We start from the raw sequence: 65,832 nt of genomic DNA on the forward strand, positions 1-65,832 counted from the left end.
AAAATATCTTTTAATTTTTAAATACTTTAGTTCCTCCCTTGCAAGTGCAGCTCTTTGCTTTCATGCACCATCTAATAACACACTGCAAATGTGCTTCCAAACAGCCATTTCTGAGTGTGCAATATCAACATCTGCACTAAAATCAAGCAGAAATTTTTCCCTGAAGCAATATTTTGCTCAGTATTATTGTTACTTTTTTTTTTATTTAATGGTTTGCTGTCATGGGAGCTCTTCAGCCTCTTGGTTTTGGGAAATGAAGGCTCTCTGCTTCTCCCTCCTTGTTGAAGACACCCTGGCAGGTGAGCCCATCATCATCCTTGTCCCACCTGCTAAAAAAGCTTTACTGAGTGTTCACTAAAACTATGTTGCACTGAAGCACCTCATTGAACTGGGGGTCTGATATGCAGCAGGTTGGCAAAATTAGTTGATTAGTGTTTGTACAGGATTTTGAACTTCTGTTAAGTAGATGTGAATAATAAAAATAATATTAATTTGTTATTATTGTTATTGTTATTCTGACTCTCTATCATACCAGTGATGAACATTTCCCTGTGCATGCATTTAAGCTATCCAACATGGGATGCTTTGTTCTTAATTGTGATTATTTGAAGAGTCCTTTAGCACATCAAATAGTCTCCATAGATAAGGATTTATAGGAAGGTCTTCAGAGCTGTCAGAGTAATGTTTTTCTAGCAGCAAAAACTTAACCTCCTCTTAGATCTTCATTTCTGCTTTGTCCTGGGTGTAGCTGCAGCGAGTGCTCAGTCACAGCCATCAGGATGAAGATCTGTTGTCAGTTGTTTTATTTTTGATCCCATTTGAATGTGTCAGTCAACTGCCTCGAATCAAAGAAAGTGAGAAGGAGCCTTTAACAGTTGTGATTGGAAACTTCAGATTTACCTTTTTTTTTTTTTTAATTTTTATAGACACTAACTAAATGCTTGGCAGGTTCTTGTGAATCATAACATTTCTAAATATATCAAAGAGGCTCTTTGCCAAGCTGCTGGTGAAGGTGGTGTCTATTCCTATTGACTCCTTTTTCCCCTTCAGATTACTTATCATTTAATAATTTCAAATCTTAATGCAAAAAAGCCAGGGACTCTTAACTAGGCTGGCTAACATTGTGATTAATGAAAGTGTAATGCGAGCTACTGTACAGCCATTAGAAACCAGTTAGCTAATTAGTGTAATCACAGGGGTGGAAATAATTAAAAGACCATAAAATAGAGGTAACCTAATAACAACATTTTCCTCTGACCCAGAACTGGTGAGAAGAGGGTGGTTTGCTGGGTTAGGAGCAGAGAGGAGTGGAGATGGAAGGTTCTGTGAGTAATCACTGCCAAGGAGGTCTCGGGGCACAGACAAGGAGAACAGAGCAGATTTTACACCAGCATAATCCAGATTGCAGCAGCACTTCACACCACTGCACCCCTCTCCCATCTTATGCTTTGTCAGAAGTTTAGTGCCAAACTAATCAAGACATGGGTGAGGCAGGATCCAGCTGGTTTGGTCTTTTTTACTTTTTTGTTCCCTTTCCTCTTTCCCAGGTTATTAACAAATACAGTATTAAAACTTCCTTCACATTCCCTGAGTCCACCAGGTTTGGTTTCAGGAAAGGGGGAAATCGGTGTCCTAAGGCGCTTAAGAAGAAAATCCTGTTAGAGGATTCCCTATATTTATAGAGCTTCTAATGTATTTATGTATGTTATTCACTGCAAGTTTCACAAAACTCTACAGCTTGTTCAAAAATCTCTTGCTAAGAGGAAAGAGCCTTTCTGGGCAGAGGGGAGTGGTGCAGTGACTGATGAGGGTGACAGTCACTGTCAGAGCTGCTCCCAGGAGCTGGTGCCAAGCAGATGCGCCCCCCCCCCTCAACCCTCACCTGCAGCCTTTGCGCTCAGGTTGGTGCAGACAGCCCAAGCCCTTTGGGCAGTACCAGCACACTATTGTGGTGGTGAATCCAAAACAACCCCCAAAATGTGTGCCCTGGTGCTTCTCTAAGGGGTCTCCTATGCTGGACTGTTCAGGTTCATCTCTTGTTAATGAGAGATGGGGGACGGTGTGATGGGCTGCATCTCACCCCTGCTGATTAGAAGTGACCTACCTCTGGCTGTTAGGTGAAATAGCTGCACGTAACAGGCAATAAAAAATCCTAACTGGTAATTTTCCACTTGGGATGGGTCACCACTATGGCCATCTCCATCGGTTCTTATCATTTCTGCCACGGTTTGTGTGTGTTTCATTTGACCTGGCTCTAATGAGCAGAGAAGACTGAACAGTAGCTGCAGACACACAATCAAGGATCAGCCGCCGGAGCTGATGAGTCTGCCGAGACTGCTAAGTGGGTCTTCATTAGCTATTCACATGCAAAGAGCAATCCTTATTTATTCTTCTTTCCTAGGTGAATCTATTTTTGAATATCTTTTGTGCTGATCTTGTCTGGGGGGTGAGAGGTTGGATGGAGGGTACCACCACTGCCGCTTAACTAGATGATTGTCCTGAAAAAATTGAGTGTGACACCAAGTTGGCAGCAAGTTGAAAAGAAGAAACAATGTGATGCCATTTAGAGAAGGAAGGAATCATTTTCCCCTGTGACTTCTCTGGTGGGAGGCAGAACTTTATCTTCTCTTTGCAGCTCAAATGAAGCATCACAGCAGTAGCATTAACTGTGCTTGTCTTTTCATTAACCTTATGTGGTTTTTTTATTGCTGTAGCAGGGAACACGCTTTCCAGGGAGGGTTTGCAGGGGAGTCACTGGAGCTGCAAGCCCGGGATATCCCAGGCAGGTCCCCAGGCTGCACATGTGGTGTTATTGCAGCCAAGGGGATGAGCTGGTGGTCTGTGCTGCTGTACGTGAGCTTGCAGTGAAGAAGGGAAACCTGACGTGTGTCTACAAGTCTGCTGGAGAGGGGTTTTGGAGCAGCAGGTCATGGTGAGCTTTGCTCCAGTGCACTTTTGTCCCGCCAGCTCAGCCGTGTGAATCACATCCTGGGACATCCTCGAGGATGCAGACGGGTCAGTCCTTAACCCTTGGCAGAACCAGCGGCTTCTTGAGAGAAAGGTGCCTTTCATCTGCACAATCCCTTTTTCCACACTGGGCATTACTTAAATGTTCTCATTTAAGCAGTTCCTAAAAGCCGTGTTCCCGCGGTGCTGGGCCGGTTGGGTGCGGATCCTCTCGCCCTCCCGGCCGCATCCGCCTGTGGCGAAGGCTGCCCTCTCCCGACACGCCGGGTATCCGAGGGATGCGGTGGCCGAGCCGGGGCCCAGCACCCTCCACCAGCACCAGCCCTGTCCCCGCTGCACCGTGCACGGAGCAACGATGTCCCGTCCGAGTGGGCACAGATGATCCCCCGAGGTGGCGTGACCCCATCACCAGCTGCCTCTGATGCTGGATCCAACCTGCATCCCCCTAGGGCAGCAGGAGAGTCCTGCTTGAGGAACCACCCAGAGCACTGCACTCCTGCAGATTTCCGTTTTACCAGACCAATCCCTGCCCTGCCAAACCTGCCCAGTACCTTTTTCTTCACGTTTTGTTTTTTTATGATCTGGTAACGTAGGCATGAGTACCGTACTCCTCTGAGTTGTCTTTTCCCAGCTGAGTCTATTTGTGCTGCAGACTGTGTGGGTGCCACCCTGGGAAAGCCACGTTTAGCAGTGTGTTGCTCCAAGAAAGCACTTTTATATGAACAGGGATGTGAGACAACCACTTGCACCTCTGGGCTTGGCAAACAGCTGATCCATGAGAGATGACTTTTTTTTTTCCCCTTGTGATTTTGACCTTATTTGCTGAAAGTGAAACATCATTCAGCCTTCCAGGAAATATCACAAGTCTTCAATCTGACATGAGAACATAAATCTTCTGTAAGAGTTCATCCATTCTGCATCTAGGGTCTCTGGAACTGGGTTGTGGACATGGGAGTGGGAATCTCAGCATCCTGAATCCAGGGCTGCAGAACCTGAGCCCCTGCACCTCCCCAGCCTAGGGAAAAACATCCCCATGGGGTCAGGCCCTTACTGAGCTGGTTCTGCACCAGTTCCTCATGGAAAAATTGGGATTTTTTTGGCCTGAATCACCTTGAGCGTGTTAATTTTTTGTAGGACAGGTGAAACCCTTCCCCTCCAGTTCTGTGGATCTGGCTGAAATAAAACACAGCTTTACAGCTCAGAGTAACCCAGCTCTCCATGCTTCAGACTCCCCTAAACCCCTCCTAGAAGAGAGCTCAAAGGCTGTAGCATTGCTGAAGTCTCAGGCTCTGCACACCACGCTCAGCAGTGCAGCCCCAGCTCACACCTCTGACAGCACATTTCCTGAGCACAGTGCCTGCATGTCCCTGACCTTACTTTGCAACCAACTTTTGTGGGTTGTGCCTCCCCCTGCTATTTTGGGGGACCACAGAGGCCTTTCCGGGAAGGTGGTGGGGCAGCCCTGGGGCTCGTGTGCAGTTCATTGAAGGTAAGAGGTTATTTGTGGGACATTGTGGCTCTACATCTTTCCACCTCCCACCCACCACGAGGGGTTTAACAGACATCATTTTGCTCATGAAGTTCATGCTTTGACATCCACACTGTTCCGCCTGGGGTGTATTCATCAGTGCAAACCTCTTTGCTTTGCAGGTCATTCCCAGAGCCGGGCCCCTCAAGCCCCACTGGACCCAGGGAAGGACTCATCCACTTTTGCACTTTGTTGTGTTTCCCTCGGGATCAGTTCAGTGACATTCCCAATCCCCATTGTGCTGGGGATTATGCATTTAACTGAACCCACTAAGATACCCCTTCAAAAGCCCCAGAAAGCTTAAATTTCCTTTTTTTCTGCCTGGACCACCTTTCCTTGTTTAACCACTAGATGGGAGAGTGAGACTGAGCTAACTGAGGTGCTCCCATCCTTATCCCGGTAGGAATTCTGAGGGGAGAAGACATCTGAGGGGAAAGATGCCTGCGGGTCATCCTGGAAATCCTCTTACCTCGGGAAGGGAGCAGGTAGCCCCCAAAATGCCTGGTTGTTTCCCAATCCTAAAAGTGCATGGTTAGGGGGGACTAATGCTTGCCTAGTGCTTTTCCAAAATACCAGGATGCCAGTGGATCCCACTCTGGAAGGGGGAATTCAGTTACACAAAGACTGGGTATATTCTTGGGGTGAAATACTTCATAGTTTTTCTCCTGTCCACCTGTCCTGGAGCAGAGGGAGATAGGGGAAACACTTGCAATTCACTCCACTCATCCATACCCCAAATTCTGTTTCCCAGGAATCCGAGTGATCCCAAAAATTGTTTGGAGAGGTAAAGAATCACAGAAACACAAAATGGTTAGAATTGGAAGGGACTTCCAGAGATCATCTAGTCCAACACCCAACAGGTAAATGTAAATAAAGCAGCATTTTCTCCTCCTTTCCTTCTACAGGATTTTCTTTCTCCTATAGGATTCTTATGTAATGATACTCACAGAGAGAAAATAAAACCGGTCTATTGCAATGATTGTACTTGCAGGAGGAGAATTCATGCCCTGAATGAACACCACTCACCTCAGGAGCTGCTTCGGGTGAGGGAGGGGGTGGCACCCAGTTCATTAATATCTTAATAAATTTACTTTTGCTGCAGCACTTCCCATCCCCTGAGACCTCCCAAGGTTTTGCTGAGACTGGGTATATTCAGGAATTATATAGCTGTAGAAGCAGTTTCTCAGCCAAATCCAATTGTCTAGTTTGACTATTTTTACTATTACTAGGTTTGGGACTTTAAAGAGGAACATTTCTACTTGCTTCCTGAGATTTCACAGATTCCGGAAGAAATTCCACAGGAGACAAATTTTCTGACTGCCTGTGTGACTACATCAGAACATGTAATCCCTGTAAAGTGGAAATAATCTTTTTGGGGGGTTTTGCTTTTTGCCCAAACTTCCTAATTTGCAAACTCTTTAGAGAAGTGACTCAACCGATTTGCTCAATGCCTGGCACAGTTTGGTAATGAGATGAAATAATTCTAATAACTTCCCTAACTGCAGTGCCCTTGTTGCCTCTGTTGTGGTCTCTTGGCTTTGCCTGCACAGAAAATATCTGTCATTATCCTGCTAGACATAAATAACAGCTTCTTTGGAAGACAGAGATTGTATTTTTTACGGGACCTATCTACTCTTATTTTCCATAAGCAACAGCCACCCCACCCTGTGTGTGCAATGAGGCCACTGAGTCACCAGCATGAAGCAGTGACCAGCTCATACATCTCACCAGGGAGGACCCAAAATCCCCTCCAAAGAAGAGAAGAGACATCTTTCTTCAGATGATGATTAGAGGTGAAAAAATGTTACCTGGAAGCAATTAAAAAAAAAAATAGACATTCCAGACCTGGCAGGTCCAGGGCACATCTCCTTGTGCAAAGGTTTGCTTGCTCAAGCCCTGGCACAGGCCACTCAGGGCAGAGGAGGAGTCCCATCCCTGGAGGGATTTAAAAGACATGTAGATGTGTCACTTGGGGACCTGGTTTAGTGTGGGCTTGGCAGTGCTGGGGGGATGGTTGGACTTGATGATCTTAGGTGGCTTTTCCAGCCTATGGTTCTAAATGATTCTGTGATTCTGCCTCCTCCTGAGGGGCATTTTGAGCTCCCAGCTGGGCTCAGAGTGGGGCAGGTGCTGGTGAAGTACATGGGAAATGCTCCATGGGGCTGAGACATCTTTGGAGGGGCAAGGGGCAGCTGTGTGATGGTAAGCACAGAGCACAGATTAACAAAAAACTATTACCAGGGTGAACATCAGCCCCAGGACACCAAGGCATCCCCAGACAGAGGGCTCCGCACAGCAGGAGATGTTGGCACCCTCCCTGATGGTATCCATGGTGAAATCCAGCCCTGATGAAAGCCAACCTCTCCTGTAGACCTTGATCCTGCAAGAGGAACTACAGGGATGGATTTTCAGTCAGCCAGAACCAGCTGGATTGAGGCCTTATCTGAGATAGCAATAGAATTAGCCATGTGATTTCTTTTCCATGTTTACAGGGGCAATATTTTCCCAAAGTTCAAAGTCTTCCTCTGCAGGAAGCATGTGATATGCTTTGCAGTCACACCATATTTTGGCGCTATGAACAATTAAAAAAATCAATTTCCGGAGCAATATTTTCTATGTTTGTAATCTCAGAACTAATTACAGGGCTGGAAAATCAATAGCTATCTGGAAATCTTTCCAATACAGCTAACTAAGCATGCTACATATCATGCTGGAATATATTCTTCACAAACACATGCTGCTCGTGACCATCTCCCAGATCACACAGGCAGATGATATCACTGTTAATAAGGCCCTGTGCTTCACTGCACTGCAATGGCAGCATTTACCAAAATCTGCAGGGGGGATTGGGCAGAGCAAATAGCACAGTACATGAGAGCTGGAGCAATGCTTGTGCCAGCATTTTAAGCCAACGACAAAAACAGTTGAAAGACTCATTTAGTTCAACGGAAACCTACAAAAAATTATGAAATAAAGTCATTAAAAGTTCATGCCTTAGTTATAATGTTGGTTTTTTTCATCATGCTGTATTAAAATAAAAAGTAAAACCTTTGGTGACTGAAAATAACCTCTTTTTCTAGTTTCCTAGCAAGAGAGAAGTGGTGTTAAATGGGTAGTTTGATGGTGATTATACATCAAAAACACACGTGAAGAGGAAGGGTGTTGCTCTGATGGATGGATCTCCTCTTGCTGTGCAAACACACTCTGTTGACCATGGCAGCTCAGTTGGAGCCAAAGCTCAAACCCTTGTGCTGATGCTCTTCACTGCTTCCCACACACACTGCAGGCATTGCTGGGATCTTCTCCAAGATGCTGCTGCCTCCCTCGTGCCCTGCAAGAGCTCAGCGTGCTCTTCCTTGGTAAGCTGGAGCTTGTGCTGCTGCTAAATGAAGAGGAAACATTCCCATTGGACACAGTGCCAGCAGCACAGCAAGTGGATAAGAAGCAGAGACCAGAGTACAGGGGATTTTCCCCAGGCTCCCATTTGCACTCCTGCTTGGTACAAGAAAGCAATGAATTCTGAGCTGTCACCAAGCCACAAAATATTTGCTCTGATTTTATATGTTTTTCTCTGATTATTCTTCATAGCTTTTCCCCCCCCAGTGAACTGACATCTCTGCTCTTATTCCCTCCGCAAGCAGGGAGATTCCTGCAGTTCTCCAAGCTGATGATCCTCATCCTGGAGTGGAACTTTGGGTCTAGCAGCCCATGAGTTAAAGTGCAGCATGTGCCTTGTCCCAGCCCTCATCTCAGGAGACAGGCTGTGATTTATAGTCCCTCCTAAATAATTTGGCAGGTTAGTTATACCCAAAGAATTTAAATTTTGGAGCTGGACATGATGCATGTAGTGATCTGGATTGGAACTATTGTCATTATTAATTTCTGTTTGCATTTCTGTAGCACTCCCATGTGCAGATGAGGATTTCCTGTGCCTGGTGCAGCACATTGGCACAGAGAAAGGAGCCCTTTCTGTCAGCTCCAGGCTGACAGCCTGCCTGGAACAGCAAGCCCAAACCTGAGAGGGGCTGGGGGTGTTGATGGCAACAGCACCCAAAACACACACTCCAGTGGTGTGGCTCTGCTAATCTGGGCTGTTTCCTGCGAAGAAGCAACAACTACAAAAATATTGTGCTTATCATTACCACAGTAAAAGTTTCTCTTTTAACTTCCTAGGCTGAAATGACCTTGATGGTGACGCAGAGCTGTGGGTGCCACGCATTGCTCAGACTCTGCAGGACCAGACCTACAGCTGCTGCACTAAACTTCAATGTCTTCTCTTCAGATGATGATGTCTTTGGACTTTCCTATTATTCTTGCCAATCTAATGTCATATTTCCCTCAAATAAAACTCGGTGTGTGAGAACTCACTTCTGTTTCTCTCTTAGGAAAGGAAGGCTGCGCTGTCTGTGCCTCACCTAACAGGAAAGACCTCAGGACAAAGAGCTCAGACCCTTCTGAAATCTTTCAAAGAGAAGCTCCAGCTCTCCCTTATCTCTTTTAAAGTTAACACATCACACTTTGTACATGCTCAGTAACAAAGTTCCTAATGTTGTTTCCCGATAACCAAGAGGCCCAGGACGGCAATGCTGTTTCTGTTTTACAGAGGGCAAGAGCAGGACACTTGCTCCCCTGGCTGACAATCAGCACTTTGGGAACATCCCACACTAGAGATTATTGGGTTTCACAGCCACCAAAGCATGTGTCACCCATGAATTTGTATAATTCTTCCTCAAATACAGTTACACTTTTGGCTCTGCAATGCCTCTGGCATCAGTTGCTGCTGTTTAATCAGGAGCTGCTTTAAAACTTCTACCTCCTCCTTTCATTTACAGGATCCTTTGCTCTGGTAATAATAAAGGCAGCTCACAGAGTTGAGCAGAATGGATTCTGATGCTCCAGCTTGCAAAGCCAAAGGGTCTTACAGAGGCAGGATAACACGAAGTCTGGTAAAAACCCAGGGAGGTACTTTCAGAAGTTCATTTCCCACTGCAAGCCAGCACCAGCCACCACTCTTGAAAAATCCCATCTTTGTTTGTTATTTATTACATGTTTCCTGTGAATGAATTTCTGGCTCAAATTAGAGTTGTAATAAAACTCTAAAAAAATATTATTTTAGAAAAAAACCTAGATCTGTCCTTCCGTCCTGGGGATCTGTTGCTTGTTCTGCAACAGGAGATCTGAATCATGGAAGTATCTATAACAGTAATATTAGGAAATGACCATTCAGGCACCAGAGATCTGTATCAGACATTATGCCTTTAAATAAATTGTCTGTTACTATGTTAATCTAATCTTGTAAATACATGCACACTTAACTATATTAAAAATGTAAATGCTCCCAGAACTGGACTTCACATGATGAACGTGAACTCCCCTTTTTTTCCCTGCCAGCTCTGCAGATCTTGGAAAAACAAGGATTGTTTGATTTGATGGGCATTAATAAGGTTGATATCTGCACAAGTTTAGCCAAAAGATTGTCACGATCATCTCAGGCCCCACGTGGCTTACGGGCCTGAACTCGAAGAAACATCTTTCAACAGCCGCTGGTGACGGAGCGATTCCAGCTCTGGGAGCACCTCCAGCCAACTGACTTCCCTTCCGTGGCACTGAATTTGCATTCATTAAAACCAGAGTTTTAATGAGTTATGGAGATTTATCAAAAATGGCAGCCCAGAGCTGCTGACACTCCCAAAGCTTCTGACAGAAGTACAACACACCATAAACCCTGGTGTGAAATATTGAATGAAAACCAGTGCAGGTATATCTGCAAGTGTTAACATGACCCATAAAATCAGGGATTCAGGGAAACTAAAATTATTGGTGCACCCCAAACTCGAGGAGATAGTGATACATATAATGATAATAATATAAGAATGTTAGTAATAACACTGCTAATATGATTACCAGTCTCCTTGTCATTGTTTATTACCATCACTGCCCTGATAATTCTCAGCTCTAAGAATGGACAGAGGCAGAGATTCCCCCACGCTTTCAGAAATAATCTCTCTGCTTTGGGAAACAAATTCCAGCTTCTCCTATTCCTTAGAACACCTACCAAGATCCTTAGGATGAACCCAGTCTGGGAAGACTCTGGAGGAGCCTTCTGCCACTCAAACAGCAAGGTGTGCATTGGCTCACACCAAGCGCCAGGGGCTGTAAAACCTGAGTTTAAAACAAACTTCCCCCTGGGATAGGCTCCTTTTCATTTACAAGTGAATCAGCAGAGATGGCAAGGCTGATTTGCCATGCCACTGCCTAGCATCTTTTAAAGATTTTGTAGGAGACAGGTTGCTTCCAGGCGACCTCTGTGCTGCCTTGCCACACCTTCTTCCTTGGATACCTTATCGCAGTCGTTATTAGCTCATGCAAATCCACAGCAGGAGCTCCTTATCTTTACATCTCTCTCACCCAAGAGGTAACCTATTTTGAGATGCTGTACGAGGAATCACCAATAACTAAGTAAAAAAACTGCTCTGCACCTCTGAGGACAACTTCACCCAAGGCAGGGTGGACCAAAACATATGTGGAGAAGTGAGCTGAGCTGAGGAGCAGGGATGCATCCCCCTGCAGCCAGAGCAAATGATGACTGCAGCTCTGCACAGTTGAACAGGAAATGTGGGGGGATTCCCCAGCTCGGACACTTTTGATGCATTGCTTCACCTTTGTGCATTTGTTTTCCTTTCCGCTCTGTTTATTTAAAATATAAATGGTTTGAAACAGGGCCTTACTCATCAGTGATTATACAGCACCAGCCAAAACAGCGCCCTACCCTTGTTGTGCAGGAAACGATTTGTATATAATAAAGCAACATGAGTGTGTGCATGTGGAGCAAATGCTTCCTGGTTTTCCTGACCACACCACGCAAACAACGGGCTCTCCTACACTTCGTTTTACAGCTCTCAATTTAACCCAAACAAGCAAGAATCCCCTTCACCTTCAGCTCCAAGGGGCACAGCAAGGATGGGACAAAAAGGCAGCACCTTTCAGCTCTATCCTGAAGCCACTGCTTCAGAGGAGGAGGAGGAGGCAGTGATGTGAGCAGCATCACCACAGCCCTGGATGAGCCTTGGTGAGCTGCTGGGTCTGCTTCTGCTTTGGCTCCTGCCCCAGCTCTCAGTTCCTTGTGTGTCCCTGAGCTCCAGCAGCAGCTGTGGGAAAGGTACAACACTGCTGCCCCTGCACTGAGCAGAGAGGGGACTGCAGGGCTCAGCATGGTGGCTGGATGTCAGATGTCTGCCCACGCCTTTGCTCTCCTCCCTGCCTCACACAGCGTTAGCTGGGCTTTTCCATTACCCAGGTTATCCTGCGCACTCCGGGAAATGGAGCACTGATTGCACTTTAAAAGCTAAACATACAGTGCCTGAATTATTTATCTCTGAACATGCAGAAACGGGCCAAATTCCCAAGTGACGCGGAACAGCTCCTGTAAAAAATGCAAAGGGGGTTGCAAAGGCTTCACGGGTGGGCAATGCAGGAGCTGCATGGTCAGAACGTCACACGTGCACGTGTCACATCTGCTGAGATTCTTCCTGACAAGGTGGTTTATGTGCTGGAGGGTGTGGAGTGCTCATCTGCAGGTGCTGGTCTGGAGACTCATCTGTGGAACTGCACAAGGGCCCTCTCTGTGCCTCAAACCAACCACTGTGACAGCAAGTCCCCAAAGAGCAAACAAAAAGGCTCAAACAAATGTGTTAATGCAAATGCAAGGGGTTCGGGGTGTCCAACAACGTTCCTGCTCAGCCCCCTCAGCTCTGGAGGGGTTGTGCCTCCTCTGCAATCATTAACTGAGCCATGCCCAGCCTGACAGTGCCTGGCACGATATTGTAACCACACAGATAGCGCCGTGATAGCCGTGTTTGTGCTCCAGGTTCAATAATGCCCCTGCATCTGTCCCTGCACTTTCCCTTCCTTTTACTCTAGCTCAGCTCCAGCAATAGCTGGAGGAAAGATGAAAATCCTGCCTTTGCTCTCTGTCACCACAGACACAGATGCAGCTCTTTCAGCACTGTTGATTGGATGTACCCCAGAATTTCTCCATGAGCATCTCGGGGGTGCACGGAGGCTGGTAGAGCCCCGAGACGAGGATGGGCAGCCCGAGCCCTGCCGGGGGCTGCATGTGTCGGGGGAAATCGGGCGGGTTTGATATGATGCAGAAGCCCTTACCCCTGCTCCTACCCCTGCTCCTACCTTACCCTTACCCCTTCCCATAACCCTACTCCTAACCCCAACCCTATCACTGTTCCCTCCTTACCCACCTTCCTCTCGCTCCCCCATCCCTCTCCCCATCCACCTCTTGCTATCCCTCTGCCCCTTTACTCCTCCCGCGCAGGACCCTCTCCTTGCCCTTCCTCTCCCATCCCCGTCCCTCTCCCCCCATCCCCTCCCGTTCTCCTCCTCTCTCTCACCCCCTGCCTTATCCCCACGTTCGCTTCGGCCTCAGTTTCCCCACCATTGGCCCGGTCGCCGCCCGCGTCCGTCGTCGATTGGAGAAGGTGCCCGTCCGTCAGGATCGAGGTGCCCGCCCCGGGGAGCGCGGGGGCGGCGGAGCGAGAGCGGCGGCGGCGGGAGCGGCAGCGGCAGGTACCGGGCACCGCACCGGGCACCGCACCGGGCACCGCACCGGGCACCGCACCGGGCACCGCACAGGGCGGGGGGTGCGGGGAGGGATGAGGGGCGGGGGACTGCCCGGGAGACCCTCCCCGCCACGGCAGGACCTGCCGGGTGGTGCCACACGCGTCTGCGGGAGCGGCGCGGGGGAGCCCCGAGGAGACGGGGATGGGCGCGGGGCATCCTTGGGGCGGTGAGAAGCCCCGCGGGGGGATGAGAAGCCCCGCGGGGGGATGAGGAGCCCCGCGGTGGGGCAGGAGGGGGCTCGGGGCTGAGATGAGCGGTGCGGGGAGGCAGCTCTTATCCCCGGCGTGCGGGCTTTTGTGTGCGCTCGGTGGGTCGGGGAGCAGAGCACGGGGTCCGTGCCGGCAACAGCCCGGTTGATGCCGCGGAGGGGGGAGAGAGTCACCGAAATGGCCCAACTCATTGAGATTTTCCGCTTGCGATGGTCCCCGAGGATGCTTCAAGCCTGTAACTGAAATTTGTTCGAACTGATTCACTGCGGTTTGGGCTTTTCCTTTTAGCGAAACCGTGTCTTTCTACGGTAAATTAAAAAAAATGCCGAGAAAAGGAGGAAAGTAAGGAAAGGTAGTAAAGTGGCATGGCAAAAGAATCCTTGCAACAAGAAAAAAATGTTATGTTAATGATAAAATAATCCCTGTTTCACAGGGGCAGTAACTGAAGTTGGAGAAGGAAGTACCAGGCAGGATGCTGAGCAGAACTGGAGCACTTTAGTCACTTGCCCTATATTACTTTTATAACCCATTTGTTCAAATGATAATAATCAAAAACTGTTATAATAAAACCATGGTTTTCAGTTCTGAGAGCTTAAAAGGCACAAGTGGACCTTAATCACGTGTTTGTTGCATTAACATTTTATTACCATTTTATAGGCTGTTTGGTTTTACTAGGCAACATGCTACAAAACTGGAGTTATCCTAGTCTGGCACCTCTTTTTTTAATATATATATTTCTGGGCTCCTACTTTCTGTAGTGCCACTTGGTTGTAAAAACACACATTAAAATAGCATTTGAGGCAGAATGAACACAAAGGAGATCTTTAGAAAAGTATGTCAGGGCTCTTGTAAACCTGCGAGAAAGGATGATGAAACTGCGGGGAGAGAGGGTTAGTCAAATAATGAAAAGGGAAAAAATAGTAGCTATTTATATGCAAAGAGGTCTGGCCTGCAAGCTGCCAAAAATGATCAGAAACTGAAGCAGCAGCCCTGTGCACTGGGTGGGCTGCGAGGGACAGACCACAGCCACCTGCCCAGACATGACTCTGCCGGAGCTCTGCAGTGTGAGATGAGCATGGTCAGGTGTGACAAGTGCCACCTGAAGCCCTGGGAAGTAGCCACTCCACTGACATTGCCTTAATTTGTCCTGCACATGGGGGAAACCCACTAAGTGGCAGTGGTAGAAACATGAAATGTGACCCTGGGGTGAGAGGTGAGGCAGGAAGCAGCAAATCCTGTCAGGGTTGGATATTCTTGGCCAGTGAAACCAAGAACTACCTGAGCAAGTACTCACTAGAAGTCTTTACAGAGATTAGAGATTTGCAGGCAAGAGGGAAGATGGGATCAGCCACTAACAAAAGAAATACCCAGCGGCTTAGGGAGATCAGCATCCAGCTGCTCAGTGCCTCATGATTTCCAACTCCAAACTCCTCCAGGCAGCTTTAATCTTTTTTTTTTTTTGTGTGTGTCTTCGCAGCACGGAGTATGCTGGGGAGGATTCTGCCCTCTGATTTGGGGCTTTACATCCTGTGGTAGCACAAAAAGTGAATCATGGCTCTGTTTTACGCTGCTCATTTTGCTCAGTCCACCCCAAAAAGCATCACTGAGCGCTTGTTTTACTTTCCTTTATTTTGAGTGTACCAAGCCCAGAAACCTGCCTTTGCTGATGAGCTTGGTCACAATCTGTGGGTGAAGGTGCTCGTATGCAAGATTGCCATACACTTTGCTTTACCATTTGGGTTTTTTGTCCTCCTCATGTGTTTCCTTGAGCTGCTGCCCACAAGTTGATTATTCAGAGCCTGGGACATTCACACCTTGCAGAATCCCATTAATGCAACAGTGAATGGTGGAAAAGCTCTGCACGACTCTGCACCCATGGAGCAGAGCAGAGCTGGCTGGTTGCTGGTGGGTTAGTGAGGTAAGGAGTATGATTTCAGGGGAAAGGGTCCCCCTTTGGATTTTGTACTTAATGAGTTGAGGTCACTGTATTAAGGAAATGTGTAGGAGTTACTAACCACAGGCTGTTACGGATGTAAGTAGCCCTGAAATGCGTCGATCTGGATTTCAGTAGCCACTCTGAAGTGCCTGTGCTTCCCAAGCACACTTAAAAAACACATCATCTTGGTCTGGTGAGGGGCTGATCCTTGTGCAGAGGAGCAGAATTTGGAAGCTGTAGTAGTCCAGAGCACCCCAGAGGCAGAATCGGGGGCTTTGACCATGGGGTTGGTGGCAACATGGCTCTCCCTGCACATGTCCCTTATCAGGTTTCCAGCTATCCCAGCCTCTATAGCTGTGGGATCTCCAGATGCAAGAGCTGTTCCTCTTCTGGAGCCACTCTCCTTTCCCTTTTCAAAACTGATTTATTGCTAGACCTCCCTGTGATATAATTAGTTTTGTTCCATCTTGGCCTTGAGTGACCTCCTGGCGTGCGAGTGGGGATGCTGAGCGGCAGGATTTGAGAACAAAGAGTTTCTGCAAACACGTTCTGGGAAAAATGCTCTGAGAGAGGTCAAGGACTTAACTGGTTTATGAATCCCAGACAAAAGCATCCATCCTACTTCAGTAGCTGGGATGAGTGATTGTAGACAAGTACTCAGAGTGGGCCACTAACTTTAGCAGATTTTGTGTCAGACCTCTCGTTATTATGGTAGAGAGCATGTGATGGGGCAGCGAAGTCTTTAATATTAACAGGGTAGTGTTAGTCTGACCTTAAATCTCTCCTTAGCCAGAAGTACCTCTAAATCTGAGATTCTACAATGTTGCTGCTGCCAAAAATAATGTCATTCCACCTCTATTTGTAAATGAGCTTGAGCAATGGGAGCATGTTAGTGCTGGGAAATACTCCGTTTATTCTGGTTCATCTTGTTCAGCAAAGTGCGGAGCCTTTCCAGCAGTTCTTGAAATTCTTGGAGCAGTGAAGACACTAGTCCCATTTCTCCCCTTGTGCTATTTCACTGGCATATGTAAAGTTACACTAAAAGTAAATTTAATTGCTAATGTTAATGGATATAATATATTGCTGTATGGCATCTATGATCTTCAGTTGTTTGAATTCCCAGAGCTTAGCTTGATTTCTTCAAGAAAGAAAAATGAAATGCTGACAAGCTTTGTTTAACCGTGGCTGCTGATTTGAAGGAAGTAATTTTCATGTTGAGAAGGCAAGATCAAACACTTTTTTTTCCTAAGAAATACTTTGACTTTGCAATGTTCTGACTGAAAAAAAAAAAATCCAAGGAAAAGTACTTTTTGACACTTTTATTGCTTCATATTTGTGGATTCAAGTGCTTTGGGTATGATGTGTGATAGGAGTTTATTTTTCTAGATGGAATTAAGCGATAAAAAAATATGTTAAGATTCTATACTTTTGATAAATGGTACCAACCCATGACACAGAAATAAAAAGTCCCCAAAACATCAGAAGGACATGGGCTCTTTTAGATTGTTCTGTTCTCTCAGAGCCTCCCCTTGAAAAACTGCATCAATCTTTTTAGCCTGCCAGACTCCAAATAAATGAGATTTGAACATTTAATTCAAGATTTCTTTTGCTTTAAAAGCCCCATAGGGAGCAGAATCTCAGCCCTTGCTGCAAGTTGGAGCAGCAGCAAAGCTGCTGTACCTTGCCTTGGCTGGAAGGGTTTTGCCCAGGCCTTTCCTCCATGACTGACCTGATCCTGCACTGCTTCAGCATAATCAGGACAGGGCAGATGCCACGGGGCTTTATGTTAGCATAAGAATTCCCAGAAAAAAAGGGATTTCCTCGCAGTGCTTTCAAAGCAACTTTAAGGTCTCCTTTGTATTTCTGGAGCGGATTCAGTCTCATGGAGGATTTAAATCTTTGAGCCAGATGTGGGTCTTGGTTACAGCAGAATCAGCCTTTTCTGGAGTCCCCATATAACCCTGACATATAACCTGTGATCCTGTTAGTGTTGCATATTCTCCTCTATTTGGCAAAAAACCTTGAAAAGGATATTTTAACATGTCAGAGAAACTAAATTGAAAGGAGCGAAAAGTAGGTAACCAGGCTGTGATACACTGATTATGTCTCCAATATTTTAAAATGATTTAAAATTTGAAATATTGCCTTTTTTCAAGAGGCAATAAAAAGACTTCCTTACCTACCACCACAAACCAGCCAATTTTTATTCCCTTGAATTCCCTTTTACTGTCTTTGAGTGATCTCGAGGACCCTGCTTGGATGCCTTGTGTGAACAAACACCACCATGGGTAAGCAGCAATGGCAGGATCAAGCCCATCACTTCTGATTAAACTCAGTCTTCAGTGACTCCCTTCAAGCTGATGACCAAGGACAAGGTTGTGTCCGTTTCTCTTGGCGCCTTGGGACTGTAGGTTGTGAGAAGAGTCCATACCAAGGAAAATAAAAAATTCCTGACCCAGAAATGGAAACCTCACTACGTTGCTGCATGGAAGCAGGAATCCCTTGAAGGCAGTTTCCAGATTTCCAAGTAAATCCATCCTCCAACAGCTGCTTGTCTAAGGCCGTGATTCCTCATGCGTGAGAAAAGGGAGGGTACAAGGTAGAACGTGTCTCCACACTGTGCATGGACAGCAAACCCCTCTGAATCCCAGCAGATGTTTTGGGTTGACACTGGGAACATTATATGCCTGTTTATTCCTTTATCTCAGGAAGAAACACCATTTGGCACCAGTTTCTCCCTGGCAGTCTGAATGAGTTAGTGACCTGGTTGAGCGTTGTCAGATGAAGGACATGCCAGCCTGCAGGAGGGGAGGCTTGCAGGGCCTGTGGTGCTTGCAGAGGGTGTGCACTCACCTCTGTGCACCTTCTTCTCCATATATTAGAACGTATATTGATGTATGTGTCTATGGAATTGCTGTTTCATACTGAGCTGTGGCTCTTAGAGAGGCCTGTTCATGCTGAACCTGTTCTCACCTCTTCTGATCAGGGGTGATTTTTGTTTATTTATTTAGAGGCAGCCAGCCATGGAAGACACCTGCAGCCAAGGACAGCACAGTCAGGGTTTACCTGCCCCTTTGCAACTTGTGCTTTGTGGCCATGCCTGAGGCTTTCAGTGCTTCCTGCAGTAGATATTTCCTGTAGTCACTGTAGGAACCTGCAGCGCAAGGAATCACCTTTGGAATGTATCTGAGGTTTCTAAGGAAAGCATCATTTCAGGTTGGCTTCTTCTTACCATCCTTGGTGGCAGTGGTCAGCAGCCCTGCACGCTGCCAGCGTGCTGATCTCATACTCTGTCCCACTCCCCTGTGGGTTCCTGCCCTTCATCTCATAGTTGCTGTAGTTTGTGGTTATGGTACTGGTTTGGGATTTTGAATCAGGGAATGAAGAGAGGTCATTCCTTTGGAAGTGATCATCACTTCCTCTCAATTACACAACAAGGATCTGCCCTCTTCCGAGAAATCCCCCAATATACCACAGTATGTCAAGATCTAGGGTATTGCATGATCAAATGAAAATTTCCTGCAAGCTGACACTGTGTTTATTTAAGTGGATGAAATATGATGAAGTACAATGCTTGTTTAGCTCATCTTTGCAGAGTAGATGGGGAGTATTTGGCGTCAGGAAACTTAGAGGCTGCAGATGCCGTGTCAGAAGTCATACAGCCCTGTGAGCCTGTGCACTGATCTGGACCAAATTCCCTGTGCCACGTCAGATTTGTGCTGAAGGGGTTAATTTTGCACCATCTGGCTTTATGCTAGATCAAATATTGTTTGTGTTGTGGTAGCCAACATGAGGCCAGAATAAGCTCAGGGTAATATGCTTGGCTAATCCAACAGAAATATAATTATCTGCCTGTTCCTACTCCAGATCATATCTGCAGTAATGGGTGATTTAGCAACACAAAATAGTGATTGTGGAGACAGGGGAGAGGGCTGAGGGCTGGAGCACCTCTGCTGTGAACACAGGCTGAGGGAGCTGGGGTTGTTCAGCCTAGAGAAAAGATGGCTCCAGGGGGATCTTGGAGCCCCTTGCAGCGCCTAAAGGAAGATGGAGAAGAACTTTTTACGAGGGCATGTAGTGATAGGACAACTGGGAATGGTTTCAAATGGAAAGAGAGTATGTTTAGGTTAGGTATGAGGAAGAAATTCTTCCCTATGAGGGTGGTGAGGCATTGGAACAAATTGCCCAGAGAAGCTGTGGCTGCCCCATCCCTGGAACTGTTCAAGGCCAGGTTGGATGGGCTTTGGGCAACCTGGTCTAGTGGAAGCTGTCCCTGCCCACGGCAGGGGTGTTGAAAGTAGATGGTCTTTAAGTGGTCTTCCAACCCAAACCATTCTGTGATTCTCTGGTGTGAGGGCTGTAGATGTGATGATCTCCTTGAAACGGGCAACAGAGAGACAATAGGAATGTCTAACTCAGATTAGGTACTTAGCTTTAAACAAGTCGTTAAGGGAGAAAAATTGCAGTCCTAGAGCAGAATGACTTCCTAGGGAGTTACCTGAGAGGCAGAAATTGAGGTGATTTAATTTTGCATTTTTCATGCCAGAGTGACTTCCTAGGTGCTAATCTGAGGTTAACCAAAACGGAACAGCTGGAGTTCTACTGTATTTTGAAGTATTGTACATTTCAAGCAGTGAGTTCATTTAAGTGCTGTCTGGGAGGCTCTGCTGTTCCTGTGCTTGGCAGGAATCTCAAGACTAATACCTAAGAGGATTAGAGAGCATCTCTGAATGTTAAACAAGATCCAGGCTAAGCGGTGTGCACCAGTGAGCTTGTGCTCCAGGGGCTGTTTGGGGAAGCTATTACTTGCTGGTCTGGAAAAAAAAAAAAGTGGGCTTGTGTGGGAAATACTCTTCCCTCAGCTGAATCCTTCCTGTAGATTCTGTATCTCCATGTGCTCATGTCATGGACTCCTGTGCTCACTGCCAGTGGTGAGTGTTGCAGGGGATCAGATGATCAGCAAGTTTCTTTTTCTGTGGCGCTTTTAGTTCTTCTCACGTGCTCCCTTCAGCTCTGTGTTGTCTGGCTTGAGTGAAGAATGGGTGGGCATCCAGCCCACCAACATAGGGTTGAGCTGGAGAACTTGTCATAGGAAGCTCAAGATAAAGACTGTCTTTACCTGGTAGAGCAATATGACCTTGTGGTACATGATTTTCCCTCTAGAGTCCACTTAGTACAAAGGAGGGTTGGAAGGCAATCATGTCTTAGGAAAAAAATGAGTTCTAGGTAGTTTCATGGTATCATTTCATCTGGTTTTCCCTTTTTTTCTTTTTCTTTACCTTCATACTGATCAAGCCATGAGGATGAACAAGAGTAAGTTTATGTAAACCATGGTAGTTGACAAAATTATTCAAATATATCTATTCTGAACACAGCATCCTTGTGTTGTGTCACACAGGATGTTGCATTTTTTTGCATTTTTATTGCTTCTATCTTTAGAAGCACCAAGAATCACTTGTCTCACATTCTTCATTTGGGTTTGGCTCATTTTGTTTAATTTCTCGTATCGTAAAGGATTTGCCTGAGTCTGCATCTTCTTCATGGAAACAAAGAAGGGACAGCTATAGGAACTACCTGGTAAGAGCTGACTAACTGCTCATGCAGAAACAATATCCTGAATATTGAACATTCTTAAATGGGTTGTAAGAATCTAAATGATGGAAAATAACACCATGCAGTGGGCAGGGCTAGGTGTTGGGAAAGTGCTGGTGGTGGATGTGGAGACACCCAGCTCCATGGACAGTGACCGTGGTGGAAAGTGCAGGGCTGTGCCAGCATGAAAACTTTTTCAGCATTGGTCAAACTTATGGGTAGGAAAAAGATATTAAAGCAAGAGTGACATTAGGGAGAGGGAGTGAGGCGTTATAGCATAAAAGACCTTTTTGTCTGGCTAATCTTTGCTATGGCAAAACGTAGTGTCCCAGTTAAATCTCCTTCGTGTGTTGGCACTGCAAGGTTTTAAAGATGGTCTGAGGCAGCTGCCTCCAATTGTACTTGCACAGATAAGCTGGAACAAATAAGCAGGCTCAGAAAATCTGGCTAGATTTATCTTCAAAGCATTTTTGAGTGGCTAATTGAAAATTATCCAGGCCACCTTCCTGATTTCTTATGTATTATTGCATTAATTTGCCAGCGAATGGAAAGCGCTTGGAAAACATAGGAAGGATTTGTGAGTGCTAAGCTTTACTATTTGGATTTTATTTAATTATAAATATATCCTTGGTCATGTGATAATTGAAAGCCAATTTCAACTGCTCTCTTCCCTGCTTCAGACTCCAGCAGGAGTTTTATTCATGTAAAAACACATCTCTGACATGGGAGATGGGCCAGGGTATTCCTATTGTCCTCTGCCTCTAGGAGCTTTGTCCCCCATCCTCCAGCTGTCCCTGCAGCGCTGATGGTGAGCACAGCATTGGGTGTACAGTCAGCTGGCTGCTCTCTAGGTGTGTTTCTCATTCCTGAAGCTTTCCCATGTGTGAAGTGCCACGCTGTTCCCGTAGGAATTGCTTACAAAAGGCTCCAGGCTGGTCCCCATCCTGTTCCTAGCAGTAGCAGCATCCTCTGTATTGCTGAACCAAAGGGATGATTTTTGAAAGTGTGCTAAAAAATGTAAGGTTCACACTTGGTGTGAGCTGGGTAAAGTTCCTCAGCTGCCAGGAAAACAATTCAGTATTGCATGGCAACAACTCACTCATCTCATGCTTACTTTTATCTCCTTTTAACTGAACCAGTGCCCTGTTCACAGAACTGAGATGTGGATTTATCTCACTTCTGGGAGGCTTCCCCATTCCTAAAGCAGTCAGTGGATTACACTTGATCCATACGGTGTTTATCAGTCATGAGAGAATAATACTGCTAATCCTCTGAGGCCAGACTATCTGAGAAGAATTCAGTGTGTGTTACCAAGAGAAGTTAAATGTACAAACCCAGGTGACTTTGTCCCTTTCTGAAGTAACATGAGCTTGGTACTTGGATGTGGACTTTCCCAAATTCAAAGTACTTGTTCAGTAAGGTCAGTCTCACTCATAAATTGAGGAAAATAAAGGAAACCCGTGGCAGCCACTGAACATCACCTGAGGCTGCTCCTCCCCAGTTTCCAGTACACTTCCTAATAATTTTTAATCCCCTATACCTGTTCCCTAGGAAGTATCTCAATGTATGCCATAGAACTGAAAAAAATTATTAAGTCTGCTCATAAACTGTGCTCAGCTATGGAAAGCTGAAGTTATGAATAGATGTTATTTGCCACAATAATACCATATAAAAGTCAAAAACCATAGCGTGAGAGGGAAGATTAACTATTATTGGGCATGTTTCAGCAAATGGGATTATTTTGCATGTCAGTTATGAGTTAATTTGTAACATTAATCTAATAGCAGTCTTTGGCAGAAATGCAAAATGTTTTTAATTGGTCCTGTGACTTTTTAAATGATCACCTGATGAAAAGCTTGTAAATTTTACTATTGATTTAATGCTAAATATTGGGGGGGAGGCTTTACAGATTTCATCAGGAAATACAAATCATATGCTTTCATTGCCTTGCTACTTGTGCTGTGTTGACTCGGTAATGTTGGCACTCTGGAACCAGCTGTACAGTGAGAAAAAAAAGAGAGCTGAAATCTTGCAGCAAAATGAGGAAATCTATGGCGGGGAGATAATAGCATTGGGACTGATTCAATGTAAGCAAGAAATCACAAGCTGAGTCATTAAAAACAGAAATGAATGGGAGGCAATAAATGGATGGCTTGGATGAATAAGAATGATTAGGAAGTGCGTGGAGTTGCTTGTTTTTTTTTTTTCCCTAAAGATTATATTTTGTCCTCTAAAGTGGCATATGGCTCCTGTGAAAGCCAATACCCACAGTGAATGTGTCACAGCCAGTTTATAAATACTTTAAGAGATGACAAGCAGCTCGGTGGACAGCACGGAGCAGGAGTGGGCTCCCTGCCCACAGCACCTGGGCACAAATCATTAGCTGAGATCCACAGGGGGATATCCAGGAGGTGGCTGTTGGGGCTGAGAAGGGTTTTGGGTGGGGGGAAGCATCTGCTGCTTGGAAATGTTTCATCCTGTTTGCTGTTAACTAGGACTAGCAGTGACTGAAGTTGAAGGGGAGGGTGATGTGGTCACCTGGGTCAGGTGGCCCAAACTCCTGCCACCAAGGGAATAAAACCTTTACTCTTCCCTGACTCATGAAATATCAAAATGTCAACATAAATTCATGAAGTATAAAAGGACATATCCCAGTGCTGGTAAAGAGACAGTAAGAGTGTTTCCTCCCGAGGGAAGGTGGGCCAGTTTGGGAACTCATGGCCCCTGGTTGCATCTGGTAATAACAGAGATGTGCTTTATCTATCTACTGAAATTGGTGAGAGAACAGTCAGTCTCCAGCCAGGAAACCTTCTTTACAAGTGCAGTCAAATGTAACATCAGACATGAGTCTGATACACATTTGATAGGGGCAGTGTGCAGCTGCAGTCAGTGGCTGCTGTGCAGGAGGAACGTTTGATTTACATGAACACGAGCTGTTCCTCCCCTTAGAGCCTGATTCAGCACCTCATAATCACTCCTGACTTTAACAGAGTGCTAAAGCAGTCTTATTTATTGCTTCCAATATTGCATCCAAAGATGAGAAACAGATTTAGAGCTGTAAGAGTCATAAGAACATTGGAGAGGCAAAAAAGGGAAAAAATAGAGCCTTGCACCAAGACATTATCTTTTTGTGCCAACATGTTACAACAATCTGTCTCTGCACCAGGATTTCAATGCCTGCAGTTAGTTTTTGCATTTAAATGTTGCACATCAAAGTTACCTGCACTGCACTCAGCCAACTAAGGTAGGAGTTACCTGGAGGAGTCCAGTGTGGAGCTGCAAAGCCGTGCCTTCCTTTTTGCCAGGCTCACCTGCTCTGCATCAAATTCATGCTGAAATCTGAACCCTGAAATAGTCCATGCACTCTGCTCCTCAGTCTGGGTAATTAAGATAAAATTTTGCAAATGAAAGGCGGATCTCATTTGTTTAACTTACCTTAAGGACCAGACCTGTTGTAGCACTACTGACCTGAATGTTTAATATTTGGTAGCACATGTGATCTGTCCTCTGCCCTTCTGGAGTGGGAACAGAACCTTGGTGCTGTTCTGAGCATCACCTTCTGCCAAATCCTCTTGTTCCAGTGCCTGCAAGACCTGCCAGTACAGGAAAGCATATCAGTGCTCGTGCACACCATTATCTACTCAGCAAATGTCAGTATTTTTTCCAGCAACCTACAGTTAAGTACTAACATCTTCACCAAAGGCTGCAATATTCCCAGGTTACAGCCATCTGAACGTGGGACATTTTGTCAGGGAAACAAATGCCCTTTCCCCCCATTCCCTGCTGCTGAGGCTGATTACCATCTCAGGGGAAACGTTTTTATAGGAACATCTCAAACAGATACTGGCAAAAAATATTGGGAAATACAGGATGCTTTGAAGATGCTCTCTAACAAAACATTTCTCGTATTTAAGACCAGTATTCAAGGGAGAACCTTATTAATTTCATCATTTATAGTTCAGCCAAGGTATTTAAGGAGAAATACTCTTGGTTGCTGGCACAGTCAGGTGCTGCAATGCACAGGAACTGGTTGAAAGAAGGCAGTCTGCATCAGTAATCAGGTTAGAGTCAGCTGCCTCTGCCCTCCAGCTCCCTCTGAAATGGCATGTAGTCTAATTAGTTGTAGAAAGGATTTTACTGAATAGTTGTAAACAGATCTGAGGGCTTGGAATAAAATCAATCTGACTGTGGAAACTTTTCAGGATAATTATAAACTGTTATTGGCAGAGTGTGAGAGAGACCAAAGGACTTTAAGCAGTGGGAAACGTGTAGCTGTGCGGGCTGCTCTCTGCAGGGGGAAGGAGAGAGATGGAGGTTGTGGGGGTCTAACCAGGCCTTTACCAGAGGAGAGATGGGGGGCTTAAGCTGCTGGGGAGACTTCCTCAGAGATGTGCTTTTTTTAATGCTCCTGAATGTTTTGTTCTTTTCTGTAATGTTAATGACACCTGAGGTACCAACATACCTCATGGTGGAGAGTACATGACCAGGTGAACTGCACAGGGAAATGCTAATGCTTATTAAAAAAAAAAAAAAAAGGGAAGAAAAGGAAAAATATTAGGGGTTTAAGCATGGTTTTATATAAAGGTATGTAAAAATTCTCTTTCCAGAGATCAGAATGCTCTTGGCTCAGACCTTCACCATTTCCCTACTGATGTAAGCTCTGAAAATTGCATCTCCTGGGCAGGCCAGTCCTCGCTGCCCTGTGAAGTTACCCTGGCCACCAGCCCACCTTGACCTGCTGCTCGACTCAGTGTTCCTGTTCATGGCAATGCCCCAGAATTCCACCAGAGAAAATGGCTTTTGTTTCACTCAGACTCTTGACTTCTCCCACCCGTCTCCTCGTCCTGGCGATGCCAGCCGGACCTTCAGTGCTGAGAGGGGGCTGGATGCCTGTGGCACCCCAGTGAGCAATGGCATCGCCTCCCCCGGTGTGCCCAGCCCCTCTGACTCGTGTGCTGAACCCCTCTGCTCCACCACCCCGGGAGAGGAGGAGACCCGGTTCGAGGAAGGGATTAAATATGTGTCGGCTGAAGGGGAGGAACTGGCCTGTGGCTGGGGGGCGTTCACCCCTGGCTGCTTACAGCTCTGCAACACGTCCAAGGGCGTCTTGTTCTTCCTCTGCGTGGCCTCCTTCCTGCAAGGCATGACCGTGAACGGCTTCATCAACACCGTCATCACCTCCATCGAGCGCCGCTTCGACCTCCGCAGCTACCAGAGCGGGCTGATCGCCAGCTCCTACGACATCGCGGCCTGTGTCTGCCTCACCTTCGTCAGCTACTTTGGGGGGAACGGCCACAAACCACGGTGGCTGGGCTGGGGGGTGCTGGTCATGGGCTTGGGCTCCCTGCTCTTCGCCTTGCCCCACTTCACCACGGGGCAGTACGAGGCACGCTCGGCGGCCGAGGTGGGTGTCTGCGGGGGCAACCAGAGCCTGCCGTGCTCCCAGGCTGCCTCCAGCCTCTCCGGCTACAGGTTTGTCTTCATGCTGGGGCAGTTCCTGCACGGGATGGGAGCCACGCCGCTCTACACGCTCGGCGTCACCTATTTAGATGAAAACGTCAAGACTAACTACTCCCCTGTGTACATTGGTGAGTGGGGCTGGAGGGGCAGCTCGAGCCCTTGGGCGGGGTGATGGGAGGGAGAGGTGGTTCCTCTGCCTCAGCACCCAACAGCCCACAGTGGGAACACCTCTCCTGGCACTGCTCAGTCTTTTGTTCCTGATAACGGGCAAGGTGGAAATCAGAGAGACGTGGCAGCTGCTGGGGAGGTTTGGATTATTTACTGGGACGAACTGTAAGCACAGCTGGGTATTTTTCCCCCCGCAGCTCATACCTTGAGGATCAGGAGGTGCCTCCTGCTCCTGGCATGGGGCCAGCTGGGGAGAGTCCTCTTGCCATGCCCTGGTGTATGGCATTAGCATCTCTGGCAGGCAGCCATGAGGCCATACCCCATCTGTGCATGGGGACACAGAACCACAGAATAGTTTGGGTTTGAAGGGACCTTTAAAGGTCATCTAGTCCAACCCCCTGCAACGAGCAGGGACACCTTCAACTTGTTCAGGTTGCTCAGAGCCCTGTCCAATCTGACCTTGAATGTTTCCAGGGATGGAGCATCTGCCGCCTGTCTGGGCAGCCTGTGCCAGTGTTTTACCACCCTCATTGTAAAAAACTCCTTTCTTATACCTAATCTGAATCTTTAGATCATCACCCCTTTAGTGCCACAGCAGAGCAAGGATGGTCACTGGGCTTTGGTCACTGCTGGTGCAAAGCACAGCCAAGAACAGAGGCTCAGCTCACTCCTCTGTATCACTGCTCACTTAGCAGCTGCCAGATACCCATAGTCCTGTTTGGTGAAATTGCTAAAAGGGTGATCTTTTAGCAATTCCGAAATTTATCAGTCTGCCCATGTTGTTGTAGAAGGCTGTGTAGTGTGGGAAGGAGATCACTAGGAGATCATCAGCAAGTTGATGGTCCTTCCATATGTTGTTGTTTAAACAGCAAACCAAAATAAGTGCCAGTGGTGCCACGTTTAGTGTAGACATTGCGTGTCATCAGTGGGGAGAGAACAGTGCTGCTTATCCTGCCAGCAGCTAGGATGTGGCAGCAGGGTCAGATGCATCCCTGCTAAATAAGCTGAACCAAATTTGCCTGCCCCTTGCTATAAAAATTCCCAGGCTGAATGCAAAAGTTTCCCTGGGACAAAAGCATGAGATGAAAACTCGTTAGAACTATCTGTGTTTGTGTCTCAGTGGTTTAGGGAGAGGGGTGTGATGTGGCCAGAGGCTGAGCAGCCTGCATCCAGGAGGGAATTGGGCTGGGGATGCTGGGCACCAGCAGTGCTCTGCAGCATCCCTGGCTGACACGCTGCTGGTTGTCTAACACAGCTTGTTTTCCCTTTCAGCTGTTTTCTACACTGCTGCAATCCTTGGGCCTGCAGCGGGTTATCTGGTAGGAGGAATGTTTCTAAATATTTATACTGAAATTGGCAGAGAGTAAGTCGTTAAAAAAAAATCTTGTTCCTTTCCCTTTATGCTCTAAGTTTCCTTTGGGGTAAAAAAAAAACAAACAAACCAATGATCTGAAACAATGACCTGGTGGCTGGGTGGAGGCGTGCCTGGGGTGTTTGGTGATGTGTCTGCAGGGGGGAGAGGCTGGAAGAGTGGTTTGCATTAGTGCTGCTACTGGAGGGAAATTGCTGACAAACCTGTCAGCTTAAATCCTCCTTCACGCTGCACTGCCTGTGCTAATGAGGCTACGAGCAGCAGGTGAATTTTTTGAATGAGTTCCCTGATGAGCAGTGCTACCAGCAGTGCTGATGGTCCTCCCAGTCATCCCACCAGGATGCTTAGTCCCTCCTTGCTTTGTAGTATTTGTAATTTATTCTTGTTTCCTTACAGATTCTTTGGCAGATCACAGAATCATAGAATGGTTTGGGTTGGAAGGGACCTTAACGATTATCTAGTTCCAACGCCTCTGCCATAGGCAGGGACACCTTCCACTAGACCAGATGAATGGATTAAAAAGGGGAAATGGGTTTCCAGGGGAAGGAATGGGTTATTTGTACCAGTTTTATTGCAAAGTGTGGTTTTAGGGTGGAGCAAGGATCTTAGCAGCCCCCAAAGCACAAATGAAAAGGGGTGAGGTGAATGTATAAGCCAGAGATGAAATGAGAATTAAATGATACAATTTCCTGGGCTCATTAAGTGGTCAGACAGGCAGGAGGCAGTGTGGCAGATCACCACAGGGGAGCCAGAGCTCGGTTTCCTTCCCTGTCACCCCCTCCCTGTGTTCCCCCAGCCCCTGCCAGCCTCAACAAGAGGCACACCGAGCTGTCCTGCTCTGTTTCCAACCGCCACCTCTCTCCCTTGTGCCCTTTTGGCTTCGCTTCCCACAGGATCGGCATCTCCCCGGAGAACACGCTGTGGGTGGGGGCGTGGTGGATCGGCTTCCTCGGGGCCGGAGCAGCCTCCCTCCTCATCTCCATCCCCATCCTGGGGTACCCCCAGCGCCTCCCAGGTACGTGGCTCCCCCAGGGCTGGGGCTGGGACTGCACTGCTCGCGCCTGCCTTGGGGCTTGCATCCTCATGCACGTGCATAGCTGGGGCCACAGGGATAAAGGAAGAACTTCCAGTGCTTAAGTTGTAATTCCCAAAATGATTTCACCGCCTTGGCTTTCCATCTGCCTCTTTTACTGCTTCTCCCTTGCAGCTGTTGGTGGAGGGAGGATGTCACGTTGCATTTTCCCTCTGCAAATCCTCTGCTTCAGTAGCATCCACATCCCGTGTCTGACACGCTCCCTGTTCCTGTTTGCCTCTCACTTGCAGGATCTCAGCGATATATTGTTATGAGGGTGTCAGAGGCTCATCAGATAAAGGATGGGAGCCACAAAAAAGCATCGGATCCAGACTTTGGGAAAACAGTTAAAGATCTGCCTCGGTGAGAAATCCACCTCATGCCTGAGGTTCGGGGAGCCCTCTCCAGAGGAGAGAGAGTAATGGGCCCAGGTTGAGCTTGCTTTTAGCCCTGCCAGCTCGAAGGTTTTGCCCATCTCAAGCAATGACACTTCCTTACAGAGGAGGTGCCAAAATGCCTGGTCCTGTCAGTGTCTGGTGGCTCTCGGTGAAGGGGCTGAACCAGAACTGGTGCTGGGGATCCCATGGGAGAGAAGGGGACAAGGGGCTGGTCCCATCTGGGGTTTTCGGAAGCTCACATCCATGTGTGCAGATCCACCTTCAGCCCTGTGCCACACACTGAGTTTCACTGAGAGTGTCTTGATGCCAAGCTTTAGGTGACAGGAGATGCCCAGGCATTGCCAGCTCATTCCCTCTCCCCAGCAGCATTTTGTCTGCCTGTTTGCTTATGCCTGGCCTCACCTGGCCCAGTTGCGTGTTTTCCAACATCTCCTCCTCCCCAGCCCCTTGGGGCTTTTTGCCTTTCCTCTATTTTTACTTATGTTAGATCCCTGTTTGGCCTTTTAATGAGAAACGAGATGAAACAAGGCCCCCTGATTCTCACAGCTCCCTTCCAAATCCAGGGAACAAGATATGCCGCACTGTAGCTTTCAGTTCCCTTTCTCTTTTATTCTTAGTTTCCTTTTTTTTTTTTCCCATTTGCCTTCACATCTTCCAACCACCTTTTATGTGTTACTACTTCTTATCTCTCCAGCAAGGCAGTGACACAGCAACTTGCTTAATCCCTGAGCTGCTGCTTGGCTGAGTGGTGCAGGCGAGCAGGCTTGGACCCAGCGAGGTCTGGTAGGAGGTGCTTTTAAGGAGTTCTGACTGGGAACAAGCCAGTGGCCAAAATAAAACGTGGTCTTTTAACCTGGAAACTTCTGCAATAAATCTTTTGTGATTTTTTTTTTTCTGTGTTGAATTGTATTTAAGTGGAGGGCAGGGGGAGAGGTGCTGCTTTGTTTACAGCTTGGGGTTAGCTGGCATTCAGGCTCTGGATGTTACAGAGATACCTGGGTATCAATTCCTTTTGGAGCTTGCAGTCAATAAGGGGCTTTTTCTTTTTTGTCTTTCTCCCAGGACCATTTTTAGGGAGGAGATTGTATCCGTGTGTGACGGCTGCTCCATGCAAAGGCAAACACTCAGTGTTGCCAAACCCCAGGCTGCTGCCAACAATTATTTCTGAGCTGTAGTTGTGGTGTTGCTGTTGTGCTGGCAGAGGAGGGTGGAAGCAGGTGCTCAGTACCAGTTTTCAGCACCAATCGATCTGTGTTGTGTCAACACAGTGACTCACATCGGTCTGGAATTCTTGGAGACTTTGTAGGAACTTTACCAGGGGTTAAGACAGTTTTATGAAGAATATTACATTGAACAGATTTCAATACTGTTATTAAATGGCATTCTTGACTGGGTGCCATTTTCCAAGGTCATGGCTTATTCTCCGCACGGAAATTAAATTCAGAACCTGCATTTAAATAATGATAAGGTTATGACTAAAACCAACACAAGCAGAGAGGGGAGCAGAGAAGGATGAAATTCAGTGGTTGATGCTTTTCTTGCTTCTCTGGAACAAAGCTCCCACTGTTTCTTGTTGAAGGCTGTCTGACAGCAGGAAAGGAGATAGTCCTCCATTGGGAGCATCTTCTTTCACCCCTCGTTCCTGAAGAACAAATAGCTGAAGGTGGGCAGCCTTTATCAAACAATTTAGATTAGTCCAGTCCTTTTCATCTGAAAGCAAAAACCCAACAGACTTTTGTGGTCCCTGGTTTTGATTAATAAAAGGGAAGTGCCTTAAAGGCTTGCTATTCTGGAAACTTGCATTAAAAAGATCACATCTGTGCAGGCAGCTCTTGGGGACACGTGGACCAGGCTGGAGAGTGAGGCCAAAGGAACACTCACTGTTCCTTTTGTTTTAGGAAGGGATCTTGAGCTACACATTTTCTTACAGGATGGACAGGAACAGTCTCACAGAGATAAGCAGAAATACTGATGAAATAAAATGCTGTTCCATGCCATCAGGTCCTTTCTAAGTGAGGTTAATGAGTTGCTGTACTCACAGTGCTGCCTAAGAGCAGGAGCTTACAGGAATGTAGCCCATGCAGCTTAATCCTCTGCCCTGAAGAGACTTCTGTCTTAACTCTTGGGTTGAAAAGCCCTGATAAAATAGCATTTTCCTTTCTCTGGTTCCATATGATTGCTCTCCTGGAATAACCCCTCCTGTCAGAGCAGAGGGACGCAAACAGAAGGCATGTAGAGCTGTGCCAGGAGAGGAGGTGAGTGACAGGGTTTGTGAGGATCACTCACTTGTCTGTCAAGCTCTGATCTTCAACATGAAAAGCTGTGGTCAATATTTCACTCATCACTCTTGGATTAGGTGCAGGATGGGACTTTGTTTTGTCTCATGGCTTTACTGCAGCTTCCCTGCCCTCTGTTCCCTTGGTGGTGGTGACAGTAGGTGTCATTTTATGCTGGAAATGACCCCATTGATGTGCTATGAATAAATTGCTATGAATAAATATCCATCTATTAATGACTCATTAGGTTGTGTCTGTACTCTGTTACAGTCTGAGGTGTCCTGGGCATGCCAGGGTTTCTCAGGGGAGCAGGTTCTGGTTATACAGGTGGTCCCAACCTACTCAGGAGAACCATTAAGTGATGAAAGAGTTCCTATGTGTGCCCATATCAGTAAAGATTTGGAGAGTCAGCTTTTATACGTGATGGGATTCTCCTCTGTGCGGTGCTGAGCCTCCTGAAATCCCTGTGGCTGCAAAAACTGAGGACAATCAAGGCTGTTCAATAGTTGTGTGGTTTCTGGGTGTGTTTAAAGTCCTACTGATAGCAATGAAGAGGTCTATGTTGACTTTAGTAAAGTTTTATGTGCCATAGCTGCTCACAACTACGTCTTTTGTCTTCAAACAGATTAAATTACATCAGTAAATTTTTACTCAAGTGCTGAAAGGAGTTCCTTCGCATTTTTTTACCTGCAAGTCTAACCTGACAAAGGGCACAAAGTCACACTAGTGCCAGGGAATGACTCTTTTCTGTAAAAAGGGGAAGGAACTGTCCATTTTCTGCATCAGCCGCAAGGCCCACAAGCCTTTTTTCACTAAAAGATTAGGCTTTGTGCTTCCAAATTAAGCATAGCTGAAAAGATCTGGAAAATAGTTTAGTAAATTAAACTAATCCCAAGAGCCACACAATGTTTAGTATTCAGCTCCACGTAATCAAAGTGTAGGAATGTGTGGTATTTCTGTGTTTGAGCTCATTTGTTCTTTCGATGTAATGAAATTCCCCGTTTGATGTGAGCAAACTTGCACAAATCTGAGGCTGAGCCTCAGCACATCTCTCACTCACTTGTTCTGCAGTAGGTTTTCTCTGATCTCACACCTGCTCTGGAGCAGGAGTGGTAAGTGACTGTTCCTTTCTGTTCAGTGAGCATCCCTGTTGCTGCCATTGTTGCAGGATGACCAGGTCTGTGCCCATCCCAGAAATGGGATAACCTGTGGCACCGGTCTGAGCTTGGCTTGGGGAAAGTCATGCAACAGAATTTCAAGCTCGTTACAAAACGTCCCCTGCAAAGCAGTGTCAGCCCTCTTAGTCCAATATCCGAGATAGAGAGAGATAATTGAGACCATCCCATGTGCCTGAGGGCCTTTCTGTGTCTCAGAGATGGAATTGTTGCTGGATCTGCATATAAATTACACATGGCAATTTTTCAGGCATATCTACGGCATATCTACTAAATCCTGGTGGGTCAAAGTAAAATGTATTTACTCAACTTATGCATTAAGCTTCAAGTAAAACTGTGCTTAGATTGTGGAATAAAGATTGCTTTCGACTTTTTGGTGGATATAAGGTGTCTTGGAGGTGTTTCCTCCATATAGAAAGGCTTGCTTGGTATTTCCCCCAAGGTTATAATTCTTATGAGGACATGGGTACACGAGTAATGTGTGTATGTGAGGATGTAGCACTACTTTGTTCCCTGCTCTTTCTTGAGTCAGGAGTCTCAAGATACCTGCCATCACGGCCTAATAAAACCTTGAAATGGTTGAGATTTAGTGAGGAGTAATGTCCTTTCAGTATTGCCTCGTTTAGGAATAGAAAATACTCAGCCTGACCCTAAAAGATGGAAAATTACTGCTGAAATCATCCTTTTGGAAGTCGTGGGTGCCCTGGGTGTGAATTATATCACACACTGTGACATCTACTCTGTGCAGGTACATAGGGACAGGTGAGGGTACCCTCAGCATCCTTCCTTGGCTGGTAGGACTCAATAAGCAAAAGTGGAGAAGATCCCTGCTCTTTCAACCCCCAATTAGCTCCCTTTTGGTATTTTTTCTTTCAAAGATATGCAGCACGATGGGATGCTGCCTCATCTTACATGTGATCCTTCTGACCTAAAGATAGGGACAGACCTGAAGTCAAAATGTGCCACAGTGATTCAATTCCAATATATTTGTCCTTCCCAGATCAGTGCTGCTACTTCTGAAGAACCCCACCTTCATCTTCCTCTGCTTAGCAGGAGCAACCGAAGCCACCCTCATTGCTGGGATGTCCACCTTTGGACCCAAATTCCTGGAGTCTCAGTTTAGTTTAAGTGCCTCTGAAGCTGCTACGTTTTTTGGTAAGGAAACCACGTTTTTGCAATGTTTTCCCATTTTGCCAACAAATAGAAGAGCACTTTAGCCCATTTAGAGTGGAGACAGATGCTTTGCAGTTCATTTACAGAGCTGTTATCCTCTTCAGCTGTTAGATAGGATTATTTTCATCAGCACATCTCCACCAAGTGCATTTCCAGAGCTGTATCTACTGACATCAGGAAGAAATGTGGTCACTTCTGTAGCCGTCTGTTACCCTCTAGAGGAAGGCAAAATAACTGTAGTGTGTTCCTCCTAGTGCATTACCAGGAAACATTGACTAAACATTTCCTGTAACGAGGGATGTCTGAGCTGGGGGACATATTTTGTCAGCACCCAAAAACTGGGAGGATCCTCGTATAGCTGCTGTAACACAGACCAAGGAATTGGTCTCCAACAATCATCAAGGCTCATGATGTGCTCCTGAAAGAGTCAGTTTTAAGATTTCTGGGTAGGAAGAGCTCTTTACCAGGCTCAAGCCATGTTACCTGAGCTGTTACAGAGGACCAGCTACTATAGCAGCGTCCACTGAACTCCCACCAAGAAGCCACACAGCAACCAAGGGGTCCTTTATATGCAAGACACGCTGCAATTAATGTATTCAAATATGAAAACTCCTTGCTGACATTTCTAAACTTGCTTGTGGGTTTTTTCCCCTTTTTTTCCAGGTTATCTGGTCGTGCCAGCTGGAGGGGGAGGCACATTCCTGGGAGGATTCCTTGTGAATAAATTCAAACTCCGCTGTTCAGGAATCATCAAATTGTGTTTACTTTGCACAGTGACAAGTCTGCTGGCGATATTAATTTTTTTTATCCACTGCCCTAACATGCCAATGGCAGGAGTAACCCAGACGTACGATGGAAGGTAACAACAACCATCCCATCTGTCTGTGCAGTGGGGCCCTGGTCAGAATAGAAGGACAACTCCAAACACACAGTACTGGTGGCAGTCTCATGTGATTGTGTTGGGGATGAAAGTTGGTGTCTAGTCAGTCCTACAGGCAGATATTGAGGGCGAGACACAGAAAATAGATGTCCTAATTTTTGCAACTGGATGGAGTTTATAGAAGAGACTCCCTAGTTAGTAAGGGAGGGGAGATCAGCAGCACCAGAATGTAAGATACTCCACTCTTCAGTTGCCTTCACAGTGTCCTCCATCTCTAGCCAGTGGGATAAACTGGACCAAAACTGGGAATCTCCTCTCCAAATGGAAGTGTCACCCTAAGAGCTGGTCACTTAAACTCCCTTGGTAGCTGTGGGAAAGAGACAGCTCCAGGGCACAGTTTAAATTGGGTGAGATGAAACCCTTCCCAAGCCTGGCTTTATGCTCCTGGGGTATCCACTGCAACTCCTGCTGTCTCCCCTTCTCTTTCTCTTCCTCTACTCATCTCCTCTGGAAAAATGCTGTTCACTGACTGCTCCTGTGTTTCCCTTAGTGCTTTGCCTGGTGGGCACCTCAACCTGACAGCAGCCTGCAACGCCAAGTGTGGCTGTTTGCAGGACACCTACAGCCCTGTCTGCGGGAGTGATGACATTATGTATTACTCTCCCTGCCACGCTGGGTGCAGAAAAGTGTCTGAAAAACTCAGGAATGGCAAGAAGGTATGTCTGAAAGCACTGTGTATTAACAAGGTGGTGGCACATCTTTGGAGTGATTTGGCTGGCTTTGCAAAACTGTCCACAGGTTTGAGCTTTGCTACAGATCATTGTAAAAGTCTGGGGCAGGATGGATGCTCTCTGGTACAGAGGTCACCCTGCTTTGCTTCTCTCATTATATCAATCATCTTTGCCTCATTCTGGGTCAAACTGTGCTGAAATCCAGGGTAAATCACCCAGGCAGGCAGGGAACTTGGTAGGCACCTAATTCCTGTTCTAATGCTTATTTTGGGTCTTCAGGGAACATGATGCACCTCCTCATCCTTCCAGCATGTTACTCATAGAGCCAGACAGAGGCTTAAGAAGGGTAGAGATGATATTCTGCATTCAAAGACTGCCTGGCAGAGTTAATTTCTCTTACTTAATGACCTACTTTGAAACAGAAGTGTGTCAAGAATGCAGCTTGATTTCCACTTCCCTCCATTCCGGGAGTAAAACCAGCTGTTTTCTGCCCTCCCTGAATTTCATGATTTTTAAAGCTTTGACTATCACTGTGCTCTCCTTGGCAGAACACTCACCAGCCTTTTTTTTTTCTCCAGGTCTATCGTGAGTGTAGCTGTGTCAACAGAACCCTCCTGCCCGGCCCTGGCGATGCAGAGGCAGGGAAATGCACCTCGTCCTGTGCGAAAAAGCCCTTGCTCCTGTGCTTCATGTTCGTGGTCATCCTCTTCACCTTCCTGAGCAGCATTCCTGCCCTGACTGCCACTCTGCGGTAAGCACGGGATGGCCTCAGCTTCTGCCACTGCTGCAAGAAGCCTCAGCATCCACCTCTCCACTTTATCCTGCTGGCTCAAGCCATGGGGAAGGTGTGGTGGGAACCACCTCACCTCCAAGCTGGCAGCCTGGAGACATCAGGACTAATCCCTTCCCAGTCTAGCTGGGAAAGCAGATTTTAGCATTGGAAGCTTTATCCTCTGCCATGTTTACAGCAGTGGTGGGGGCACATTGCACTGGGGTGATCCTCAGCCTCCAGAGGGGTTGGAGGTCCCGGGTGTGTGGGATGTGGCATTGTGGGGCAGGGAGGTGCCAGGCAGCCTGGCAGCATTTCTAAACAAACCCCTTGTGTTCCCCAGGTGTGTTTCCGACAGGCAAAGGTCCTTTGCACTTGGGATCCAGTGGATTGTGGTGCGGACACTAGGTATGGAGCAGAGTGAATCTGAGCACTGGTGTGGTCTGCTCGTTTTGTGGAGTGTGTACCAAGCTGTCACCTAAGAATAAAACACATTGGGTTGGAAAAGAAGGGAGTAGGACATGCAGTGATGAAAGGAGGATGCTTTCTTTTGTTTGCTGTCATTCAGAAAAACCTAATTCCCTTTTGCATGTGATTTGCAAACTGAATGGAGGGTTCTGTGACACATCACAGGTGGAAGAGGAGCAATGTCCTGGCAACATGTTCTTATTTTAAGAAAAGGAGCAGATGTATTGAAGCTCCTGTGGGTGTCTTTTGGCTCTTGTGCAACATGTAGGTCAGGATGGTCAAAAGACCTGCTGGACTCTCAGATCTGGAAATCCAGTGTATTTTTGATACCTTGTGGCTCTGGGTGCTGCAGGATGAGTTTTCCTAATCATGGTAGCAGCAGAGTCTGATGCTTTTCTGCAAACACCTTGTGAGTTACAGGACTGGTGTGTAGGTGCTGCCCAGACTGAAGCTCCACTTTCTCTTCCCACAGGAGGCATCCCTGGCCCCATCGCCTTTGGATCCATGATTGATAAATCCTGCCTGCTCTGGCAGGACCAGTGTGGTGAGCAGGGCTCTTGCTACGTTTACCAGAACTCAGCCATGAGCAGATACACCCTCATCGCTGGACTGGTCTACAAGGTGAGGCTGCCAGTTAACTCCACTCTCTGATAAAGCAAGCAGGTCTTTAGGAGACAGCATTTTTCTCTGGGAGACAATTCCACAAAATTCGGTTGCCCTGATCCGGCCTCCCCCAGACGAAATTAAATTTTTACATGAGAAATGTTCTCAGGGAAGTCAAAAACCCCGTTTCCTTCTCACCAGGTAATGGTGCTCCAGCCACCATCATTCTCTTAAATTCCCATTATTTTCTAGGTTTACAGCTTGTTTTGCGCCATATGAAATATCTCCTGCAAACAGTAACCAAAGTGATTTTTGCTAGAAATGGAGTAAAAGACATAACTGCAGTGTGTTAGTGAGAGTGAGGGATGGCTTTTTGAGCAGGTTGTAAATAACCATTCCCTGACCACTGCTAGAAAATAAGAGCTTAGAACTGTGGTTTTTATTTATTAGCAGAAAACCATCATTTTAACTGCTCCCAAACAAGCAGTTGCCCTAGATAGTAGTGTTTAGCAGTTGCTGTGATAAAGAGGCTCTCAAAAGCCTTGCAGCAAAGGCCTCGTGCAGCACTGTGCTCCAGATGTCTATGTGGGGATAATTCTCACTGTCCCATTGCCATGGGGCCCAGCATCACCTCCTCCCCAAAGCTTGGTCAGCAAATCTCATTCCAGGTGTGGGATAGGCACGAGGTTTTGTGGGGAGCAGAGAGTAACGGGGTGTCTTTGTGGCTGCAGGTGCTTGGGACAACCTTCTTTATAGTCGCCTGTTTACTCTACAAACCCCCGCCACCGGAGTCGGCTCCAGGCAGCTCGGATGCATCCGAAAATGGCAACAGTGACCTCCAGGAGCACAAGCCTTCACTGCCAGCTGAAGAGGATATATAGTGCTGTACTCGTGCAAGTGACTATCTCAGCCTCAAAAATACAATGAGAAGACGTTATGCGGTCCCCAGGGGTTTTTAAATTAACAGTAATATTATAACTTTTTTTTTTTTAGCCGAAGATAAATAATTTAATTAACCACTGGTGTGCTTTGCTGTTTCCTTGATGGCAGAAGCACATTTAAAATCGTGCGCTGGTGCCATATGCAGTTATTTAATTTTATTTAAAGAAAGGGCTACCGTAGCTTTATTCTGTGTCTGTGACAAGCGAGGACCGTGTTCTCCACTCGTGGAAATAAGCACCAGTAACTCCAATGGAGCATGTGGGGTTTAAACCACCAGAGGATCTGGGCCCTAATATCTCAATTGTAAGGCCAACTGTAGCAAAACTTCTGTTGGGACTTCCCAAGCCTGGAAAGAGCACTGCTCTCCTGCAGTCTGCATTGCAGCCAGGACAACTGGCCCTCAAACTGCTGTATGCAAAGCAGACAGCCCTGGCAGTGTCCTCCTCCTTCCTGTGACACAGCATTCTCTGTTTGTCCAGGAGCAGGTTCTCTTATTATGCAAGTTCCTATTACCATGTGATGGGAGATAGGTTTGAGAGGTGATTTGATTAGCAAATCCATCAGGACACTAGGGCAGCCTTCCCCAGAGCTGCCGAGCACTGTACACTCACTGCCTCACTCATTGCAGGGTTTACACCGTGGTGACACTTCATTTTCTTTCTTGTGTTGTTTCAAAGTGATGCCTTTTGTAATGTACTGTGCAAAACTTGAACTTCTTGTTGTTTGCTGGGTGTGGGAAGACATGAGATACAGATCTATGCAATGCTTCTCTTTGGTTGTTCTGGAAAGACGTTGCAGTTGGGTAAATGGAAAAGTTAGAGTGAATTTAGTTTGCCTCTAGACCACTACCTTAAGGGATAGGACTGCCTCGTGGGAAGGGGATGCTGACTTGTAACTGGCCTGCTTGCAAGTGGAGAGGGTAGTGTTCCCAAAGTGACCTTTGAATGTGCACTTGCAATAGTGACCAGGAGCTTTCTGTGGGACAAAAGTAGAATTTGGGCATGTTTAGGTCTGGCTTCCCTCTCAGTCCAGATCAGGCAAGGTTAGTGCTTGGTCTGCCTGTATTTGCACAGCCCCATGATCTGGGTACATCTCCAGGGCAGGCTGTGGGCAGCCCCTGGAACGCTACATTGTAGAACCAGGTTCACAGGGGAGGAGACCTACATTACCCAGCTGCAAAACTGGTGCTTTTTTTTTTTTTTTTTTTTTTTTTTGTGCCAGCTCCTACTTAGAATTACTTTGTAGATCTTTTTGTATATTTTGTGTATTTATGCTTTCATAAACAGACACAGGATGGGCATTTGCTTCCTTTGTTAGCAAAGGACTGGCTCTCAGAGCAGCGGTGAAACCGTTCCTGTTGCAGACAGGGATGGCAGCTCTGGGAGTGTGGTCCATCTTCAGGTCCATGGTGGTCAAGAAAATAGCTTCTTCCATTCCCAGATTCCCTTCCACCCAAGCCAGGTAGTGACATTCCCACTTCCAAACCATCCCTTGAGCATCCCTGCCCCATCCTTGTAAGTGCTCAAGGCCGGGTTAAACAGCGCTTGGAGCAACCTGGTCTAGTGGAAGGTGTCCCTGCCCACAGCAGGGGGTTGGAACAAGATCTTTAAGGTCCCTTCCAACCCAAACCATTCTGTGATTCCATGATGTTATCATCTCCAGTAACTGCTGGAAAAACTGAAAGTGCTAAGGGTGAGACGGAAGGTGGCTTTTGGCAGCTGGTGCAGCTTTGATGGGGCACAATGTGCAGGGGAGCCCTGTTTTACCAGGGAGGCAGGATTAGACCCACTGATGCAGGAGTTAACCCCAACACCACCCAAACACCACAGGCTTCTTCACAACCTCCACCTGGGTTTGGAGCCACCTACAAACACAAGCCTCTCTCCAGGCCTTGCCCTTTCCACCTTAGACACTTTGGGTACAAGCAGGGACCTTAGATGGGGGAAATGCATGAATGTATTTTGGGAACATATTTTGTGTATGATGTATTTATGAAAGGTAGAGGGTTTTCTTAATATATATGTATGGATATTACAATGCAATTTTAGTGTTTATAAAACGAGCTTTATCTGAGTGTGTTGTTTCCAGAGCAAAACAAAAGCTTGTGGGATTCTGGGCATTTATTATGTTGCTGTGGGACTAGTAAGTCATGAATTTTAGTAAGCAGCAACAAGGCAGCAACCATAAACAGGTTGTTTAGGTGTACAAGTAACTTAAAAAATTTGGAAGTATGTTTCCCAGTTCATTTGAAGTATTATGTTGCTATAAAAGCATAGAAATACAATCAGTATTTCGCAGGTATTTGTGTGTGTGTGTTTTTCATCAGCTGTCACCCTTTCCCAGCTGCTGTTCTTGGCAGGGGTGTATCTATGGTGCCAGGCTTTGCTGCAGGTCATCATGGTGCCTGCAAGAAGAAGAGTTTGAACTCAGGTTTGTGTTAAAATCATAGTGTTAATAAAATCCCTCATGGATGCAGAAGCTGCAGGCACCAGGTGACATTGAGACCCTGTGGGTTGGTGTCTGTCTCTGACTTGCCCTCTTCTCCTGAGAACAGAAGATAATTGCTTTGGAGGGCAAAAGGAATGTTGTGGTTGCGGGGGAAGAAGAACTTTCATTTTCCTCCTTCATCCACAGATCGACCCCATTAAAGCCATGGAGTTTCTGCCAGACTTGCACTGGGTAAATGAGGTCAAAGTTCTGTGTCACCTGTGGTTTGCTGAGGGCAATTCACCCCGTTAAAGAACACAAACAAACAGTGGTTGGTGTTGAGGAGACACTGCGGGGAAGTAAAACAAATGAGTGCCCAGAGGGAGGGAAAACAGGAGCAACTGATCATTATTTATTGTAGACAAAATCTCAGGCAGTCAATGAGCCGGTCTTCCCTGGTGAGGAGTTTGTTTGGAAGCTTCCTGGAGGTTTTAAAATGCCAGCAGATGTAAGCTTTGAATGATATGTCGATGGTTCTGCAGAGCTTCCTACCCTTCTGCTGCCGTGGTCTCTCCTACGCCCGGGTGTGCAGAGGAACCTCGATGCCCCCCTGTCCCAGCAGCTGCACCCTTCAGCCTCCCTTGCCCCCAGCCCTGCAGACAGGAATGGGAGCAAATACTGATAATTCACTTTTTATAGTTAGTTTAATATAATACAAGAAGCAAAAAAACCCAAAAAACCCACCAAACAAAACCTGATTGCCATGGTTTGATTTCATCGAAAGAAAGAACCTTTTTTCCAGGGGCCCAGACCCTGTTCCTGACCTCAGCCCATGGCTGTGGATCAGGGCTTTGTGCAGGGCCAGGTGGGACTGGGGATGGTGCCACTAGATGGCAATGGAGACAGCAGCACAATGGCATGTCCAGAACCTCAGAGTGCTGGTGAGAGCAAGTCCTTGGTGCTTTATAGAAAGGACAAAAAAATCAAATCGCTGCACTGGATTCCAGGTTTGCGACAGCAAAGCCACAAATATGTTTTATAAGATCCAAATAAGGTCCAAACTAAACTTTTAGTATCATTTTTCTAGGGAAAGTAGGCACCATTTGTAATCACAAAGCTATGCAACAGGTGAGGGTTAAACAGAGCAGCTACATTATTTCTACAAAAGCTGATAGGTTGATGCATTCCCTTCCCAAGCAGGGGTGGAGGACTCTCAGCTGTCACACAAAAGGCAGTTTTTCTTACCCAAATGTGATAATTTGGGTTGCTATTAGCCTGATCCTTTCACCTCAATCTGAGAAAAGCCTACCTGTGTTCTCCTTAAGTTATGAAGCATGCTTGGTTTGGGGCACAGGAATAACCCCAGGTGCTCTGCCCCAGCTGAACTCAGTGGAAAACCTTATACTGAGCCCAGTGGGCTCTGAGTCAGGCTCATAATTAATAACTCCTCTGGCTTGCTTTAAAATCAAACAGCAAAAATGGAAGAGTGGCAGGTTAAGGGAAAGGTGTGTGTTTTACCAACCTGAGCATCCTCAACCCAGTGAACTTGGGGGTCAGGAGATGTGTGTGGAATGGCTGTGGCTCTGCTGCAGGAGAAGAACTGGGTTTCTATCAAACAGTTCCAGGGGATTTGAGGGAGCAGAATGTGATGGCATTTTCTGCCAAAATAATTTCCTCTGGAACAGAATAAATGCTAACATTTTCTTGTCTTCCCTCAAGTGTTCATATTGACCTGCAAGCAGCAATTTTAAAGGATGAAAATGAGACCATTCTGCCCCTTCTAATGAGGTTCTGCATGTCTTCTCCAGCCAGGGACCTGCTGTCCAATTTTCTAGAGACACACAGAAGAACAAATCTCACACTGAATTAAAATTTTCAGGTGTATTACATCTTCCCCGCTTCATTACCTGGTAACACTGTGTCAGTTAAGAGAGTCCTGAGAAAGCTCTTAGAAGTACATACAACCGGATGAACTCACCAAAAATTCCCTTTACAAACCTCCCTTTGTAGTAAGGGGAAAGCAGAGCTGCTATAAAATGAATATTGCAGTAGTTCAGTGAAACATTGATGCATTAGTAACTATAGAAACTGTGGCTCTAGACACGGGTGTTCAACATACTAATGTGTCCTGGTTCAAACTAATAAGAAAAATGTGATCTCTTACTATTCTAGCTATCTGCTTCAAAAATATAAAATCTTTTCCAAGTGGAGCAATGCTCTGAAAGTTGATGAAATCACAGATAAAGCCTTCCACCTCGGCAGGGGTAAGTGTTAAAAATTATGAGCTATCTGAGCCTCTATGGCATTACAGGTAAAATCTGCCCAGTAGTTCATAGAATGGAACCATGGAATGGTTTGTGTTTGAAGGAATCTTAAAGATCACCCAGTTCCAATCCCCCTTCCACGGGCAGGGACACCTTCCACTACCCCAGGTTGCTACAAGCCTTGTCAAATCTGGCCTTGAACACTTCCAGAGATGGGGCAGCCACAGCTTCTCTGGGCAACCTGTGCCAGTCCCAACTGCTTAGTTATCACTGAAGCAGTAGCTATGGAAAAACATTATTAATATAAAAAGTAAAGTACCTGTCATCTTTGCATGCCTTCATTCCTAAGGATGGGTTGGCAGTGGATTTTTTTGTTGGGACATGCAGACATTGCTTTTTGTTTTATTCTGGGAGAAAAAAAAATAAAAATGCAATAGGGTGTAGCTTGAGGAACCAAAAAAAAGATGGATTTGTGCTTTTTAACATCGGACAGGATCAATTGGGGGTTGTCCATCTAACTTACTTCTTAAACACTTTCTGCTCCCTGTGCTGCTTCTGAGAAACAGCCCAAGCTGCTAAAGAAGCTCAGTCTGGGGCCTCCTGAGGTATGGTTCATCTTCCTTTAACAATATGTTAAAACTTTATTTTCCTCCTTTTTTTTTTTTTTTTTTAACATGATAATCTCCAATTCCCCACCATCAAGGTGGGAAGATCATTTAGTTTCACACAATCCTTTTAACACTTCATTTGGGTCTGCTCTAAGAATATTCCCTCATTAATACATTTCAGTGCCTGTCTTTCATTTTCTCTATGCTGGGAACTGAGCAGTGTGTTACCTGCATTTGCATAAATCAGATAACCAGGAGGAAAATTGATGAACACTCAGGACAGTTTATCAGTGTTTTTCAGGGATCTCACACTTTGCAGGTCAGGGGACCTGTGAGTGCTTCTGTCATCTTATCTGCTTCTTGTCTTGCTCTAAATCTTATGATGCTCTTCTCTCAGAGATAAGGCTCATCTCATTTTTCCGTAGCTCTCTTATTTTGTTATCATGGAGATCCTGGTAGCTCCACGTGGGAGGGCTCACGGGAATGCCCAGTTGGGTTTTAGATTCTCTGTGAGTCCTGTGAACACAGGAGAGCATCTGGTCCTCCCTGAGCTCCACTGAACAACGTGCTCCAGCTCTGTGTGTTCTGGGGCTCGGGGACTTGGGGGTTCCCTGCTGCAGCCCAGAGCAGATGGACGAGCTGCTAAACCTCTGCCTTCAGCTTCAAAAATTATAAAAGCTGTAGGGAGAACTAGAAATCTTCCCACATCATTCCCACGATGCTCTCCTGCCCGTCCCCGGGGTGGGCACGGGGAGCTGCGGGCATAGGCAGGACCCAGCTGCTCCCTTCTCCTGCGGTGCCTGGGGAAATACCTCCCTGCAGAGCATCCCGGAGCCAGATGGGTGGTGCTCCTTGGGAGCACAAATCGGAGAGCTGGAAGGGAAAAAGTGGCTGTACTCGTGTTTTGCTAATCTAATTAGGCAAAAGAACATCATTAATACTCTGTGTGTCTGATTGATTAACATTCCCGCTAAGCACAAGGTTGTTCTCATTAGCAGAGGTTCAGAACCCGAATGCCTCTTCGCCTGAAGTTGCAAATATGTTGTGTTATCTTGAAGGCACATCTCCTTTCTCTCTTTTGTGCAATACTTTGCATATTTACAGGACTATTAGTGATGAGGGGAGAGGCAGGAGACAGGGGAAAAGCACCAAGTGCAGAATAGCAAAGGGTCTTGCACAGTGAAGGTTTGTTATTTTTTGTGCCTCATTAACAGCGAAAGGGAGAAAGATATTTTTTTCCAATCTCATAACAATAATATTCTTTTTTTTTTCATATCCCGTAACATAACAACAAGATTTTACATTCTGCATAGGAAAAAAATATTAATTGGGGCCCCAGTCAGCTGAAAAATTGGAACTGCACAACTCATTTTCATCCAAATGAATTAAATGTCTAAATTTTCATTTTGCATTCCTTTCTTTTTTTTTTTTTCCTTTGGTCTCATAAATATTTAAATGAATTTTTTTTTTGTTTTGTTTTGCTTATACCAGGAATTTACAGTTCTTAAAAGGACAAATGTGAGATGATTTATGTGAAATAACCCCAGTCATTTCACAGATGACTTTTCTACCTTGGAATGGAGAGCAGTGATGTTATTCTATCCCATCCTGACCCATCCCATCCCAAGTGCCAGCAGACAGCAGAAGCAGCAGCCACGTCCACCCCTGTTTGCCCATCTCCTTGTCCTCAGGCACAGCTGAGCCCCTCTGGACAGGCAGGCTGTTAATAGCAGATTAATCAGACTGATGCCCTTGCTATCTGCTAATAACAACAGTTTTTCTTCCTTGATGTCTTTTACACCATCATTTTCATGGATGCCAAGTGCACAATCAATGAGAATTTGCAGCAAGTTTCCTCAGTGCTCTACCAGCTTGTTCCAGGGTTGTGTTATCCCATAAAACCATTTCCTCAGCCCAGATGCCCCTCCAAGGGCCAGACTCAAACTGACCAGGGTGATTTCCCAGGCTCTTGGTGTAGGAATAGACAAAACTTTATGTCATCAAATTATTCCTTTTGCAAGCAACAAAATGCAAATTCCTGTCTTATTTTCCCTTTTCCTTGTCCTACCAGAAGGATAAAAGACATTATAAAAGTATTAAGAGCTCAAGACTTTTTTAGTGAACTTACCTATAAATAAGTTTAATACAGGATGGGTCTGAACTTGCAGGTGGGCAGCGTGAGAGGCTGTTTTTTAGGACCACTTTGCCCTGTTTCCCAGGGGGAAAAGTGTTTCCCAGCTGTTTTTCTGAGCTGTATTTACCTGGCCCAATTTCCCCCAGCAGCAGAAAACAGTCTGCAAGTTACACGTGGTCCATCTGAGCCCTGCCAGGGCAAATAATAAAAGCCCAATGCAAGGCCAGTGATACAAAACCTCAATAAACATGGATCAGCCATTGCCTCCCCTCGTTGTGTTTGGTCTCATTCCCCAGAGTGATGACAAATCCCGTGTGAATCTGGGTCACATCAGGACAGTGACAAAGGAGCAGCACAGACTGCGTGTGCTGCAGCTTCTGCTCATAGCCTGCCCCTCTCCAGTTGGGAAAAATGCATTTATTCTTCAGGAATGTACATTAAAAAAATTTGAAAGCAGATTAATGCAATCGAGTTTCATGCTCACTTCCTATAGAATCATCGTGGAATTTTTTTTTCTGTTTATTTCAGAGGGGAAAAAAAGCACTTCCAAGAAGCATTGGCAAATAATTGTATTTACAGAATTATTTTTGTGCTCACAGGCTCTCGGAGGAAGCAGTGGGAAAGGCATCAGAGCTGTGCACGTTGTGATCTGACTCACAGATAAACTGCTCAATGGATCCACTTTCCAGACTGCTGCTATTTTAGTTTGGCTTTTGTTTGTTTTTTTCTTTCATTTTGCTCATTTCCTCTCCAACACCCGCCCAGCATCGCCCACACCTCCCATTTCAGCAGGGCAAAGCATCTGAAAGCTCTACAGGTTAAGGAAACACCCCATCAGAAACGCTGCCCTCTGTCAGGAGGCAGCTGCAGGTTATTAAAGTTTATTCTTGTATTTTTCTGGCTTCTCATTTCCAAAGTGACAGAGCTCGCTGCAGTGAACCCAGAGCTGGGAAAACAGTTTTCCTGCCTGGATAAGGAGTGCTGTTAGTGCACCAGGAGGTGGGGACAGATGGGCAGCAGCTTTGGGAGGTGCTTTATCAATCCTCGTCCTCTGAACAGCTGCCCTGGGGGTCTGTCCCATCCATGTTCCCTCCTGCTACCTCTCCATAGCCACAAGGCTCAGCCTGCCAGGGAGCTTTCCCAAATTTATTAAAATAAGCAAATTCCTTTTTTGTCTCAGCAACTTGGGAAAAAGTACTTGTCCTATATCTGGAGTCCTAGGTCTTTTAAAACACATCTTTTTTTGCATGTTTTCAGCCTATAATAGAGCTTCTATGGATCTGGGGGCTCCTGCTTGCTTCTATGACACATTAGATTTTTAAAGAAATACCATCCTACCTTATCCCACCCAGGATCACAGCAAATCCTCTACCTCTTGAGAGGTTTAGTTACCAGCTTTCACAGAATTCTTATACAAATCCTGTTGGTTGATTAAAAGCAGGTCTGAGCAGCTTATACCCCCCCAGGGCTGCAGGGCCAGTGCCCCTGGTGCCTCCTGTTAGCCCAAGATGGAAGATGACCCTCCCCAGGCATCTGCCCCTCTCACACTGCAAAGGAGGCTGATAGCTCTCACCCTCACCTTCCTGAAAACCCTGAAAGAATTAAGTCAGACAGGAGGTTTTCATCATTCCCCGGGGTTTCCTCAACATCAGGAGTAATTGCTGTGACACTGATTTTCTCTGTGCTCTATTAAGTCAACCTTGGGGAGCACGGTCCCCACGAGGACATGGTGTCCCAAAGGTTTGCTGTCACATCTTCCAGCCCTTCTGGGGAAGCCATAGGGAGTTCCAAAGCAGCACAGGCTGTATGTTCAAGCACCTGAATCCTTCCTCAAATGCCAGCCTCCTCTGGAAATTTCACACTGCAAAAATTCCCCTCACTTTCCTTCTGGTATTAGGTTTTTGTTTTATATTGTGTATTGCAAGAGCTGTGAACAGGAATATGCACACACAGGGGCAGAGGAAGAAAGAAACACTTTAAACAAAAGACCAAGTTATGAATTAAAGATAAAGGAAATGTGTTTACTGTAGAAACCGAGAGCAGGCAAATGCTGAGGTGGATTAAGGAGGAAGTGCTCAATGAGCATTGCCACATTTGCTTCCGTAATATCCTGTTTTTAGAGATAAATCCAAGAACAATAAGTAGTTTGAAAAGAGCAACATTTAACCTCCCATGTGCTAAGTGTTTTGATTTAGGCTTCTCTCGATGTGCCAGCTGTAATTAAAACTCCTAAACAGCTGTAGAAATAGTGGAAATACATCCTTTTCTACCTGCAGCAAATTGAAGGTTGTAGTTGGAAAGGGGTGGTTAATAGGGCACCAGAGAGAGATCATTCACCTTAACCTTTTCTCTGACAACTGTAATGCTGGGGCTTCCTTGTTTCTGCTCTGCAGCATTTCCCATCTCACTGCCTGAAGCCTTTTCCCTTTGCACACACACAGGCATGGAGTGAGGCCGTGCACCCGTGGGTGTCTGTGGGGAAATTCATCCTGTGCAGCCTCCTGTCAGCAGAGCCACTGACAACATACAGAGCCCAAAACTGCATCCTCTTGCTGTCCTGCTGGCTAATTAGGTTTTACATACCTGGGTAATGACATTAAATGGGCTCAGACTGGAAAGTACCTTGAAAAAGATTTAAAAAGCTAAATTTTGACTCAATATAATGCGAAGACCATGTAGATTAACTTAAAAGTCTGTATCAGACCCAAACAGTGCCAAGCAGGTTCAGTTTTCAATTCAGATAAGATAATGCAAACATTGGTACAAATATTAATTTTAGGAGCTTTAGGTCTGAATCAAAACCCAAGGAGGGGTAGATCTTACATCTCATTGCTCAGCTGAGTTCCATCCCTGTGGGATCTTGGTCTTGGTCCTCAGCTCTATCTCTGACCCCCTCCTAAGCTGCAGTCTCTGGGAAACTAAGAAGTTTTACTTGACTTTTTAAAAATTCTCATGAGAGAGACAGAGTTAAAACAAATCATGTCTCCCAGCCAACAGCACATATTTGAAAAACAGGTTTCATTTAACTAACTTTGTTTTTTTAAACACTATCCCTGCTGAAGATACTCAAAAAAACCATGGTAAAACCAGTAGCTGACAGAAGTGCTCTTATCTCATTCTTACTCATTTATACCCTTAGGTTCATATTGATCCGATGTCCATCAGCTGCTTTTCTCCTAATTAATCCCCTTTGGTGGGTAAATCTTCCTTCCACTGCCTTCCCCACAGAGGTGCTCTGAATTAGATTGTGATCCACAAAGACTAAATAAACAAAGAAAAGCCTATCTGAGGAACCTTGTAGCTTCGGGGAACAAAGGGAATTCCCCAAACCCTGTGTGTTTTCTCCTCCTGGCTGAGACAGCACCTTCCCAGGCCTCAGTGTCACTTGTCTCACTGCCATCACACCTGATCCTGAAATGGTTTCTGTGTGTTTCCCTGTGAGCTGTGTTCTCAGCTGCTAATTTCGATAATAGCATCACTGTAATTAGGAAGGGAAGAAAAAATCATGGAAAGAAAAGAAGTCCTGGGGTGTGTAGGGAAAACAAGGAGGCTTCTTTGTGATTCCTCATTGCTTTTGTGATCTGATCAGTGGTTGCAGTAAATAAACACACACGTACATAAATTTGCATAGTCTGGCTTTTTCCAAAGCTTACTCTCCACAGACAGAAGATAAAAATCATCATCATTTGATACTATAAGTGGCATAAAACTACTAGACATTTTTCATTGTGAATATCAAGATTGTTTTCCTGCCACTGCAAATCCCTGCGGATGCATTACGCCTGGTTATCTCAGTTCAACACATTTCACAGGGGGACATGTTAGAAGAGAGGCAAGATTGACAAAAATAAAAATTCACTTGAGTGTAGAAGGCAAATCTATTTCTTGTTTGGCAGGCTCTGGCAACTGGTACTTAAACAGCCCTTCATGCATATCAGATGCACACACAGCACTTCAGCTGAGAAATCACTGCCTCCCAGTCTGGAGGAGAGACAGGCACTTTGCATTACCTGTCTGATTGTGCAGCAGCAGAGCTGAAGCTGCACAAAAGCTGCTTAAGTGCATTTCAGTCTGAGGAACTCGGAGCTGCCTTTGTGAACCGGCTACTTGGTTTGTATTGAAGAAAATTGGTTTAAACATCACCCCTGCCTGGGGTGTGAGCAGAGCAAGGGTTGCTGGAGTTCCTGCTACCCCAACAAAATAAAGCCAATGGATATTTTTGAACCATTTTGAGGCAGAGTTGCTGCCATGGGGGCTGTGAAAGCTAAAACCCGCTGTAGGACTCAAAATATTTCAAATTCTTTTGCCCAGCACTTCATTCTGGTGGAGACTTGCCTTCAGCAGAAAACAAAAACCTAACAGGAGCTAGATAAGAAGAAATAGCTGGTGGGACAGGCTGAACGCCTCCAGGCTGACCAGTGGGATTTTGGGTTTGTGTTCTCTCTGGGTATTTCACTGGTCACCTGAACTCCTGAGCTGGTCATGAAGCCCAGAGATGTGGGAGCAAAGGTTGGGGTCCCAACCCACAGCCCGAGCCAGCTGTGGATGGCACTGGAGTGGCAGCCACAGACACTCACTGACTGGTATCAGGATTTATTGAAAACAGGCAGACCTGGCTGACTCCCCTGGGTCTGGTGAGCAATAATTCTACTGCTTTGCACTGAGTGAAACTCAGGAACAGAGTGTGCTTCATTAGAAGAGCACCTCATAAGTTATTCATTATTATTTAGACTCAATACCAGGCAGCAAAATTTAATCAGCCAGCATTGTGAAATAACAGTGAGGGAAAACTAGTGAGCAGCTACACATTTCCAGAGGCATTAGGAAATGGTCCCTGTGGCTTTAGCTACCCATTTTGCCATATGTGTTAGCACTCCTGCTCTTCCTGTTTTATTCCTGCTAAGGAGAGGCCTTAGGCATTGCTCCTCTCCATCATCCCCCCACTGCAGCCAGAAAGGGTCCTTGCTGACCTGCTGTGCCTCCGGACAGGACCTGGTGGGTGAGACCTTGTGGCTGGTGGCTCATGGGCAGGAGAAGAGTGATGGAGACCTTTTGATGAAGGATGTATGGACTACACTGAGTTCACATTCAAAGCCAGCTCACTTGGTCCTTGAACACTTAAAAAGAGAGTGACTTGCAAAGTAACCTGCTCAAAACCACCGTTACATGAGTTATAACGCGAGAATGAATTATAATGCAAGAATATTCACAGTCCTTCTTTCTTTTCGTTATGCCAGCTCAAACTGGCAGCAGAACCTGACTGCCATGAAGAAGAAGATGTATCTTTCCTCTTTTTCCATCTTCTTCTGTGTCTCAAGTCTGTCAGCCTGTTCTCAAGGCTTCACTGACTTGACAATAGCTTTGCATTAAGATCACCATCCACAGCTCTTTAGGTTTTTCCTTTTTTCCCTCTTCGGCTTTCATGGGTGAACAGAGAGTCCTTTGAAGTGAAATGGTGATTAATTACCACTGTGACTGAGAGGTGCTGAATTTCCGAGTTGTGACTTGATGACTAATTTGGTTTGTGAGAACAGCAGGAAGGACCACTGGGCTCCTCTCAGTTGCTTTTGGAAGGCGACCCTTTAATTAAAGTTAAAGGCACCAAAGAGGATTACCCTGTCTGCAATGCCAGCTCTGAAGGGTGAGCACAGCAGATGAACAGGCAGGGGGATAAGCAGAAGCTCTCTGCTAAGTTGGGGGCAGAGAACACTGAAGGGTCTGCAGGGAGGGAAACAACCCAACCTGCCCAAAAAGGGAAAGCTTTGCAGCCAGACCTTTCCTACTGTACTCCTTACTCAAGCAAATCTAGGAGAAATCATGGAATAAACTCAGCTTCTGGATTTCCCCTGGAGTTCACAGGGGTTGCAATTGCTTGGGAAAAGCTTGTCTTGTGTTCAGCAAAAGTGAGGCCCTGAGAACTGTGTTCAAACTTCCCGTGCTATTAATGCCAATGGAAGATGTCACCAGTGCTGCCAGGACTCACCTGAATCCCCACCAAGAAGGGAAGGAAAAGGTTCTAGTAATTGTCATCACTGGCTTGTGGCTATTCCCAGCACCCTGAGAGGCAGCATGCCCTGCCAGAGCACTTTATCCAAGTCCTCTTTAGCTAAAGTTGGAGACATTCCTTTTATCATTTGCCTGATGTTCTGGGCTGACAGCAAAGCCATATACTTTTTAATACCTGTTGGTAATCTTGATAACAGAATTTCCAAGTCCCCTAGGATTCTGTTATTTTCAAGTATTTTTTTTTGGATGGAGAGACATAGTGATTAATTCTAGGACTCAGGAAAAGCTACTTACACAGTCTCAGGGTTGGTTCTCAATATCCATATCGTGTTGCATCTCTGTGAAACAAGGAAAAGGAGGGTAGTAAAACCTCCTGAGCCTGAAAGACTGATGCATCAGCTTATTGCCTCTCCTACCCTCACTAACGCCATAATCTGATGGAATTAGGAGAGATGATCCAAAAACCAGGAGAGTGGAATTATTCCCTCCAAAGCCAGAGGTGCCTGTGAACTGCTACAGCACATCTCCATCTTTGCTGAGCATCTTGTGTGAGAACTGATGCTGCCGTGTCAGAGCAGATGTGGAGGAGCAGAGCCATATGTTTTGATGGCTTATGGTTCCCAGGGGGGATTTCTGCAGTCACTGTCCTGTGGACAGCAGCCCTTGTTCGGAAGGATAACACCGAGGCTGAGGCAAAGCATGTGTCCTGACAGGAGATGGTTTCACAGATGTAAGTAAGGAGTGTTTAAGGGCTCTGTGAGTGCCTGGAAGTGGTGCCAGGGTTTTCTCACCGGCTTGGCCCATCTTCCTTTCTCCTATCAGCACTTGGAGGGGCTCCATCCCCACAGCTTCATCTGCTTGGCTTCCTTCAGCGAGAGCTCCGCTGCTTGTTCACAGCCAGCCTTCTGCTCTGCTTGCTGCTGATGAAGTAATACAGCGTCTCTGCCAGCCACCTGGTGCCTTTGTTAGAAGGGGAGTAAACGTCAAACTGTTCTCATTTCATTTCCAAGGGTACAAACTGACAACTTTTCTCGTGTGTAGAGTCATAAATATGTAGGAAAATCACAGGCCACATCAAATGCTCGGTCCTAACTTAAAGTTGACCCTCAAAGGAAAACATGTCTGCTCAGAAATTGTTTGTCCTGGACCTTAACTGCTATGTAGTCCCTGCCCTCTCCCCTGATCTTTACTGTATTCTAACTTGAGTTCTCACTAAATGAATGAATTCATACCTGTTAGTGCAAAATGGGTAAGGAGCCCTATACCAAACGGAGGAGAGATTTTGTGAATATTTAGGGATATATTTTGTGAATATTCAAATGGAAAAATAACAAAAAGTCACAAAACATACACTGTTTCAAGGTGATGAAAAGCAGGTGTTAGAGGCTCTGCTGGTGGCTGAACTTGGGTTGGTACAGAGGATTCCATGATGGGCCATCCGTGATACAACAGTCTGGGGGGAAAGAAGTGGTGGAGAGAAGCTCCATCAGGATGCAGAAGCAGTTCTATGCACCATGAGTCTCATGTGTGCTCATGTGTCTTCCCACACATCTTGTGTTATTCATGGCTTGAAGCTACAGATATTTGGCAGTAACACCCTGCAGACAATGGTGTTACTCTATTGTCTTCACATGAGTAAGAGACATCTGAATGTGGGCACTGTGTTTTGCATATCTGTGCTTTGTGATTCGTTGGCTTTGGGGGAAAATGTTATACCTAAAAACCTGCGGGACCTCTTGAACCACAAGGACTTTCATTAAAACGTGAAAGGATTCCAGCTTTCCTTTCTCTCCATTTCAGGAGCTTCTTCAAAGTCTAGGATTATGTTTGTAGACCTACTTGGAATTTAGGAACTAATAAATAAAGGCAAAGAAACCAAAAAGAAATGAGTTATTAATTGCATTACATATCCAGGCTAGCCCCTTTTGCTAGACATATGGAGAAATCGGGTGGGTACAGATTAATTAAGCTTGATCTTCTGGTTGCCAGAGAAATATAAATTTGCCATGCCAAGTTATAATTTTGTTGCCACTCTTTCTTTTTTTTTCCTTAGTTTTTATTTTCATTTGCCTTTAACAGAGTTTTAAATACTGATTCCAAATGTAATATGCTTCCAAAGCAGCATTAATGCTGAGTCTAAACCAAACATTATCTGATTAAATCTTGACCCAGATGAGTTTGTCTACTTTCTGTGCTTCTAAATACATATTTACCATATGTTGTCTCATATGCTGCTTTTCTTTTTTACTGATACTTTGGTCCAAATGTTGTAGTAGTCATATGTTCCTTTTAGTCATGAGTCAAACGAAGTTTCAAGTTTGTAACCACTTTTGCAAGTCTGAAAATTAAATAGTATCACCAACCATGGTCAACCAACATCCCGTTCAATTCTGATGTTGTCACATCTTCCCATCTCTAGAATCAGTGGACAAACCCTCAGTGGACATTAGAGAATGTCCCTGTGCTGAGTCTTCCCAAGCACCCAGCACCTCACAGCCACCCCAGGACTCCTTTTATGCTGCAAAATCCTGTGTGGGTTAAATTCATTTAATTTTTAAATGAGAAACAGCCCATGGGGTCCAAGCAGTCTTTGCTGCCCTGCACTGGGGTTTAGCTGATCTGCACATCCTCTGCACAGGACAAGTGTTCAGGAAAGACCAGGTCCCCAGGCTGGGTGACAGCACTGCCACCACAGCCCAGGGCAGACCTGAGCCACTGAAATCAGAGCACAAACCATGGAATCACAGAATATCCATGGGGTTCATCGAGTCCAACTCCTGACCTTGCACAGGACAGCCTCAAGAATCCACCATGTGCCTGAGAGTGTTGAACCTTTGCTTTCTTGGTTCCTTATGCACATGTGCCCCTGGGTGGGGATGATGCCTGCTCCTGCTCCTTAGATATCTCCCCTTGAGGTTTCATCTCCTTCCAGCTTTGGGAAGGGCAGGGACAAAGCTGAGCAGCTCCTGAGGGATGGAGTCTACAGCTCAGGAGGCCCCCATGGGCAGCTTTCAACACCCTCCAGCTGCATGGTCACAATATCACAAGCCTTTTAACAGCTGCTGTCCCTCCAGCCCCCGGTCATACTTGAATTCTCACAGGAACCAACACAGAAATGTGTCAGATTGGAGTGAGGGCTTTGGTTGGGCCTGGCCGGTCCTCAGCTCCTGTTCTCCACCCTCTTGCAAAGAAAACATGTCTTATCTGCTGAGGAAGGTTGTGTTCTCCCACTGCTGCTTCAGCACAGGTTATACCTCCCTGCACATTCCCATGCAGCTTCTCTTTTTTGTCCCTATTTTCAGAACAATCATGAGAAGACTGTATGGATCCCATTTCTAGTCTGCTGCTTAAAAATATCTTGCCTTTTAGGCTAGACACAAGGCTTACTAAGCTGTATATGTACACATAGTATTCAGACTTCACCCACTTCAACCAAATTTGGCAGTGCCTACAAAACCCTGGAGTATCTAGAAAATCTAAATCTTTTTTAATGTATTTAAGTATTTGCACTGTTGGAGTGAAAGTGAACATAAATGCTAGTTTAATATTTATCCCAATTTGTTGGTGGATTTATTTTCAGGGTTTTCCTTTCTGCCACAGTAACATAAATGTAAGTTATTGGTGACACATATTCACACTTAATTCCTCTTTCCCAAATCTCTTTATACTCACACTAGTTGTTCTTGCTTGAGTTCTTCCTTTTTTTAACCTGTTTCCTAGCAAATTACAGTTAAAGCTGAAGCACTTTCTTGTTCAAGTCAGCTTCTAAAATTATTCAAGCATTTAATTTAAAAAGAAGCAGGTAATTATAGCAAAGTACTTCAGAAAAATTTAATCCCTAACTAAGAAGCTGCCCTGGAATTTCTGGGTATTGATACAAGTCACCTCACCACAGGCTGAACTGGGGCCCCACAACAAAACCCACGAGCCAACACACTCCAGCTTCATCCCCGTGGTCGTGTCATAGCAGCCTCAACGTTGATTTTGGCTGCTACAGAGCTGGTCCCATCAAAAACACCCACGAGAAAGCATCTCAAGGGAGTGGGTTTCTGTCTGAATAGCAGAAGTTGCTGTGTTTAATTTAAACATTTAACATCCTCTCACCCCACGCTTAGAACTTATTATAAACGTAGGGATTTATGTCTTCTTTTTGTGAAAGAAAATCTTCAGTGGGCAGAAATGGGGAAGGGAAGGAAAGTAAAGTCACATATGCTGGCCAAACCATGTTATGTATAGTATATACATATATTATGAATCCCATCCATCATGTTATGCCCTATTGCACTGCTGGTGCTGAGCCTGACACTCTGAGCAGCAGGTTTCCTGCAGGTTTATTGCAACCTCCTTGCTTTATTCCAGAGCAAGAGCATTTCTCTGCATATCATCACACAAATTTAATTTCACTCATCTGTACCAGGGTAGAGATTACACTCTAAAATGGGAGTTGCTGTTGGAGCCATGGAAAAGCCATCATAAAATCAGTGGTGTCATTTAAGCCATACAGGAACAAATCTCACTGCCACGATGCCCTGGGCTGCAGGAACCAGACAATTTCAAGGGAGGTTTGTTTGAGGTGTTTGCTCAACATCAAAACCAAGCATGAGGATTGGCTGCTATTTTATAGGTTGGCAAAAAGTCCCACATAAACACAAGCTGTAATAATTAGCTTAAGATGGTAAGATAAAAGTACACTGACTTAGAGGAAGGGGATGGATTTTGGCCCTGCTATTTCTCCACTTATTTTGATTTAGGTGGTGGCATAGAATCATTAAGGTTGGAAAAGACCTCCAAGATCGTCAAGTCCAATCTTAACGGAAAGATTAAAACATGTTGGTGGTGATATCTAAACCCAGCCTGTTAGTTAGCTCCCAGGCAGCTGGGATGTGGCAAAAATCAGAAATTCCTGATTTCTGGAGTGGGTCTGGGCAGTCAGGAAGGCAGGATGGGACTCAAATATGGAGTCCTGCCACTGATCCTGGATACAGGGAAGAAAAGGAGCTCAGTGAGACTGTCTCCATCCTCTCTCTGGCAACATTCAAATCTAATTTGCCTTGTAATGAGTTCCATTTAATGTTTTTCAGAAACAACAGCAAAACTTGTGATTTCATGAAGAGAAAATCAAAGATTCCTACAGGGGGTTCCTGTTATTATCAGCATATTTTGGGCTCTATCTGTGTGATCAAATAAAGCAACAAGAATGATGATGATTATTGTTGTAATTTGAAGCTCCTCTCGAGCACAATCTGACCATGATCAATACCAGTGTTTCTGTACAACAGTGCTCCTGCTGAGCTCGGGTCAGCCCATCCCCTGGGACAGCAGGACAAGGTGTTGCAGCGGGTCTGGATCTGCTCCAGCTTCCTCCTGCTGATGAGACACGACACGGGTGATCCATTGCAGGTTGCTGTGCTTTGGTTTTGCATTCTTGTGCACTGATTTTGGCAGAGGACAGAAGACAGGAGTGCTTTATTCACCAGACACTGGTGGGAAGTCCTCATTTTCAGGGGAATGCCCCCTGATCCAGCTGGAGATGATTAAGACAAGGGCACTTCTGTTTGTGGGGAAAAATTCATAACCCGGAACCACCACTTCAGATCCCCCTGCATGAACTGGGAAGTTGATTCCCAGGAATTTGTGGATACATTTATTTGTACACAGCTTTATCAGCTCCTATGGCTTTCTGGTGTGTGAGCAGTTGAAGCCCCACATGTGGGGATACCCTGTCTGGAAGGGTCATCTCCAGCAGCAGCTGCTGTTTGCCATGAAGCTGAGCAGAGCAGCTCCCTACCAGGTAGGAGAGGAAGAAAATAATTGTCTCCATGAAATAAATGGTTCCTGGAGGAGTTATAATAGTAGGCTATCACATGGTGAGGCAGGTGGGAAGGTGGGCAGAGCCCTGTCAGTGAAGAGTGATTCACTGGATAACTGTTTTACGGGAGAACTTGCAGCACTAATCACAACTTCTCAGTTGCTAATGGCTGAGAAGAATTAAATGAAGAGTAAAAATAGCTTCACGTCTTCTGAATCCTCTGTAGGCACCACTCTTGTGAGGAAGTCTGCAATTAGGCAAACTAAGAATCTATAGAGAAATATTCCTTCAACTTCTCTTGCTGACTTTTGGCACTATAAGAAAAAACTCAACCTGTCAGGAAATGAACATGAGACTATTGCACCTCTCCTGGATTAGGAGCATCACTTTCTCCCAGATCCTTTGTGATTAAATTCAGAAGCCAAACAGGATTAGGATTCATCCCTTGAGCAAAAGTACTCACTTGGACTCCCTGTCATCAGCTCTCTTCTTCTTCCATTTTTTGGGGCTGGAGCCAGCTGAGACAGAGCTGTGAGCTGCCATTGCTGAAGCAGAGTTATGAGCTGAATGCCCTGGGTCAGTTCTCATCCTGGGCTGCAGGAGGGAAGGGGCCAGCTGTGACAAGATCCTGTGGGTTGGTTGGTTGGTGAGGGTGGGATTTGCATATTTGCTGCCTCTATCTGCTGCCAAAATCTGTTCTAAACCAATTTTGCTTGAATTTACAAAATTGCTCCTTAGCACAATTCCTTTTACATCTCTAAGTAAGCCTGCATTTGATCAAAATGTTTCTTTTTATACTACTCAGAGCTCAGGCTTGTGACATGTCACGCAGCTAACTCAATACCTACACATGCCCTTTTATTCCAATAAAAGATGAACAGATAATGTGATCTCCTCATATTGTAACAGGAGATGTATTTTATTTCTCACAAGTCTGCCCTTTTCCAAGCAGACCTCTTTATACAGAAAACTATCGATTTGTTTTTCTATCTGGTGTATAAGATTGGTAATAAAACGTGTTTGCATTCTTATCAAGGAAAGCAGAGACTCTTGTAGGGGGCAGGGGCATATTTCTAAGCTCCTTGGAGGGGCTTTTGGAAAGTGAAGATCTCCATTAAGATACAGATAAGAGCAAGAACTACAAATCTTCCTAATGCATCCTCACAAAGGTAAATTTAGAACTTGCTCATCTCATTTGCCAGTGGTTTCAGAGGCTCATCAATGCTGTTAGTTTGTTATTCTCCCAGCTATGATCCACCACTGAGGTATCTCAAGTTCCTCTGTTCCTCTAGTGAGACACCCAGCTGGGACATCCCTCAAGACAAGCTATTGGGGTACAAAAGATGAAGAACTCCTAAAAATATTTAAAAATAACTCTTGATATTTGTGGTCAAACCCCCTCATTTTGGGATATGCCACATATTATTGTATGCCCCAACTACTAGAAAAACAGTTCCAAGTGTTTGCCTTGCTGTGCAAATTAAACTGTAGAGGTGACAGAAAATGTTAGAGTTCTGCCCTCTACAAGTATTACTTACGCAAAAAAAAAAAAAAAAAAATGGGGGCAGATTCTGCCACCCTGACTTCAGCTTGACTTTTGGCTTTTAATTCTTGAATTCCATAGGTCTGTTTCTCCTTGTGCCTCCCTGGCAGAGGAACATTTATCCTTGCACTGAGGTCAACCTGCTCATCTTGTCAGCGTAGCTCCAGGAAAGGTAAAGGCTTTAAGCCTCTCTCTGCACCTCCACCTTACACAATATCTGTGCCAAGCTGACCTGTGGCTGAAAAACTTGCTGAAGGATCAGAGCAAACTCTGGAGAATCAAGTCACTTAGAGAAATCTTTTGCTAACTGATCTCTGTTCAGCTGTCTGCCAGCTCATCTCACAGCTACTTTTGTGGCAGTTACTGTCATTATTACCTCTGCTTGCCACGTGGTGAAGTATGATTTTCTTGATGGCATGATTGTTACTGAGGAAGAAGGACTCCATCTAATTTTTCTAATCTATTTCACATCCTTGTCACCAGTGTGGTTTTGCTGATGTTTAGCAATTTCTTGTATGAATGCACCCTTCTACCCAAATCATTCTCTAGACAGTTTTTCCTCCAGCATTCAGACGTGGATTCAAGGCTGGGTGGGCAGCTTTTTCTGTTTTGCTGTAAAATCATGTACTGCACTGAAAGTGAACTTGTTTTGGTTTCAATGTATGTACATGGGCTTTGTAAACAAAAGAGGAAAAACTGCAGCCTGAGCCTGGAAAAGAGAAGGCTTTGGGGTGACCTAATTGTGTCCTTCCAATACTTGAAGGGAGACGACAAGAAAAAAGGAGGGAGACTTTTTATGAGTATGTAGTGACAGGACAAGGGGGAATGGCTTCAAACTGAAAGAGGGTAGGTTTAGGTGAGATATTAGGAAAAAATTCTTTACTGTGAGGGTGGTGAGGTGCTGGCACAGGTTGCCCAGAGAAACTGTGAATGTCCCATCCCTGGAAGTGTTCAAGGCCAGGTGGGATGGAGCTCTGAGCAACCTGAGCTAGTGGAAGGTGTCCCTGCCCATGGCAGGGGACTGGTACCAGATGATCTCTAAGATCCCTTCCAGCCCAACACATTCTATGATTCTTGCATAGATACATGAGCTGGGATATACCTTGTGTACACATCTGTTGTGTGTCTCATTGTAACACCCACTCAACATTCACTCAGTTATAACCCTACCTGCCACGCTGCCCTTTAAAATCTCTCCCAGCATGTGTGAAATCTCCATATTTCCATGTGTTTGGAGAAATATAAACACAGTAATGAATTACTGTTAACAGAGTATATTTTAGGATGAAATACATTCATGTATTTCCCTTCCTCCCAAGAAAGCCTGTGCACTGCATTGAGCCAAATCCCTCCCCTTGGCTTTTCAGTGGTATTAGACTGTGCAAGACCACAGGTTGGAGAAGACTCCTCGTGAAAACTTTTTAAATACTGCAAAGTCTGAGCTGGAAGCCAGCTGGTAGTTTAAACGGTCTTTGCACCACTGAAAGACTCTTTATTTCAAGATGACAGTTGGACTGTCTTCTTCAGCAGGTATTTTAGAAGAACCTGAAAAAAAGTTTGTGCCATATTTTCTTTGCCCCCCACCCTGGAACAGCCTGTCCCAAGGGAAGCCTTCCCTCATCTCACAGCTAGAGCAGCAAATTATCAATTCTAGCAAAGATACCATAGGATGACCCCCTTGCTTTGACATTAGGCTTTGGAAAGATATTCACAATTTAGACAGGACAAGACGCAGAGGGGGAAGTCTCTAGAAGCAAAAAGGAGAGGATGCTGCAAGAGTAGACATTGTTTGCTGCAAGATGGAAAAAAAATCACTTATTTTTTAATAACAAAACAGTTGGAAATATTTGTCTTTGGAGTCAGAACAGTTTATGATTTATGAGAATCTTTCCACTAAATCAACCAAAGATTTATTTCACACAAGCTGAGCTTTTTTTTCCCCCCACATTTCTTCAGTACCTGCAGTTATCCAAACAGCTCTGATAAGACTTCCAAAAAAAATTCTCAGGCACTGAATGCAGCTACAATCAAGCCTCAGTATCACACTGACAGGCACCGAATGAGCTCTTTCTCTAATGTAGGTTGAAATGAATGAAACTCCCTGGCCATTTTTTTTGAAGTTTTTTTTTTTTTTTATCTCCTGTTTCCTTTCTTTGTTTTGTTACAGTTTAACTTTGAGCAGTCCCAGGGCTGCTCTACATCATAGAGCCCCTGGGGTTGGGCTCTTACCTGAGCATGGGAGCCCTTCCCCTTGGGTTGGCTGCAACAACAACTGAGCCATAAGTCATTATGGAAGGAAAAGAAAGTGAAGAAGGAAAGAAAAATCCCTCTCCAGGGACTCTCTGCCCACTCTAAGAGGGTTCAAGCTATTTTTGTCATCTCTAGGCCAAGATGCTCTAACTGAGAAACCATCCAGGTAAGTCTGGCCAAGATGAGGAAGGAAATCAGCAAAGCCTGAGCTGTGAGATTTGGTTGGGGAATGTTAGGGTGGGCACAGGGCTGTGAGCTGGTGCCTCTGCAGATCTGCTGGGGTCAGTGGGACAGCTCAGCATGTGCCTCCAGGTGAGCCCACGGGCAAGTGATCTCGAAAGTTTCCTGGTCACAGGAGCGCAAACAAACCCTTCTTCTGAGTCTCACATTCACTACAGCAGGTCCTGCAGCAGCATTACTGAGGAAGCAGCAGGACAGAAACTGGACTTCTCTGGGCTGAGGTCAGGCTGTAGCCAGGTGGCTGCAAGGCAGGGATGGAGCTCAGGACCCTCAGCAGCCTTTTGCTCTTCCTCCTGGTGATAATCAGGAGGGACCTTCTCATCATCCTCAGAAGCTGCAGAACAGTGTTAGCCTTGCACAGGGAGAGGGATTCCAGCATGGACTCGGGAACAGTCCAGGCTCAAGCAAATCCAGGGTGTCAGTGCTGCTAAAAATGGGAGGATATGGGCTCTTAGAGGGAAGAACAGGAGGAACGAGCCAGATTGCAGAGTACAAATAATATGCAGCAGGTCACAGTGTGCTTTGGAAGACGTGAAGTACCAAGTTTTTGAGTATGTTGAAGTGGCACAGAATGACTTGAAGCCAGTGTAGGGTGTCCCAGGAAAATTTCCACTGGGAACATTTCTGGTGCTGCCCTTGCTGCATCCTGCAGGTCTGGTCTCCCTGGAAAAGGAAAGGGACTTTCTGGGTGTAAGGGACCAAGTGAAAAGGGTGTCTGAACAAATGTCGTGTTTTCGGTGACACAGCCAAGGAGAAAGCCCTACCAGCCCATGGCATTTCCAGCATTTAATAAAAAGACTCACACCAGGAAAGAGAACAAAGCATTCCCAGTTCTTTGTCTGTTTCCTGAAATCCAAGGCATTTAATAGGGATTTGGGAGCATTTCAAACCTATGGGAAGGTTACTGGTAAAAGACAGTAAAGAACATTTGGCTGCCAGGGATTTTTGCTACGCTGCTTTTCCATTTGCATTTTACAATTTCCAGGCACATTGAAAATTTGGAAAGTGGTGTAAATTACCGGGAGGAGGGGTGAGAAAATGAAGTTAATGTGTGACTCCTGAGATTTCCTGAAAAATGTTGGTGTGGTGTATGAGGAGAAGGGATGGAGCTGAGCTGGAGCTGGAGTATTCCTGGCAGCGAGGGCTGTGCTCTGAGCCGGCACCGCTGCGCGGAGCTGTTGGAAGCACAGCTGACAGAGCTGCTGCCAGGGCTGCAAAAGCAGATTAAATCCCTTAGGAATAGAATAATAGCCCATCTGCATGTGCTGTGCTTGGGGCTAGGAGGGAAGGTCCCAGCCACAGCAAGCACAAACTCTCCCTTTGGACTCCTCTGTCCCTTCTCTTTATATTTGCTCCTAGAATAAAACAGAGGATTTCCAAAAGAAAATCCTGCCTGCAGTGTGTGAGCATGAATGTCGGTGTGTTGAGCACATTTATCTTCATATACTGCATATATGAAGATAAAATGCATTTATTGCCATGAGGAATCAAATTTGGGCTTGTTGCAGCAACAACTCGAGGGACCCAAAACTCCTTTATCTCTAAGCTAAAGCTGTTGATATCTCCTGTGTATGTCCAGTTAATGCATCAGTCTTTGATGTCTGAGACAAATATTACAGGGTATGTCAGCCAGTACATCTATTATCTTTTAAGGAGTTTTGTCAAAGGACTGAATTTGTCCCTGCAGCACACAGAAGACATGACCTGTAGAAGGTGTCTGGACACCTCATTTCCCAGTTGTCCCTTCCCAGAGACTTCAGGGTAATTCTCTTACCAATAGCACCACACACATCCTGGTGTGTTCTGGTTTCTGGGTTGTGGGGTTTTTTTATAATTTGCCCAGGGACACACATGCTGGAGTGTGTGATCATTGCCTTGCTCGGGGTATGTCTGTCCCACACACCAACGTGCTCACACTGCAGAGTCTCAGCAGGTGCCTTTGCTATGAAAATGAGAGGTAATAAATATCCCATGTATCAACAGTTTTGATTTAAAATACTCTCCTGAAATCAGTTCAGCCAAAGGCAGTAACTATCTTTTATTGCTCAGCCAAACTAACAACACCTTATTTTGCAATAAGTTGAGGGTAGGAGGGGATGCATTCCCATGCCTGTAAGTAATGAAACAGTCAATATTGTCATCAACAAGGCTGATCGATGCCCCTTTTTCTGTCACCCCTTTCTCCCTTACTTCCTTGCTGTTCAAGCACAGCATGATTCAGAAAAGCCCTGCACACCCCAGGATTTTACCTTCCTAACCCGTCTTAGACACTCATTACTTTCAGGGAGACCCTGACTGCAGTGAGTCCACTGGGAGCTGATTTTAAAGGCTTGAATCAATCCAGCATTACCTGACCCAAGAACCTGCTCTAACAGGTATTTTGGGCAGGGTGCTCGATGGGAAAAAGGTTGGTGCTGTCTCTTAGCAGCAACCTCTTGCAGAGCTTTCTCTCTGCTGCTTTCCTTGCCCTTCAGAAAAATCCCACCCAATGAAATCAGACAGGAAAAAGATTAACATGAAAAATTCCTAGTGACTCCCAATTGCACCTGGAAAAAGCAAAGATGAAAAACACTTAGGTCAACATAAAAGGGAGTGAGGTATCCTGTGGGCCTTGCATCTCAGGCACTGTGGGACCCTCAGCTCAAAGTCCAGGCAGTTTTAATAGATGAGGTCTTTGGGTGACATTTTCCTGCAAGATTTTAAGTAAATGCCTTGCTGTAACATTTGAGATCAGGCATCTCTCGATTTCCATGATTCTTTTCCTTTTTAAGCCACAGGCACACACACACAAAATATATTAAAACGAGCCCAGATTAGTTAAAGGTCGGCTAGTTCCGAAACAAACAGCAGGGATTTATGGTGGAGGCTTTGGGGCACAAGAGGAGAGTGGTTCAACTCCAGCTCTGCTTTGGCTGGAAGGGGAATATGGATTAAAACCTTGCAGGGAGCAGAAGTGAAGGTGAGAAGAGATACTTTTGCAATTCTTTTTGTTATCCCACATGTGGAAAGAGACTTCACAGATCCCCCAGGCCAAGCACCAGCAGTGGGGAGGGAAAAGAGGTGCTACATGGAGAGGTAGGAAGGGGGTGGATGTCTAGGGTGCCTTCCTTTGGCAGGATAAGCTTCTGCCTCCTTGGAGACCAGGTTTGGCAGGGGCTCAGGCATGGGCCAGCTGTAGGTGTCCAGCTCTGTAAAAGTGATGTGAGGACAGAAGGTAGAACCTGCCTGGAAAAAAACTTTCTGAAAAGGTGGAAAGGTTGATCCCTGCGTGGGGAATGCAAGGCTGAATCCCAGGAGACAAGGTCTTTGCTCAGCACCCTGTCTGTGAGAAACAGAACAGAGCTGTCTGCCTGTGAGAGTGTGAATGCTTCATATGTGGCTGAGACAGATTTGCCAAGGAATTAATGGAATTTATTAAATTTATTAATTAGCTCAGAGAAATATGCTGCTGAGATCTTCCCTTTTTTGAGGTAGTCCCACCCAATTTTTGGGGTGGTACCCTACCATTTTTGGGGTAGTACCCTACCAATGCACTTTTAGGAAAAGAGAGATTTGGCTGGTACAAACTGCACCAGCCTGTTGAAATGTTGATTGTAAATCAACACCACATTATTTCCGGGTACCTGCTATTTCAGTGTGTAATTAGAATTATTTTTAAACTATGTCTCTTGATATTCCCTGCCAGTACTTGGCATGGAGGGAAAGTGGAGGAGGCAGCACATGGAGCACTCAGGAACAGCTGCTGGGGCAGAACAGAGAGGCAATACTCACTCTCCTTGTTAGCAGCCGTGTCTGCACATCGCCTGTGTGCAGAAACATGAGGCAACAAAATCCAAACCAGAGCATTCTGCAGACAGTTATTGAAATAAACGTGCACATCCACACTGCAAAATTAGACCAGCAGATGGGTATCTTGTTTGTGGGGATAGCAATTGCTTTTCACAAGGCCAAAATGAAGTTACAGCACCAGAAGGGACAATATATCTTCGTTACAGACAAAGATCCCAAAGGAACTCACTCGCTGTGTCTGTGAGAGAGGTGCTTAGTCCAGAAGTGTGGGTTTGTGCTTGGATCATGGGGCTATAAGCTCCCCCCAAACTGGGAGTTGAGGGATAGGAACAGTGGGCAGCCAGGAGAAGGCTTGTATCCCAGCTGCAGCTCCCCTTCACACATCAGTACACCCCACCAACTTACGTCA

At 45.7% G+C, this 65,832-nt stretch overlaps 1 protein-coding gene and 1 long non-coding RNA gene across 3 annotated transcripts; both read left to right on the plus strand.

The window, feature by feature from the left end:
* The first annotated feature begins 5,639 nt into the window (after nucleotides 1-5,639).
* Nucleotides 5,640-8,862, plus strand: LOC116795445. 2 transcript variants are annotated; one of them, XR_004360056.1, is made up of 2 exons: nucleotides 5,640-6,288; nucleotides 8,669-8,862. It is a non-coding gene; the product is annotated as an uncharacterized LOC116795445 (long non-coding RNA). The 2 variants fall into 2 exon arrangements; XR_004360057.1 differs by lacking the exon at nucleotides 5,640-6,288 and adding an exon at nucleotides 6,302-8,291.
* Nucleotides 8,863-13,026: 4,164 nt separating this feature from the next.
* On the plus strand, nucleotides 13,027-39,457 carry SLCO4A1 (solute carrier organic anion transporter family member 4A1). Its single transcript, XM_032705271.1, has 12 exons — nucleotides 13,027-13,075; nucleotides 25,474-26,454; nucleotides 27,767-27,857; nucleotides 28,760-28,881; nucleotides 29,190-29,301; nucleotides 33,788-33,942; nucleotides 34,624-34,819; nucleotides 35,391-35,556; nucleotides 36,150-36,322; nucleotides 36,684-36,748; nucleotides 37,281-37,429; nucleotides 38,143-39,457. The coding sequence occupies exons 2-12, from the start codon at nucleotides 25,629-25,631 to the stop codon at nucleotides 38,290-38,292; spliced, it is 2,205 nt and encodes a 734-aa protein (XP_032561162.1). The 5' UTR covers nucleotides 13,027-13,075; nucleotides 25,474-25,628; the 3' UTR covers nucleotides 38,293-39,457.
* Nucleotides 39,458-65,832: the final 26,375 nt, after the last annotated feature.

Source organism: Chiroxiphia lanceolata, chromosome 17 (assembly GCF_009829145.1).
Source record: "Chiroxiphia lanceolata isolate bChiLan1 chromosome 17, bChiLan1.pri, whole genome shotgun sequence".
Taxonomy (NCBI): Eukaryota; Metazoa; Chordata; class Aves; order Passeriformes; family Pipridae; genus Chiroxiphia; species Chiroxiphia lanceolata.

What these genes read in the sequence shown, in the direction of transcription:
- SLCO4A1 (XM_032705271.1), top strand. Translation starts at nt 25,629, where the DNA reads ATGGCAATGCCCCAGAATTCCACCAGAGAAAATGGCTTTTGTTTCACT. An exon ending in GTACCCCCAGCGCCTCCCAG is followed by an intron (nt 28,882 to 29,189) that starts GTACGTGGCTCC and finishes TCTCACTTGCAG; the next exon opens with GATCTCAGCGATATATTGTT. An exon ending in GATTGTGGTGCGGACACTAG is followed by an intron (nt 36,749 to 37,280) that starts GTATGGAGCAGA and finishes CTCTTCCCACAG; the next exon opens with GAGGCATCCCTGGCCCCATC.